At 43.4% G+C, this 72,089-nt stretch overlaps 1 long non-coding RNA gene across 1 annotated transcript; it reads right to left on the reverse strand.

Annotated features, from left to right (window-relative positions):
* Window positions 1–18,712: 18,712 nt before the first annotated feature.
* On the reverse strand, window positions 18,713–49,146 carry LOC308572215. Its single transcript, XR_014001644.1, has 4 exons — window positions 48,884–49,146; window positions 36,306–36,485; window positions 19,986–20,221; window positions 18,713–19,010 (listed from the first exon to the last, which is right to left on the reverse strand). It is a non-coding gene; the product is annotated as an uncharacterized lncRNA (long non-coding RNA).
* Window positions 49,147–72,089: the final 22,943 nt, after the last annotated feature.

Raw genomic sequence — 72,089 nt, forward strand, 5'->3', positions numbered from 1 at the left:
AGTGCTGTTGACAATGACCATTAGAAATCTTGGGGAACATGACATCAGCATGCTGATAATACCCTGCTCCATTTCTCCACTACGTCTAATTCAGATGAGACTGACTGGAAGACCAAGACTCTGAACCCTGGGAAGACAGAGGACTTCTGTGTGGTTTTTAGATCTGGGATACAGGCCACTTGCCTGCCCTGGATGGGGTTGCACTGCCTCTGGAGGAGCAGGTATGTAGTTTGGTGGCACTCCTTGAGACTCAGGTGGCCTCTCTGGCTACGAGTGCCTTTGACGTGCTTTGGCTCTTATGTCAGCTACGGGCATTCCTGGATAGGATTAACCTGAGCACTGTAGTTCATGCATTGGTAACCTCAAGACTGGGTTATTGCTGCATGCTGTATGTGGAGCTGCCCTTGGGTCTGGTAGCTTCAGCTGGAGCAGAATGCTATGGCTAGACTGGTGACTACCACCCACACATGATACCAGAGTTAACAGACATCTGCTGCTGGACCAAGTTCAAGGTTCTCACACTAGTGTACAAAGTCCTGAATAACTTAGCCCAGATTGCATTAACGGCTGCCCTGCCTTATACACCCGAAGCTAATCACTGAGATCATTGGGGCAGGAGAGAGGCTTACTAGTGGTTCCCTATGGGCCAGAAGCAAGACGCGAGTCAAATAAGGAGTTTCATGTTCAGTGTTGTGGATCTCCCTTCCTCAGGAAGTTAGACAGGCACCATTCCTACTGCGTTTCAGATGTCTGCTCAAAACTTTTTTTAAAAAAACGAAACATTTTTTAGGAGGCCTGTGGACCCCAATTGCTTCTCAGATGTTTTCCTTTTCCTCTTTAGATCTTCAGTTTCTGAAGTTTTAAAGTTAGAGAGGTTTCATTTATGCGTTAAACTTTGCGTATTGCAATTTTATAACCCACCTTGAGACCTACATGGTGAAAAGCAGATTTTCTAATCATGATCAGGAGGAAGAGATCACTCAGGACTAACACTGCATTCAGAGTGCACAAAAACCTTTTTGAGGCAAAAAGGAGGCTTTGAAAAGGTATGAGAAATCACCTGAGAAACGTATTATCTCAGTGATCTTTTGGATTGCCCGCCCTCCCCCCATGTCTGTTCTCAGCCCCTTATGTTATTGCTTCAGTTTTAGGACTTCTTTCTTCATCACTAAGTGATCCTAGCCAATCAGGCTGTGTTCAGGTGTTCAAAGTATTAAAGTGGGGATGGAGCAGAGGCACACATGCAAGACACCCCCACTTTGCCCACAGTGTGCCTGGCTGCTCTTCAGATCTTCACGGAATTATTGCAAAAGGTCTGAAGTGCCTGTTTAAGCGCATTCAATTAAACACACTTAGAAACCTCTCTGCAAGTGGGAACCTTGGCTCATCAGGATTTGAGGAGAGTTTCAAAGTACATTCAAAGGCACACAAAAATGCTCTTCAGCCTTTAATTAACCGTTAATTGCATGAAGATCTGAAGAGCAATTTGCACACCAGGGGATATTGTGGGGTGGGTCCTCACACACACCTCTGTCCTGTCCCCAGTTGGGTGTCAGCTATAGCGAATGTGATGATGCCACAATAGCATAAAGGTAATCACATCTGGCTACCTAATGCCATTTTCTATCAACCCTTGTTTAAATGAGGAAACACACCCACATTACTGCGGTAGTTGATATTTGGACTAAGTGGCCTCCTTACCAATCTGGATCCTACATTGGCTTTCCTAGATTGCTATTTCATTCCCACACCGGACTTTACATGAATAACATTAGACCCAGGTGTGGCAACCTACCGCAATAAAGATGGGAATGTGGTAGCATGACTAAGATTGGGCTGGTTTTAAAAGTTAGACTCTCCCAGTCAGAACATTTAGGAGGTCTGTTATTATCTGTATGTGGTAGCATTTCTTAAAACCAGCATTGCTGGTATTGCAGTTATGGGAAAGGAGAACCTGTGAACACTTATTCCTCGCCCAGAGGATTAAAGTAAGGATGAGGCATTTTTGGAACAAAACTAGAACTTTATTTATTTATACTCAATGAGAGTTATATCTTAATGGTAACTCTGTTAAGGCACAACGGTTCATTTCAGATGAACTTTAAAGAGGTGGTTAAGACATTTCTGAAAATTCTAACTTCAGATTCCCCCTAGAATGGCTATAATTTTTACATTGTCAGGAAAGGTCAAAGGTAAAGGAGGTAAAACACTCCCAGGCGGTTGTAGGATATTTACCTTCCCCCTCAGGGAAACAATTTGGGTTGCCCCTATTTCAGCCCTAATCAGGCACTAAACACAACCCTATCTAGGTGCTTCCAAGCCTTAACCTGATAGCCAAGCCCTAGCTGATCTTGAATGGACAGTCAAGCCCTGTCAGTTAAACTGCCAGCGCTCCAGTCTCTCCTGATTGGATGACACTCCAGCCAGCCATGATTGGCTTTTGGGTCAATAGGAGGCTGACCCAGAATCCAACCATCAAACCAGGGACAGCTCGATTTAATTGATAGTAAACCTGAGGGTGCAACCTATTTTACCACCGAAATTTGTAAGCCGCTGACATTGTGGGTAGGGGGACTGAAGAGCAGAATTAAATACTATGTCTTGAGTTTGGAAAATGAACTGAGATTTCTACAAGTATAAGAGAACATATGATTATGTGGATTGTGGTGGTGGGCAGTTCTCAGCTGACTTCTGATTTGTTTTGTTGCTGCTGCTTACTTACTGGGATGGGGGAGAAGTGAGGTGGCAGCAAAGTTTGCCTCATGCTGACTTTGCCATAAACCTGTCCCTTCCCCTTTATTTCCCAGTAGGCAGCAGCAGTGCAACCAATGGGAGGTCAGGTGATCACTGTGGCTTCGTCATGCTACTGCTTAGTCTTGCAAATCACAGAAATTTGAAGGTGATAAGCCCCGATTTCCTGTAATATTTTTAAAATCTTAAATGCAGCATCCAAATTACAGATACTTCATGGCTATAAATACCTGTGTCAGTTTGATACTCATATCACAGCTGAAAGTTAAGTCTCCAGTACCAGCAATTAAAGGAGGAATTGTTCGGATTTGTAATTTCTTCCTGTTTGAAGTTTCTTTGCCCTTTACATTCAAACATTTTAATCCAAAAATTCAGTGAGCTCTTAGTAGCACATTGATTTTGTATCTAGATTCAGGCCTTTTTAATTCATGAAATCTGATAGTTGTGTTAATCTGGAAGTCTAAAACTGGGACTCACAGTAACAGATATAAACCTCAATGTGAATAGGTGACTCATCTATTATTATAATATAAACACAGTGAAGCTTTTATATTACTCTAGGACTAGGGCAAGGGTTTAATTTTTCCTGTTTGTGATGAAATTTCTCATTGCGGACAAAGAAATGTTGCAATTGCAGAATGGAGTATCTGGTCACATTTCAATCTGGCTTCAGGCCCAGTTTTGGCACTGAGCCTTGGCCACCTTTATGAATGACCTTTGTTGGGACAGAGACAGTGGGAGTGTGACCCTGTTGATTCTTCTTAATGTGCCAGTGGCTTTTGATACTGTCAACCATGGGGTCCTCTTGGACCACTTCAGTGGGTTGGGAGTTGAAAGCATAGTGATACTGTTCTTGTATGCAGTGCTATTGGGGATTTCTGCTCAGCCTCATAGCTATGGGATCTTGCAAGGTTCCATCTTGTCCACTATTCTTTTAAACATCTATTTCAAGCCACAGGGAGAGTAGCTGTTTTCTTGTGATGTGGTATGCAGATTAATTCAGTAAATTATTTTCTGTTCTACAGCATCCTGCCCATATACAGTAGTACCTCGGGTTAAGAACTTAATTCATTCTGGAGATCCGTTCTTAAACTGAAACTGCTCTTAACCTGAGGTACCACTTTAGCTAATGGGGCCTCCCGCTGCTGCCGCACCGCCACCGCACAATTTCTGTTCTCATCCTGAAGCAAAGTTCTTAACCTGTACTATTTCTGGGCTAGTGCAGTCTGTAACCTGAAGCATCTGTAACCTGAGGTATGACTGTACAGCTCTATGTATATGATTTCCCATGTCAGTTGTTGACTGGCACTCTTGGCCAATGATTTTGAAGTTCTGAATCACTGTGTTTCAAAGTTTCAAGACCATCAGACTGTCTGTAACCTGAGGTACCACTGTACTCATACAGAATATGTAGGCCCATATCCTGCCCTACAGCTGTGGAATGTCTTTCCCTCTGAGGTAGGTGTCTTCAGCACCAGTTGAAGACATACTTCTTTCCTCAGGCCTTTTCAGTGGATTGATGCAACTGAGTCCAGCCACAAATTAATTAATTGTTTCTCTGCTCTGTTAGCTACAACTGTGTTGTTTTAATCGTAGTCTATTATTAAATGTGCTGCATTATTTTATGGTAGCTGTGTTTTAGATTGTAACCTGCTCTGGATGGTTAATTTGGTGAACAGCAGGCTAGAATCCAAAATAATAAACAAACAAACAGGCAAACCTCCATGTAGAATTTTCTCCTCCCCCCCCCTTTAGTGTTTGATTATCCAGCTTTGATTCTAGATATGTAACTATAAGTTGCTCAAAAAGGGCTTTCTCCTCCTCCTCCTCCTTCTCCTTCTTCGGATTTATATACCACCCTATACCTGCAGGTCTCAGGGCAGTTCACAGGATAAAATCAGAATATAAAACCACAAAATACATAATCAAAATAAAAAACAACAACCCAATAACCCCCGCCCCCAACACATTTTAAAAGAGCATAGACAAAGTAAGGAAAAGTCAGAATCACAAAAATAACAGAATAAAACTTATGATTGTGTTATGACTTCTCTGATCCAGTTTTTTCCTGGTTGATAAGTATTTCCTCGATCTATTTAAATATTCCCCCAGTTTTGGGGTGCAAGTAGCCTTAGTCATTTGGTGTGGGTAGGTGACCAACCTACACTGGGAACAGGGTGGGTAGGGGGAGAACATTCTTGCTGATTCTGCTGAAACTCTCAGCAGCTTTCGGTACCACCAACTATGGCATCATTTGGGACTAGCTTCCAGAATAGGACTTGGTAATGTGGTGTTATGGGTGAGGGATGGATTCCAAGAGGTGATGCTGAGAGGCACTTGCTTATGACACTTTGTCTATTGGGTTCCCATAGGAGTCCAGATTGTTCCCATTGTGTTCAATTTGTCCTCCATTGTCTATGCATGTACATCCACACCTTTGTAGACTCTGGGTACCTCCTCCTTTCCAGGGTCCTGAATCATATGTAAGGGAAACACATGTTCAAATGGAATACTTGAAGGTGTGAAGGTCAAAAAGGCCAGTGGGTACAACCCTGATCAGTTAACCCACATGCTTGTTTATAACCAAACAGAAAGCTTTAACACACTCACATATACACTTGGACATGCAGTGTTTCTTCAATTGTTCTTTGGATCACTACCAAAGTCACTCAAGCTGATATATATTTATATTGCACTGTTTTGACCCACAAAGCACCAGTTGGATTTAAGGTTTTTGTAAGAGAGGAGGCAAAACTGATATGTAAATTTTCATTGAACTCTGGAGATATGAATGTGGAGGAATGCAAATCTGAACTGTCTTGTTGAACTCTGCAGCAGTTGAAGTGGGAGACATAACACCAGGTGTTTAAATCTAGCCAAAACTAGATAGATGCTTCAGAAACTGAATGCACCCTGACTCCTATTTTGCCAGATTTAAGAGGATGTAATTCAAACTTTTGTTTTCATTGCCAGTTGAGTCATTGAGCTAGATAAGCATTAATCTGTCCCGATAAGGTTATTGATATGTGGAGCAAAGCCATATACAGTATGTGTAAATCTCAGAGCGTTAGTCTTGTCAAATCCCAGCTGAATTCTTTGATTCTCTAATGAGCGATTCCTTGAATTTTGCTCCGCATATACCATATAGTTGCCTGCATAAGTATACTGAAATGGTTAATATTTTCTTTTCTAAACAAATATGGTTCGGCAAGGGGGGAAAAAGATGTGATGTTTAAAGAACTTTTATGTGGGTGCCACTCTTACGAAGTCTTCTAGGTCACATGTTTGCTTTTTTAAACATTTGGTAAAAGAAATAAGTGTCATGGGAATGGACCCAGTCCATCTGGAATTAGCAGATTCCTCCCTGTTCAATTATCCCTGCATTATGAACCAGCTCACTTGCACAAGTATTTTTATTTTCTTTATGCATAAATATTGGAAAGGCATCAGGCAGAGAATGGAAGGGAGGTAAGCTTGTTTCCGATTCCAGCACAAGGGAGGAGACATGCCAGCTGCCTTGTTTGCTCTTTGTCATGATAGTTAATGCAATTCCTGTCTTAGAATGGCCTGATATTTCTGCTCACTTTCTTTGTTCCACTTAATGTTAGGGAAAGTTATTTTCAAACTTTCTACCCCTTGGGAATCCATATTGACTTTTCCATTGAGACTTCCCTATAGGTTGCAGAGAATTCTGGGAAGCTCTCATATACTGTACAGTACATAGTTCATTAAGAGTGCTGATGAGTCCTACTGATTATCCCTGTAGTAGTGAGGTAGCTGAGAGAGCACTCTAGAATACCCACCCACATTCTCTACATTAGTCTGTAGCAGCCCTAGGGTTAGGTTCAAATAGTTTGACTGAACTATTTTGGCCCCAAATGGCTGCTGAAAAGGAATGGGGATTCCTTGTTTGGTGTCTTATCTGAACTGAGGCACTGTTTTGGTCTCTGTTTTCAAACTGTTGTCTGAGGAACCTGGGGTTCTTCAGAAGTCTATCAGGAGCAAGAAGAACAGTTTAAGATGGATACGCTTCCTTTTAAGAAACTGGCCTACCTCAACCTGTCTGTCTCTGCAATGAGAAGAATCAGGAAAGGATTGGATACAAGCGAGCTTTCCTCTTTTGCTGCCCAGCTTGGAGGTGGCAAACTGAAATGGCAAAATGAGGATGACTATTTCAGCTAATGGAAGGGTTTGTGCGGAAGAGAAATAGCCAAAACACTTGAAGGGGGTACTTATTTTGCACATGTGTGCAGGATAGAGCATGGCTAGGTGCCATTTGTTTCTCAGAAGGCTTCAGCTTGATGTACTATAGGGTCCATCACCTTTTGGATGGAAAATGGTGGCCAGCGGGTTGTTTTTGCTCTCTCGGTGCAAAAGAATAGGCTTTTTACATTTGGGCTACTTGAAAAACAATTGCATGCCCAGCCACAGAGCCCTCCGCCCCGGCGCGCTGAACCCAAGCGGGTAAAATAACTGGACATGGCAATGGTCTGGGATTCAATTTGGCCACAACTTTATTGATTTCAGATGTAGGAGGCCTTGGCATAGGCATTGGGCGTATATCCCTCTCAGCCCCCCCCCCGCCTGGGGGGCTGGAACATGACAGCGTCTATTCAGGGGTGGATTCATCACAAAACACAGGTTTATGTGGATGGTCCCCAAACACTGAGGGAAGCCCTTTGGCCCACTGCTGGCTCTTTTGGAAAGAGACTTCCCTCCAGACCCCTCTAATGAGGTAGCCTGTTATCACCGCCACAGAGAAATTGGGGGTGGGTGAGTCACCACTTCACTGCACCCTGATCAGATGAAAGACTATAGGATTCCGCCCAAGACCTAAACTGCAAAAGTTGTGACTAGTGCTATGGGAAAGGCGAATCCTGTAGTTCAGGGAAAATTCTTTCCTGGTTCCTGAATACGGCAACTGTCCAAAGACCACAGCAAAGCCCTCCTAGCTGAAAAGAAACATTTGGTTAGGCACAAGGCAACAGCAGCTTAAGGGAGGGGGAGGGTGGGTGACACTCCTGGCCGACTGGGCTGTGGAGTGCAGGGTCAGCCGGGCTATCTTGGAGGCAGGTGGACCTGAGTGAAGACTGCTCCCCTCAGACCAGCCCACCAGGCCATGCCCCCAGGCTGCCGCAGATTGGCCCATTCAAATGGCAGGGTCTGGCGGGAACCCCATGGGTCTACATGAAACCAAGATGGTGCAGTGCACAGCAATTTACCTGTTATATGTTTAGAAGATCAAACCATGGTATGGGTTCTAAACTATAGTTAGAACATATTTGATAAGGTGTCTATACCGACTTCACATCAGCATGAAACTTCACATCCATTAACTTTATTAAAAAAAATACAAATTGTAGTGCCAATTAATAGTACAGACCTTGCTTTGTTTAAATCCTGTTCTGAAGTTTGGTTACTCGACTCCAACTTGACCCCGTAGGTTTGTCAGAAAATATTGGGTTAAACAAATACTGGGTTAAAAGTTTATGCAGATGGACATTTCTGCAGGTGCAGCGTATCACTACCTCATCCCTGTAAAAGTTTAATTTTTGCTGAGGGAAAGCAGGCGAGCAAGGAAAGGGAAGCAAGATTTCTACCTTTCTTCTTCCCTGATGCACTGTTAACTACAATGCGTAAGGTACTCAGGCCCAACAACCTGTCCTTTCGCTTCAAGTAGATTTATGGAAAGGCCAGTGCTTCCTCAATTACTTTTTAAAAAACCATTTTATTTTACCCACTGTCACAGTTTTGGAGGTCCCAGCTCCTTGCTTCTTTCAGGAGTACCAGCTGCACATCCTTCTCCATCTTCCTGTCAGCCTGGCCACACCTACTCTCCCCCCACCAGTTCCCTTTAAGAGAGAACATCTGCCTTCCTCAGGTTTCTCTCTTGCCACCTTCCTCTTTTCCATAAATCCCTCTGAGGTTTATAAGCCATCAGCAAGAGGCCAGAAACCTGAAGCCTCCCATGAGCTCTAGTCTAAACCAGCTTTTGGCCTGTCCAGTCTGGTTGAGCTACTTGTGACTAAGTAGCAAGTCTAGAAGTTTCATCCTCACACAAATATTTCTAAAAAATTATTGCACACCTGCACTAATATTGGATCAACCATTGGGCAAGGGAAATGTTTGCAGCTTATATGCTTGTAAATCTAAACTTATGCTTAGGCCCCCACTCATAGATATTTATCATCTATGATTTGCAGATATTTGGCACTCCTGCTGTGACTGTGGTATCACAATGGAAAGGTGAGATGAAGAGGAGCATTGACACAATTGCTCCTAAATCCTCTCTCTGGCAATGTGGAACCCAGAGTGCACCTTGCTTAAGCCAACCAAATGCAAGTTTAGAAAACATACAGTAGCTATGGTGGCTACTGTATGACAGTTGTGGTGGTGAAGAGAGCTGCTTTCATTGCCAACATCATGGCCTCTCGTAGCTGTCGGGCAGAGCTTTCTAGAGTGGTTAAGGGATTAGTGAGCCCTGGTTCACAGTGTAGAACACCAGAGCTCTCTAGTTGCTGGGACAAGCTTTCAAGGAGGATAAAGCCACTCATTTTCACTTCAGCCTTTACAGCAGTTAGCAGTTTCTGAAGAGGCACCCAGAGTACCATCTTGTTTGGAAGGGATAAGGCACTAGACTAGAAGGAGTGCAACCTACAACATGCTCTCTTGACCCTTGCCCATCCTGGCTTTTAAAACCTAGCTGTGGTGGTCACAATTATGAGGGTACACCGCATATGCAAGAGCACCGCTCTGGACCCTGAGGTGTGTCAGAATAACCACCCAATCACTATTGTCCCCCATTTGAGGCCGGTGCTTCAGAGGATGGTGGACATTCATCCTCAGGTGTGCTTTGATAAAATAGGTTATTGAAGCCTGGGTTTGGCACAGAGACAACTAGGAAAGAAACAGGAGGATCGGGACCCTCTTGATTCTACTGAATCTCTCAGTGGCTTTTAATACGATTAACCATGATACCCCCCCCCCCCCCGCAGCAACTCTTTGGGTTGGGAATTTGAGACATAGAGTTTGTTATTGTGGTTCCACTCCTACCTGCCCGACTGTTTCTGGGCATTGGCATTGGATGACTTCTGCTCAGTCTTTTGCCAATTGTGATGTGGATTCCTGAAAGGAATGTTCTCAATGCTGTTGAGAATCGACATGAAGCCATTGGGTGGGGAGGGATAACAGAAGACTTGGGGCTCAGGGCCATCCAAATGCTGAACAGAGGAGGTAGTTTTGATTGTCTTTTGGAAGCAATGAAGTCAGGTATGCAGAATCACTATTTCACCCAACTGGTAAATGGTGTTGACCGAGCCTTGCATATGGGTGAGGCATATGCAGTACAAGCATGAAGAGATACTGTACTTTTTTAGCACCCTTTTATGTGTAGAGGACCTGATCTGAAAGGAGAACTTTATGGAGAAGCCTGTACATCTCTATAGAGTGAAATAAACATTTAATGAGAGCTCCGATTTGTTCATCATGTTGCTGGGAGCCCATATACAGTGGTGCCCCGCAAGACGAACGCCTCGCAAGACGAAAAACTCGCAAGACGAAAGTTTTTTTCGTTTTCGAGTTGCTTCGCAAGACGAATTTCCCTATGGGCTTGCTTCGCAAAACGAAGCTTGCCCACGCACCCCGGACCTCTTTTAAAGCAAGGGGCGGCGGGGAGAAGATTGCTTCTCCCCGTTGCCAGCCCCACAATCTCCGGGGACCCCTTTTGAACCAAGGGGCGGCAACGGGGAGAAGCGACCCTTGCTTTAAAACAGGTCCGGGGACAGGGGGGAAGGCCCGCGGCGCTTCCCCTCTGTCCCCGGACGGTCTCCATAGGAACGCATTGATTGATTTTCAATGCATTCCTATGGGAAACCGTGCTTCGCAAGGCGAAAAACTCGCAAGAAGAAAAAACTTGCGGAATGAATTAATTTCGTCTTGCGAGGCACCACTGTATTGCTATATTGTGTTGTGCCCATTTTCTATAATCTCTCTCCCCCCCCCAATTACTTGTTTTAATATTAGAAATATATACATAGTGATGCTTTAGATTATTAAGCTTTTTTAAAAAAAACTTTTACAAGTTATAGTATTCCTCTGCTGTTGTTTCCTTTTATTTATTGTATTGCTGTAATGTGGTTAGAGCCACTACTGACTGGTGAGATGACCAAGTTGTCATTTTTAATTAGCTTTATGGGTGTGTGTTTTTTCCAAGGGCTAATTACTGTACTTTTTAAAAACCAAGATTACTTGATTGCCAATGACAAGGGTGCCATGGTTACACATCTTAGAGAATTCCCCAACTACAGAGTTATATGAATCCAACTTCCCTCTGGATCTTTGCACAGTAAATCCTTGGGGGGCAGGGAGGAGGGTAGTTAAGAAAAATACATATTGACAAATGCTATCAGCAAAAGTGAAATCATCTATTGTACAACCTCATGTATCTTAATCACCCATAGGACATCCAAAGCATCAAGATGGTCAGAAGGTCCAATAAATAATGGTGTTTCCTAAACTCCCACCAATATTTGGTGTCAGATAGCAGGGAGGCAAGTAGGAATTTCATAGAACAGCTGCTTGGCTAATGGAAATTCTGTTTTTCCACTTCCTCTATTTTTATGAACATTAGCAATACCTCTTTTACTTGCGGATTAGTTGCAATTAAGGCTGCAACCCTATGGGCAGTTATTTGGGAGTAAATCTCATTTAACTCAGTAGAAGCTTCTTCCAATTATTGTTATTATTAATTATGGCTCGGAGCCTACTAGGTTTCAACAAATGGAAGGGCTCCTCCTGTTTGTGGATGGAACTGGGATTTATTGAAGGATCCCTCTGGCAGAAGGAAGTCAATGTTTGCCAATTGCCCCACATCCCCTTGTATGCTTCTCTAGTGGGTCCCCCCCTTCAGAGAAGATTGGGGGGCCAGGCAGGGCTGAAGAGGGAAGAGTCACATCCTTCCACTGGCAGGAGCAGTGTATCAACAGAACTTCCCGCCAATGGATGCTCCTGCCAGGAGGCTCCCAGTCTATGTATTAAGGGTGGCGCTGTAGTCTAAACCACTGAGCCTCTTGGGCTTGCCAATCGGAAGGTCGCTGGTTAGAATCCCCGCGATGGGGTGAGCTCCCATTGCTCTGTCCCAGCTTCTGCCAACCTAGCAGTTTGAAAGCACGCCAGTGCAAGTAGATAAATAGATACTGCTGTGGCGGGAAGATAAGTGGCATTTCCATGCTCTCTGGTTTCTGTTACAGTGTTCCGTCATGCCAGAAGTGATTTAGTCATGCTGGCCACATGACTTGGAATGCTGTCTGTGGACAAACGCCGACTCCTTCGGCCTGAAGCGAGATGAGTGCCGCAACCCCACAGTCGCCTTTGACTGGACTTAACTGTCTGGGGTCCTTTACCCTTTTTTACCTAGTCTATGTATTCAGCACCATCAATAGGCATAGTGCTATGCAAACTGTAAGAGGGCAGGTTTCTGTCCTGAGGAGCTTGCAATCTACATTTCAACATTGAGGGGTTAGAAGAAGGAGAGTAAAGTAGAGGCAGGAGAAAACAGGGAAAGAAAATGCAATACATTTAAGCAATACATACTTAGGGCATGGTTCCAGAGAGATAAAGAAACTCAGAGCTCATAATTGAAAGAGTCAATTTTGAGGACAGATTTGAGGCAATTTAATTTCCAAGTAAACTTGCACAGGAATGTACTATAGAATTCATTTGTAGGCGAAAACATTGTTTAGTAACACTTGGGAGGACTAGACTAAGTATACTTTGTCAGAGTACTTTAACAAGTGTTGAAAAGTATAAGTTTTGTCTACACACATTGTGAGGGTTTGATTAGCTGCTTGTGCGTGAAAACGTGCTCCCTCAGAGTTTGTGCGCCCCCACAAACCTCCGTGTGTGACGGAGCTCCTCAGACATGTCTGCTCTAGTCACTAGTAGAGTCCGACAGTGGCTGTCTGCGGAAGCGTTTCCAGCAAAGAAGTTCCTTAACGGAAACGCGTCTCCTGGACTCACGGCGTGACAGTTTCCTGCGAGGTATGGGTCTCCCTATGGGAGACTCCGATACCTCCCCACTGTTCTCGCTGGAAGCCTCCCTGAGCCCTCCCTCCTGCTCGCATTCCCTCAGAGACCCACTCCTCCCCCTGCTGGTCCCTGCTTCAGCAGTTGAGTCTCTTTCATCCTGCCTGAGTCCCTCCACCACCTGATGCTCTGATGGCAGTTCCCTGACATCCACCTCCCCTCCAGGGCCCCCCTCACCCCCTCCCAATTCCTCCCCCCTGGGAGGTGAAGGGCTAAAACCCCGAAACGAATCTTCCTCATCTTCTGACGTCTCGAACAATTCTCTCCATCGATCGTCGTCCTGGCCAGCTGAATCCTCCTCCTCTTCAGAATCTGGGAACCCCTCCAACTCCTCTTCCTCGTCGGTGGTGGCAAAGTATTCCCTTCGGAACCTCGCTACAGGCTGAGGTTTACGTGGGAACCTCTGATGAAAAGTCTCTATTAAAACCTCGTCATTGACATCCTCTGCCCTAACCCAGGTGTTTTCCGACTCCGGTTCCCCTTCCCACATTACCAAATACTCTACTTGATCTCCCTTCCACCTGGAATCGAGGATCTCCGCTACATGGTAGCTGTGTTCCTTCTCCTCCATTGCTGGTCCCCTAGTGACCCTCCCCTCACTGTCTCCTCTATACGGTGACAGCAACGACCTGTGAAAAACTGGGTGCAGCTTCATGTGGTTCGGTAACCGGAGCCTGAAAGCCACTGGATTGACCTGCTGTATGACTTCAAACGGACCCAGCCTTTTGGGTCTTAATTTCTTACAACCTCCTTTGAATGGCAACCCTTGGGTTGACAGCCACACCTGGTCCCCCACCCTGATGCTTTCACCTTCCCTTCTGTTTTTGTCTGCTTGCCTCTTATATTCCTCCTTAGCCCTGTTTAAGTTGAGTTGGAGCTGGCGATGGATCGCTTCCATTTCTTCCACGAACTGTTCTGCAGCTGGAACGCTCCAGTTCTCCCCCTCCCCCCCTGGGAAGGCTCTGGGATGGCACCCGTGATTAGCCAAAAAGGGGCTCATCCCCGTGGACACGTTCTCTGCATTGTTGTAGGCAAATTCTGCCAACGCCAGCTTCTCCACCCAATCATTCTCTCTGTCATTAACATAACACCTCAAATATTGTTGGAGAACCCCATTTGCTCTTTCCGCCTGCCCGTTGGTTTCAGGATGACGGGCCGTCGAGAAATTAACCTCTACATGCAGTAAGCTCATGAGCTTCCTCCAGAACCTGGAAGTAAATTGTTTCCCTCGGTCTGAAACCACCCTCAAGGGGGCGCCATGCAACCTAAACACATTCTCTACAAACAATTTGGCGGTTTCTTCTGCTGTAACCGCATGTGAGCAGGCTATGAAGTGGGCCATTTTAGTTAACAGGTCTACTACAACCATGATGGCTGTTTTCCCTCTAGACCTTGGCAGATCAGTCATGAAATCTATTGCCACTGCTTCCCACGGTCTCTCAGGTGTGGGCAGTGGTTCTAATAAACCAGCCGGCGCCTGCCTCTCCCCCTTGGCTCTTTGGCATTGTTCACACCCTCTCACATACTCCCGCACATCTTCCCTGACCTTGGGCCACCAAAATTCCCTGGTAACCAGCCACATGGTTTTGTGTTGCCCAAAGTGCCCTGCTGTGGGGCTATCGTGCAGCTGCTTGAGTACTTTCTCCCTCAATTCCCCTTCAGGTATATATAACGCTCCCTTATAATACAATGCCCCATTTCTCTCCTCAAAACCACCGGGTTTGTCTTCCTCCCCTCTGAGATCCCTGAGTTTCCCCTGGGCGTATGCATCCTGCACCGTACCCTCTACCAATTCCCTTTGCCCCACCAAAGTCGCCCCACACACCCAGCGGTCCTCTGGAATGATATGGGTTTCTTCGGGTGCTCCCTCCCCCTCCAAATATTCAGGTTTGCGTGAGAGAGCGTCCGCCCTAACATTCTCTGGGCCTGGCACATAACAAATCTCAAAGTTAAATTTGGAGAACTCTTGGGCCCATCTCAACTGCCTTTGGTTGAGCACTCGCGCCGTTCTCCAGTACTCTAGATTTTTATGGTCCGTGCACACTTGCACTTTATGTTGTGCACCAACTAGCAGATGCCTCCATCTCCGGAACGCCTCATGAATAGCAAGCAGTTCTCGGTCGTACACCGTGTAGTTCCTCTCGGATTTGTTCAGCTTCCGCGAGAAGAAGGCACACGGACGCCACTCCGACTCCTCCTTCCCCGGCTGCAGAAGAAGCACCGCCCCTATGGCTCTGTCAGATGCGTCTGTTTCAACCCTTAGCTTCTTTCGTAAATCCACATGCAGAAGTTGTTCTTCAGAGGCGAAGGCCCTTTTCAGTTCCTCAAACGCTCGCTCCGCCTCCGCCGTCCATACAAACTTCTTCTTACTGCTGAGACAGTCAGTGATGGGCGCCGTCAGATGGGCGAAGTTGCGGATGAACTTACGATAAAAGTTTCCAAACCCTAGGAACCTCTGCACATCCTTCTTGGTTTTGGGTGTTTTCCATTCCAGCACTGCCTGTACCTTGCCGGGATCCATGGCCAATCCCTTGTCTGACAGGCGGTACCCCAGGAATTCCACCTCCTTGGTATGGAACCGACACTTCTCCAGTTTGACCCACAGCCTGTTGGCTTGCAGTCTGCTCAACACTTCTCTGACGTCTCTCACATGTTGCTCCTCATTCTCAGAATACACCAACACATCATCTAGAAAGGCAACGCAATTCTTGTAGAGCAAAGGGCCCAGCACGTGGTTCATAAAAGATTGAAAACACGCGGAGCCTGCTTGTAATCCAAATGGCATAACGAGGTATTCAAACGCCCCCAAAGGGGTAAACATGGTGGTTTTCCATTCATCCCCTTTCCTTATGCGTATCAGGTTGTACGCCCCCCTTAGATCCAGCTTTGTGAAAATCTTTCCCTTCCTCACCATGGTCAAAATATCATCAATTCTGGGCATAGGGAACGCCACCGGTTCAGTCACTGCATTCAGCCGCCTAAAATCACATACAAGTCTCGGCTTGTCCGCATTTTTTTTGTCCACAAAGAACACTGGGCTCCCCCCTGCTGCTTTGGACTCTCTGATGAAGCCTCTCTTCAGGTTCTTGTCAATGAACCCTCGCAACTCCTGCATTTCCCTGTCTGACATGGCATACAACTTGCCCACGGGAAGCTGTGCTCCAGGGAGTAAATTGATCTGACAATCAAAGGGTCTATGAGGTGGTAGTTGGTCAGCTTCCTTCTCGCTGAACACGTCGCTGAGATCTGCATACTGTGGTGGTACCTTCACCTTCCCCATTACTTCAGTCCCTGCTAGGGTGGCTTGGGCCCCTACTGAACCCTTCTCCTCTTTGCAGTGTTCTAGGCAATGTGCTGAACCAAAGGACACCACTCTTTGATGCCAGCCAACCAGCGGATCATGTAGAGCTAGCCAGCTCATTCCCAAAATAATGGGAGCGCCTCCCAGGGTGGCCACATTAAACGCTATCAGTTCTGTGTGCCTTGCCACCCTCATTATCATTGGGACAGTCTGCAAGCGGACTCCTCCTCCCAACAACTCCCTGCCATCAATCGTGGTCACCTGCAGGGGGTTGCTTAAAGGGATGGTCTGTATCTGGTGTTCAGCAGCAAACTCCTTGCTCATAAAATTGCAGGAGCTGCCTGAGTCCAATAGCGCCTTTATTTTTAGGGGGTGCCCATTCTGCAGCTCTAGCGACACTTCAATCACTAGAGCAGGTCGAGGAGCATCTGGCACGGGCACTTTCACTGCTCTTTGGCCTGGCTGCAGTGCCCCAATTGTGGCAACCAGGCGTTGGCTTTTACCTGCTCCGCTCCCCCTTCTTCTCCCCCCTCAACAGCTCCCACCATCCCTTGCCATTCCTTCCTCTGGGGGCAGACTCTGGCAAAGTGGCCTGGCTGTTGGCAGAGATAGCATTTCCGGGGGCCCTTTCCCTCCTTCTTAGCTCCCTCGCTGGTTTTTTGAAAATGCGCGCGCGCGCGCTGTTCCGATTTCCATCGGCTCTGCCGGCGGGAAAGCTGGCTCAGGAATGTCTGGAATGCGGAACTCCTTCCAACGTTCCCCTCTCCCTTCCCGCCTCTCCAAGGCTCTTGCCTCCTGCCGCGCTCCTATGGTCAGCGCAGATTTGGTCAGCTGATCCATAGACTCCGCCCTGGGGCTCCGTGCCAGCTCGTCTTTCACCCCCGAAGAAAGACCTTCTTCAAATAGCATTTGAACGGGTGCCGCCGATAAATCCCAACTCAGTCTGTGAATCAGCATGGTAAACTCAGTCCAATATTCACGGACAGATCGACTCCCCTGCTTACAAGCCATTAGCTGTCTGCGCACCACCCCTTCCTCAATATCGCTGGAAAACATGATATCCATTGCACGAAAGAACTTCATTGTGTCCTTTAGTATGTCATTGTGCGTTGCCATTAGGGGTCGAACCCAGTCTCTAGCCCCTTTCTCAAGATGCCCAATTACAAAAGCAACTCGCGATTCCTCATCAGGGAACTCATCGAACTGCACATTAAGGGCATATTGCATCTCTGTCCTAAAAGCATGGTAGTCCTTGGGGTCCCCCCCAAATTTCTGCACCAATCCTGGTACCTTTCTGGGGAATTGAGTGGCTCTCCCCTTCTTGTCTGCATCCTGAGCCCTTCTCTCCTCCAGCCTCGCCGTCTGCAGGGCCAGTTGAACCTCCAACGCTCGGTATCTATCTTCCAAGCTTGGACCAGCTCCAGCCCCTGCTCCTCCGGTTCCGGTTGGTTCGCTCATGATGCCTTCTCTTGCACAGGCAGCGTACAAAGACTGTCGGACTGCTGTGAGGGTTTGATTAGCTGCTTGTGCGTGAAAACGTGCTCCCTCAGAGTTTGTGCGCCCCCACAAACCTCCGTGTGTGACGGAGCTCCTCAGACATGTCTGCTCTAGTCACTAGTAGAGTCCGACAGTGGCTGTCTGCGGAAGCGTTTCCAGCAAAGAAGTTCCTTAACGGAAACGCGTCTCCTGGACTCACGGCGTGACAGTTTCCTGCGAGGTATGGGTCTCCCTATGGGAGACTCCGATACCTCCCCACTGTTCTCGCTGGAAGCCTCCCTGAGCCCTCCCTCCTGCTCGCATTCCCTCAGAGACCCACTCCTCCCCCTGCTGGTCCCTGCTTCAGCAGTTGAGTCTCTTTCATCCTGCCTGAGTCCCTCCACCACCTGATGCTCTGATGGCAGTTCCCTGACACACATATATCTGTATATTGAAAAAGCTTGTGTGTGTGATTGAAGTGGTACCATATAAAGTAGGAAACATCCATTTAAAATGTGGCCAGCAATCTCTGTATCTGTATATCCTAGACAAGAAATCCCCAGAAGTAGTAGTAGTAAATAATAATAATAATAATAATAATAATAATAATAATAATAATAATTTTAGAGTTTATTGACAGACACAATCAAGTTATGCATTATTGGACAGTGATCACTTTTTTGTCCTAGAGAAACATAAAGTAAACTGGCCTGTTGGATTATGGCTGCTCTCATGATAAATGATAGTAGGGAACAGGGTGGTCTAATTAAGAGTTAGCATTTGAACACGTGTCATACAGTGTGGAGTGATGTCACCATGGACACATGGCTAATTAAAACCCAAGTCTGCGTAAACTTCTAGACAACTTCTAAATGAAACTGTCACCCAACTCTTATTAAACTTTCCATGACAAACACCATTACAAAAAATTATTGAGGTCAGGGGTAGCTAGAAAAGGTATATGGAAGATGTGAATGCACAGCAAATACAATACCTTTGCTTCCTCTGCAGGAGACCGAGGCTCACGTGTCTTTGAGAACTAAAAGCCATAGTGTTGCGAACATCAACATTCTTCCAGCGAGATGGTGATGGGAAAATAAATTGCAACTGCATTTTTGACATGTTTAATGCATACAGTTTATACACAGGAAATCTTCACTATACTCCCGTTCTGTAAGCAACACATAAATAACATGTCAGTAGTGTGCTAAGCCTGAATTCTCTCAGGAGTTCATCCTGAAAGAGGAAAATTCAAAATGATTTACCGTCTACATCTGCAGTCCTCGCAGCTTCATCGGTTTCTACTATTGGCAGTGGCGGCAGGGGAGGCTGAGGCATAAAACAGCTCTTTAACAATCTCACTGAAGAGATATATGGTGAGCCTATGGATGAGGCTAGCCTATCACAAGAAGAAGGAAGGAAAAGCATGTGGTGAAATTGGTTCAGGCACCAGTGCTGTCTTCTCTTGCTCCATTCTTTTGCTTGCATCTCTGGGTTTTCTGCCATGCTCCCCCGTTCCTGAAAAAGCTTTCCCATCAGTTCTGTTTGTCAATCCCACTGTGTTGTGGAGAAATTAATGAGATGAAGGCAATAGAATGTTTCTTATATTCTCTCTCTCTCTCTCTCTGACACACACACACACACACACACACACACACACACACACACACGTATGTCGCCTCAATCATGCAAACACTCATATCCAGACTAGAGTGGTGTACTCCATGTGAAATTGCCTTTGAAGACGATTCAGAAACTTTAACTGGTACATAAATATGGCCACTTGATTGCTCTTTTGGGGACAGATGGTAGGATCATATTGTGATACTGTAGCAGTTGCACTGGTTACCAGTATGTTTTCAGGCCCCATTCAAAGAGTAAGGTAAAGGGTAAAGGGACCCCTGACCATTAGGTCCAGTCGTGACCGACTCTGGGGTTGCAGCGTTCATCTTGCTTTATTGGCTGAGGGAGCCGGCGTACAGCTTCCGGGTCATGTGGCCAGAATGACTTAGCTGCTTCTGGTGAACCAGAGCAGTGCACGGAAACACCATTTACCTTCCCGCCGGAGTGGTACCTATTTATCTACTTGCACTTTTGAGGTGCTTTCGAACTGCTAGGTTGGCAGGAGCAGGGACCGAGCAATGGGAGCTCACCTCGTTGCGGGGATTCGAACCGCCGACCTTCTGATCGGCAAGTCCTAGGCTCTGTTGTTTAGACCACAGTGCCACCCGTGTCCCTTATTCAAAGAGTAGTAAACCCCAAAAATGTTTTTCCCCTGACATTTTGCCGGTTTGCAAAAATTCCCCTCTGATGCCATTTTTACACCCGAAAACCAGGACATGTCAGGATTTTCCTTGATGTATGGCAAGCCTACCTTTAAAGCTTTTTCTTCTGCCTGTACTGTCAGAGGCTTCTGTATAACAGTTCATGGGAATCACAAGAAGAGGAAGTTTTGTTGCACTCGGGTCTTGCTTGAAGGCTTCCCATATGCATCTGGTTGGATAATTGAAAGCAGGATGCTAGGCTGGATGGGCCTTTGACCCGATCCAACAGAGCTCTTATGGATTCTTATGGATCACCTTCATCCATGTGTCCATGCGTATTGTCCTGCTGTTAAGAGCAGAAGGACTGGTAAACAATAGAGACAAGTCCTTTCTAGTTGTGGTACCTGTTTTAATGGAATCCCCTCCCAAGGACTATGTGGCTGGTCACATCAGTGCTAGTCTTCAAAAAGGCATTGAAGGCTATCTGTTTTAGCTGGGTTTTAATATATATATATTGCTTTAGATTTTTAATCTGCTGGTTGTTTCGTTTGTGGCAATGTACATACATCCAAGTCTAAAAAGTGGCACAAAATGAAGTTGATTAATCTGTTGTTATTGCCTGTTGGCTGGCATTGAGACTGGTGTTTGGATGTGACATTGTGGTTCGAGGACCCGATCCCCGCGTAGTGGAATGAAAACACGAGGACACGTGATATAAGGTTAATGGGCAAGAAAAGGCCACAACTTTATTGATTACAGCAAGTGAAAAGGTATTGGCTTAGGCATTGGATTACGTCAGCTGACTCCACCCCCTCAGAGAGGGGTGAGTCTAAAACAGGGGGGTTTATTCACCAGTAGGTGGAGCCTGTTGATGCTAATCCAACTATAAGCTCTCCCCTGATGTCACCGAGGGTCGTGACATGGCCTCCCGCCAAGCAGGCATCGGACAGAATACACGACCGCCAGATTCCTTTAACGGAATACCCAAAAATTGAAGGCATAGGCGATGGCCACACCTAGCCCTTCGACACACCACAACACATTATTCCAATGCCTAACCAATACCACGAAAGTTGTGACGATTGCTACGAGGTAGGCGGAAAGTTGTGACGATTGCTACGAGGTAGGCGGAAAAACCAAAAAGCCTAATGCCAAATGGAAAAATTCCTACCAGGCCCGCTGGACAACCAGGGCGACCAACCTAAGGTCCATAGCAAGGCCAAAAGAAAACTGAAACCCTAAGCTCTAAGGGAGTGGAGGGTGGGTGACTTGCGACGGGATGACGAAAAGTGAGGCCGGAAGGCTGGTGCCGCAGCAATTTGGGCTGCTAAACACGCCCCCTTGCAGGGACCTGGTTGGGTGCCTGCCCGTGGGCGTAGGCCAGCCAGGTGAGTGGGAGGCAGGGGGCTAATGCCCCCTGCTTGAGGCGGAGTCCGGCTCCCGACCACAACCACTCCCCTCTCTTGCAGGAGGAGAGTCTTTATTGAATTATACTTTTATTTCAGTATACCACCTTGAAAGGGCATTGCCATGTAAGGTGGCAGAGCTTTTAAATATATACATGCGAACAAAAATAATGATGGTGGCGCCAAGTTGTGAGGAGCCTTTGAGCATGATGGACCACCTCCTCCTTGCTGTTGCTGCTGTCCTTTAGACCCATCTCCCAATCCACATAGCACTCCAGATGGGAGAGAGCAAGGGGAGTGAAGGTTCTGCTCATTTCAGTTGCTTACAAGTAAAAATGAACAGGCAGCAGGGCAAGGAGGCTGACCCCTTGGATGGAAAATGAAAAACTATTAATACACAACTGCAGTCATTGGTTAGGCTGTGTTCACAAGCAAAGAGACAGTTCATGTCCTGAAGAAATGTACCTGTGGTTCTTCTGGAACTGTACCTGACAATAGCGGAGGCTTGCAAGTATTTGAATGTTTCTCCACATTAAAAACACAGAAACAGTTTGATATACAGTCAAACCTTGGTTGTCGAACTTAATCCATTCTGGAAGTCCATTCAGCTTCCGAAATATTAGACAACCGAGGCGCAACTTCCGATTGGCTGCAGGAGCTTCCTGCACTAAAGTGGTAGCCGCGTAGGACGTTTAACTTCTGAAAAACATTCAAAAACCAGAACACTTCTGGGTTTTTGGCATTCAGGAGCCAAAACGCATGGTAACGGAGGCATTCAGGAGCCAAGGTTTGACTGTAACCCTCCTCGCCAATATGCTAACTTTCCATGGGCAGGGAGTTTGTGTTATGCAAAAAGCATTTGGCCATATCTCCCCTGCAATTTGAGGTGGTGCAGTCACAGCAGAACCATGTCACATTGTATATTTTCAAAGTAGAAAAGCTATATACAAATCTTTTGAATAAAATAAATGATTCCTAAGTTTTCTGAATGTATAGACTCAAGTTCACACAAAAAATCACGTTATCCATATATGTGCAGTTATCACTTGATACCACGATTGTGTGAAATTTTTAGTCAGTCATCACACCACATGATGAATTGTCATGAACAATTTCAATTACACTTCAGTAAATTGCCTAACACTTGAAGGTGAAACCTATGTGCAGATATTTTTTTGAGACAGTACTCACCAGTATAGAATAACAGCACTTCTTTTTGCTGCCCATGGCAGCCATTTTGTGCTGGAACCCACAGCACTATTATCAATATATGAGTATTGGCATATGTTTTTTTTTACCAAACAAAGCACTGCCCACGTGACAAGTTTGGCTACATTTCATCATATGGTGGCCATTATATAAATTCCAAGTGTGAATTCGCCTTGACAATGGCATGTTGGTTATTAAGTGTTGGCTCAACAAAACTGTGCTTTCTGCACTTCTAGTCTAATTCTTAACAACTCCACAGTACATGTGGAACACATATCAGGTATAAATAAATGATTCTGCATTCCTTCTTGATAACATATTCCCATGCAGAGCTCAAAATTAGAGGGAATATGAAGTGTTCTATTAATTGCATGAATGTTGATTTGTTAAAATTGTGCACTAATTGGCAAGATCTGTGTGTGGTAGGCTTCCTCAATATGTGTTAGATTATATTAACGTAACCTTATGTCCTGGATATCAGACATTAAGCATTTTGTAAGAGTAATTGTTAAGCTGCGTATAATTGGCTGATGCAGATTACCAGTATAAACCAAAAGTGACAAGATGGAGGTGTAGCAGGAATCGCTTGAGCAAGAGGTAGAGCTGACATGAAGGAACAGAAGTGTAATTTTCAGTCAAATCCCGCTCTTTTCACAGGGCCTTGACATTATGCACTTAATAGGGATGTATGAAGATGTTGGTTAAAAAAGAACCCCCCAAAAAACCTAGTGCTGGAGGACAATTTTAATTGTCTAAATTTCTAATCTGTAGACACCACTCTGTAGTCTTGAAGGAATTAATAATATTTACAAAATTAAAATTGTGTGTGTGTGTTGCTTATTCTTCCTTGACAGATGTCTCCACCCCTCTCTACACCTCAGATTTGTCTATTGCAAAATAAAGTGTCTGGCCCTATGCATGCTTATTCAGTAAAGGCAACAATGGATAAAAAAGGGAAGGGAAGTACAGTGGTACCTGGTTTAAGAGCAGTTCAGTTTAAGAACGATTCAGTTTACAAACTCTGCAAAACTGGTAATAGTGTCCTGGTTTGAGAACTTTACCTCAGTCTAAGAACGAAATCCGAACATTGGAAGGGCACCAGCAGTGGGAGGCCTTGTTAGGGAAAGCGCACCTTGGTTTAAGAACGGTTTCGGTTTGATAACGGACTTCCGGAACGGATTAAGTTCATAAACCAAGTTACCACTGTAGTAAGGAAGCTTCAAACACTGAAGGATTTGGGTTTAATTATTGGTGGCCACCAATTATTGGTGGTTGTTGTAAATCAAGGAGGGGGTGGGTCTTATGATCCCCTCCAGATATTGCCAGACTACAACTCCAACCATTTTATTGGCCATATAGACTGGGGTTGTTGGCAGCTGACGTCCAACAACATACCCAGGGTAATAGGCACCCTATCCATGATTCACTCATTTGTGTATGATGTCTACTTTGGGCTGAAGTCAACCAATTTGCCATGTGTCCATTTACAGACCTTGAATGAATCAAATGAGATGTATATGTGAATATTCCCCCATCCCACTCTGTAATCTCTCTGTGTGTGCAAGTACACACTCTTTGTCCTTATTTTCATTCATTTATTTCACTGAAGAAACTGAATGCCATAAAAGCAGAAGAAGAAGAAGAAGAAGAAGAAGAAGAAGAAGAAGAAGAGGAGTTTGGATTTGATATCCCGCCTTTCACTCCCTTTAAGGAGTCTCAAAGCGGCTAACATTCTCCTTTCCCTTCCTCCCCCACAACAAACACTCTGTGAGGTGAGTGGGGCTGAGAGACTTCAGAGAAGTGTGACTGGCCCAAGGTCACCCAGCAGCTGCATGTGGAGGAGCGGAGACGCGAACCCGGTTCCCCAGATTACGAGACTACCGCTCTTAACCACTACACCACAGGTAAGGAGAAAAAAGGTCTGTGGAGGAGGCAGGAAGCAGGTACCAAAGAGCATGATTCAAATGTTTCTCATTTCGGTATTTCATCCAAAAAAAGAGTTTAACCTCTGTCAAAAGCTTTAATAAAATATAAATAACAAGGAAGAGCTTTAAGTGGAGAATGTTGAGGCAACAGCAGTGTAATTTAGAAAACCCCATCAAACTTGGTCGTCCTGAAAACTGCAGCAAATATAGCAGAAAGCCAGACCCCCCCCCCTTTGCAAGCATCCCATATGTTGACATTGAATCAAACAGTGCATAAACTATACTTGAGTTTTAATTAAAAGGAAAACTGATAAATTACTAAGATTCTGGTGTTCTCGAGATGGCTATCTGTTATAAAAACTCATTTTTGTGTCTAACGTGCTATCTCTAGCATATGAAATGGTTTCTGGATTAATTTTTATCATAAATGGAAATTATGCCATAAATACATGTATATCATTAAAAAACATTTTCTCCCTAGTTCTTACCAAGCAAAAACAATAAGATTAGCAAAAACTATAGCACATCACAGTGCACGGAAGTTTAGGAATTGAGGTGACCATCAGATGCTTATGGAAAAATTAGCAATTAACAAAAAATTAACCAGAAGGAAATTGCCTGCTAATTTTTTTTTAAGAAACAAAGGTTAATCTAAAATGACTACCAGCCCTTGAAAGGTTAACTGTCAGATTAAATAACAGGGACAAAGAGTGGTCACTGGGTACCTGGGGGAATGAAGCATTGAACTTACTCCAGTTCACATAATTTACAAAGAGATTAGCTCCTTTATGTCTCTTGTAAACTTGTGCAAAGAAGGTCTTACATTCCACAGAACCTAGCAAACACCAGGCCCCAATTGGTCATGGGAGATTCTGAGCTAAATGGTAAATGTTTCCAGCAATGTAAAAGTAAATTAGAGAACAGGAAAAGTTATTACTCTGGAGATTGTAGGACTTAGGGGAATAATAAAAATCAGGTTACCCTAATTTCCTTTGAAAAACTAAATATATACGGGTCGTTATTGCCTTTAATAGGCAGACCTGAAAAGTGCAAAATTCAGTGCTGAGCTAAAACCTTTGGGAGGAGGGGAATCCCAAACTACGGTTGAGGGGAAAGACAAGAGGTAAAATGTGGTCTTGCTTAATGTGTGGCTTGGACATTGAACATAAATGAAACATATATCCCATTGTATAGTAAGTGTACTACCATCACTTTGGAACTTCTCAGGATGTTGGATGTGTTTAGAAGTTGTAAGTACAAAATTCAATAAATGAACGAGGTGCATTCTTGAGCTTTTGTGGGCTACTGGAGTGACTTTTTGCACTGTTGTGGGGTTTTTTTTATTAAGTATATCTAGAATGTGCAGATTCATTCGAGCACTGAGCCTGACGTACGAGACCTAAATGAGCACCTTAGCACTCCAATCCTGGCACACTCGCTACTTCTCTGCAGATATTAAAAAGCTTTAATGTAATTTTATTTTATTTTGAGACGCAGGATTGAAGTGTGCGCGCGATCAAAATAATCATTACCCTTTGCCGGGGTCAAAACCTAAAGGCAATCTCATTTATCTAGGGCAGGACCTCCAAAATATTAATCAATGAGCCGTAGGAGTTACTTAGGGATACAGCAAAGTCTGCAGGATTTGTGCTTTCCCGAGGAACCCATTGGTTTTCAAAGTGTAGACCCATTCATAGACACCAGGAAGATGCCGATCTGGCACATAGTTGCACTGCAGTACACTCCTCCATGGCTTCAAGGCTTTGTTCGACAGCTCCAGTGTCCAACAGAAGTTCCAATGTGGACACATAGCTTGATGTCACACACCTAGATAACCTGGAAGACTTTACTGTGCCGTCAAACAACCACAGGTTCATTACTTTTTGAGAAGATTCTGAAATTGCATTTCCCCCTAATTTTCTCTAAATCTAATTGTGTGGAAAGATGGTGTTTTCCCTCTCCTCTTGTATGGATGCAGGGTTTTATTAGTCCACCTGCAATGAGAAACTAACTTTTAAACATTTGTATAACCCGTTCCTATGATGCTACGATAGTGAGATGTGGCACAAATGCCGTAGCACCAATGTAATAGGCCTGCAGTGCCTGGGTGCTGAGACCAGATCCCTTCTCCTCTAGGCCACTGGCCCACGGGCAACGGTCTTGAGCCCTCTTCAGACATTCTGTATTAGTTCTAAGCCAACACATGAGGGGGCTGTGAGGATTAATGTGCCAGCTCTGACCTTGTCTGTGCTCTCGTCACTTTTTGTGAGCCCTCCAGGATCTTCTGAAGCAGGGATCCTTCTGGAGGCTCCCCCTACATTTTTAAAGCCTGGAAAAGCAAGGGTTTTAAAATGCACAAGGAGCCTCTACAAGTACAGGACCCCTCCCCTTCAAACTTGTGGAGGGCAACTGGAATGGTGACAGGGTGGAATTAGCACCTCTCCGTGCCCCCCCTCACATGTGGTTATTTAACCTTCATACATAACCTGTAAAGGATTATAGTTTTGCTATACACCAGTGTGGTGTAGTGGTTAAGAGCAATAGACTCGTAATATGGGGAACCGGATTCGTGTCTCCGCTCCTCCACATGCAGCTGCTGGGTGACCTTGGGTGAGTCACACTTCTCTGAAGTCTCTCAGCCTCACTTACCTCACAGAGTGTTTGTTGTGGGGGAGGAAGGGAAAGGAGAATGTTAGCCGCTTTGAGACTCCTTCGGGTAGTGATAAAGCAGGATATCAAATCCAAACTCCTCCTCCTCCTCCTCCTATTTATCTTAGAACTAGGCCAGAGTAGCCAGAGTCAAGGACTTGTGCTTGCACAATAACTTTCCTCACTCTCCTCCTACTGCAAGCACCCCACATCCTCTGGAAAGCTGCTCCAAAGGGTTTGGAAAACCTCCAAAACATATGTAGAAGGTACACCAGGTGGTGGAGAATGGGGAAATTTCCGTTGTGCAAGCAGAAATACTTGCACTTAGGGGGTGGGTGAAAATTCCCCCCCAAGGACTGTGGGAAATTTACCTGAGTACAGCAGACTCCATCCTCTTCTTCCTTGCATAGCTTTCTGTGGTTTTGTGTATGGCAGTGGCAGCAGCAGAAGAGCATTTTTTAAAAAAATAAAAACTATTGATTTTTTTCAAAAATGAAGGGGTGGAAAGAAGCCATTGTGACAGGGTAACCCACCCCCAATCTTTGAGTAAATTTTCCCCATATGCCTCTGAGGTCTCCCTTCATCCACTTTCAGCCAACCTCACTGCCGCCCTGGCCAATCCTGCATTGCAGAGAGTAGGGCTAAATTACTCGTGGTTTTCCTTCCAACTATACAGTTCTAGGATTTTAACCTCCAGATTCTTACTAGGAGACTTTCGGTTCAGCATTACCTTAAATATGTTAAACGACTGACTGTATCCACCCCCCAACACAAAATGCAGCGAGACTGTTCCAGAATCACACAATGTGTAGCTTTTTAATTTTTATTGCCACGAATAAACTGTATCCAGGGAACGAGCTAATGAAAATGTGAAGGCAAGAGATACGTCCTCCCTCTCCCTCCTTGTTTGCTTCCAAATAGTCCACTCCCACATACGTAGGTCACTTGGAATTAATTTGTCTGCATCCTGGATGGCACGTGGTCAGAGGGAGGGATGGGTGAACTGGAAGGGGGGGGGGATAAAAGCCTGGGATCTTCTCTGAAGGAATGTGACAGGGCATGGGAATCACAGCATCACGGTGACCACTTGAGCGTATTTTGGCTTGTCTTAAAACAAAACCTCAAAGAAAAAAGAAAAGCACCACTGGACCTCCCCGATGCAAATCAGTCCCACTTATCAGACTACCTATCGGCGATTGAATGCTTGAGAAACAGTGTGTGGGTTTTAAAACAGTGCCCCAGGCTTTGAAGGCCCTCTCTCAAGAACGGCTTGTCAGTTGACTTCCAGTAGTCTACAGTGACCTCGGCAACAACCCAGTGTCCTGTTACAGCTCATTTCAATAATTAAACAGCTCAGAGATGGCAGAGTTTTCTGACTGTTGAGAGCAAAACCAGTGCTCTAGGTTCCTTCCACCCACACTGGGAAATCAGAACTGTTTGCTTTTCATTATATTAGCTGGTGACTATTAGCGCTATTTCACAACCGGCTAAAGAAATGTTTGCAAACAGGGGGTGGGTGGGGGCGAAGAGGCACTGGCAACCCGTAAAAGCAGTTCATTTCTTTCTTATGGTCTTTCAAAGAGCAGGACCAGGTGCCAGCAAAGTCATATGTCTGAAATTTCGAGTCCTATAAAGGCAGCCTCAAACGGCAGAGTTGCTCTTCCAAGGAAATGAATAGCTCTCCCATCTGGAGAATAATTAGAATCACCAGGTTGGAAAGGTCCAGAAGGCCATTGGGTGCACGGTGGCCGTTGAGTAAGGCAGGTCTGGGTTCGCATCACCCAACCGATGAAATCCACAGCAAAGAGCCAGGAGAGGAAGATGCACTGCTTAAGGGTGTTTGCAGAACAGATGACTCAGACAAGTGAGGCATGCCACACACTCGCAGGGAAGACTTAAGAAAAGGAAAGAAAACCACAGCACTCAGGGGTAATAGCCGTAATGTGGTTAGGAAATGGCTATTAGGCATTAAGCAGATTTTTGGTTAATCTTCTCAAAGGCCTTTTTATTGACTACAACTCTACTCCACCCCTCATTCTGTTTTAAATTTCTGATGCCCCAAAGGAAGGAAAAAGAAAATCTGAAAGCTGTTGGGGGGGGGGAGGGAGAGGGAAAGGAGATACATTCCCTTTCTGACCCATTATCCCAAACTTCTTGTTGGCATCCGTCTGTCTCAAGAAACAATGGAGGAGTGCGCCTTTGGGGGTGAAGTCAAACTGTTGGAAGGTTGCAGCATCTGCTGTATCTGTGCAGACCAATATGGGAGATAGATGTTTAGTTGGGGCAGATGAAGGCATCTGGTTGTGCTGCTGCAGATGTACCATGGCATTTCTTCTCTATGGGCTCCTCCCAGTGTGGTCATTCCTCCTCTGGTCACTGCTATGAATACACGACCTGACTGCCTGTCTCCAGTCATCCGTCTGCAATGGATTCTCACATGGTGGGGTTGATGTTTGCATCATGTCATGTTTGCAGACATCTTTGTAACACAGAGTATATGGTCACCAATGCTGATACATAGGGTGCTGGTGATGTCTTGACCCAGGATGCTGTTTTTTGTCAGGCTGATGGTAAGGCCGAACACCCTGCAGGCTTGGACAAAATGGTTGATGAGTCTCTGTAGAGCTACTTTGGAGTGTCAAGGTTGCGTCATCTGATAGCAGCATCTCTTGGATAAGGACCCACCACACTTTAGTCTTGTTCTGGTCTGTTCATCCACAACTGATGCATCAAAACAGTATAGATAATAGTTGTGACAATACGTTTATGATAACTGAAATTTCTCATACTATCAATTTTGGTCCCGGAGATATTTGAAGCAATGCAAAACTCCCAAACATGTTTGCCAACTAGATGTTTCACAAACCCTGCACTCTGAAAAGCTGTTATCTATCTCTAAGATGGAATGGGGAAGAGGAAGGAGATGTGTTTGGGAGGGACAATCTGAGGGCTAAACTATGTGATGAACTGGAATTCAGCCAGGCACAAAAAATAAGCCTAGAATATGTTTTTTCTTCTTCTCTTGGTAAAAATTACAGCTTCACTTGAGGGGGATTTCTAAATCAAGGAAATGGCATGAGTTGAACCCCACTCTCTCATGCCACAATCTTAATCTGAAGTGGACTGCTCCCATGGATGCTATTGGAAAATGTTTTAAAGAGATAGAGATGCATTTATGAATCTCCATCATATGTGTACTTTGCCACTGAACTGACCAAAGAAAGAAGAGGTGGCAGGAGAAAAAGTTCAAGTAATTTCCTGGAAGTTTCTGCAAGAGATGGGGAGATGAAAGAGCTGATCATGTCAGGGATGGATAACATTGGACCCTTCAGATGTTTCTGGACTGCAAGTCCCATAATCCCTGGCTATTGGCCATGGAGGCTGGGATGAATGGCAGTGGAAGTTCTGAAACATCTGGTGGTCCACTGGTTTCCTATCCCTGGTGGTGGTGAAGTGCCCGTGGTCTGGCAATAACTGAATAGGAGCAGAAGACAAAAGAGAGTTTGAACAGAAAACAACAACAAAGCAAAGCAAAAAAACAAAAACAAACTAGTAAGAGAACTCTGTGTGTGGAGAAAAGGGTTTGCATGAAAAAGAACAGAACTTTCTGTTCCTCAAAACCAGTGGACACATCCAGCTGTTCTGAGAGAACAAATTAAGAGAGGGCAGAAGGTGAAATGTGGTGGCAGGAAAATAATTTGGAATTAATCAGCCTAACTGTGGTTGCTTAAGAATTTATGGAAAAAATAGGTGACATCATCAGAATGCTACAAATAGATTAAATGTTGCTGTGTTACAAGGTAAATGTGAAATCTGAAACCATTTGTAGCCCTGGCTGCAAAACCCTAACAAATATGTCTCTATCTATCTATCTATCTATCTATCTATCTATCTATCTATCTCTCTATCACCTATCTATTTGCAGGTAGGTTGAGGAAGGCTAGAGGTTTCCCCCCATTTCTCTTCTTCTCCTCTTAGGTCCCTTGCTTTAGTCTAATGTTAGCTCCCCTTGTAACCATAGACCTGATTTCATGAGGAGACACGTGGTTGGATGCTAAACAAGCAACAGGCTTGAGTGGGAGAGAGGAAGAAGAGGCAGCTGAGGAGGAGGCGGGGCTGAGGCTGTAGCACATTCACAGGAGTCTGCTTGTCCTACTGCAGCAGATATTATCACTCCGGCTCTGGAAAAAAAAGTCCTAGAGCCATGCAGCCCTGCATTCCTAATCCGTAACATGGGTTAGGGGACTTGGGTAGAGCAGTGGTTTAAACCACTGAGCCTCTTGGGCTTGCTGATTGGAACGTCAGCAGTTCGAATCCCTGCAACGGGGTGAGCTCCTGTTGCTCTGTTCCAGCTTCTGCCAACCTAGAAGTTTGAAAGCATGCCAGTACAAGTAGATAAATACGTACCACTGTGGAAGGAAGGTAAACAGTGTTTCCGTGCGCTCTGGCACTCATCATGGTGTTCCATTGTGCCAGAAACGGTTTAGTCATGCTGGCCACATGACCTGGAAAGCTGTCTGTGGACAAACGCTGACTCCCTTAGTCTGAAAAGCGAGATGATTGCTGCACCCCATAGTCACCTTTGACTGGACTAAACCATCCAGCGGTGCTTTACATACATACCTTTAATCCGTAACACCACTGGACCTTAGCCATGCTACAGCCATGTTGGATGAGGACAGCATGAAAATGAAAAAGAATGCTAGGACTGAAAACTTTCTATTAAATACTTTGCCCTGATTGAAATAAACATGTAGCTTGAAATACAATTCAGCTCCCATACAACAAATCAGTCTCTCATTCAAAAGGGGAAATTCACAGAAAAGAAATAATCCTCAAAAACTATGAAGCAAAATCAATGTTATCCTGTAATATATAAACTTGTCATTCATCTGAGCCAAAAATCTGATCTCAGTTCAGCCACTATGAATGCAGCCAAAAAAATGAAAGTCCTTTTAGAGCTATACTTCTGCCATCAAGGTGGAGAATGAACAAACTTCCCCTATATTGCAGCCCAGAAATCCTTCTCAGCATGTCCATTTTTGGTGTGGGAGAGAAGAGAAGCAAAGTCAAGATGAAATATTGGGAGTCACTCATTCTTTCCAGGTGTACATGTGCCAAGTAGTGCAATAATGATAAAATCCCAGCATTACAAAATAATGAAGAAATGTTTCAGTTTGGGAACTATGTCCCATTTCTGTGGCATTCCTTATAGCAGTAATAAAACTTGTCACTCCTTTGGCCTCTTTGAACACAATGGGCAGCAATACCAAGGAGATGTGGAAAGCAGCTGAGGAAGCAGTTTACACCAGAAGCCTTAAATCCTGCTGTTGAGGAAAGTCTACTCTGCATGTAGAGAATTTGGGAGTGCTTTCTTCACATGGCTTATATGGTTGTGATTCTCCCGAAAGCCTCTCATTTAGAAAGCCTCTCATTTACTTGCTTTAGTTTCCAGTGTCATAAAATACAAGCAAATTCATTTTTGGTGAATTATTGTTCCAAGCGCTTAGAATCAGCCACACTGGGCTTTGCAATCAACTGATCTTTCTGGAATCCTCAACAAACCCAGTTTGCATGTCAACACAGACCTGAGGAAAGCTAAAAACATGAGTTTCTGATTCTGCTTCCCCAGCCTCTACAGGACATATTTCAGATCATCCGAGGCTCAGGACAGCAAAAATCCACAACTGCCTCTTGGTCAGAGGAAGTGAAGCACACTCTTCAAGCACACTGGTGCTTTCCCCATTTCTGGGCACAGTACTGATTGATTTCTGGTGCCAATAATGGTTTCTTGGAAATTATAGGAATCTGTATACCAACCCAAGGGTGCTGGAATGCCACCAGTCCATCAACAGGTTAAAGTTTGCCAAGACTGATGCCTCACATTATAGTTGTTTAAAACCTGAGGCAAGGAACCCTTCTGAGACTGTTTTATTAGAACTTTTTTCAGATGCCAAAAGTGAAAGAGGTGATGTTAAAAGCAGCTCAAACTCTAAACTAGTTTGCCATTTTGGCAATGCGCACGTTTGTGAGTAAGCACTGTCAGAGGGCCAATTCTGAAAAAATAAAAAGTTTTTTTCTACCCTCCACAGGAGTGCTTCATTCCCACGGAGTAACACACATGGCTGTAAATCCACATGTATCTTTCAGGAATCTTCCATAAGCAGGAAACAGCAGGAGCCCAGTTTCCCGCTTTCCAAACCTTCTTTAAGAATCCATCTGGACTCTCAGGCTTTGCTAGCCCTGGCATTTCCTGCAAGCTTCTCCCCATAGGAATCATTCCAACAGAAATCCTGGGGAGAAACACATTATGTTGGGGGCAGTTTCAAGAACTTAACCAAGTGGCTGCCCTACACTTATTTCCCAAGAATGACCAGTTTTCCAACACATTGAATTGGCTGTGATGAGGTCAACCGCATTTCTGCTAACAGTATCCAACTTTCAATATACGTGTGCCTGTTATTAGCTGTAGATCAAGAGCTGGTGAGACATTTCTATGCTAGCTCTTAGTGTGGAACAAATCTCAGGAATACAGACTCCCGTAGTGGGCCTTTAGTCATGCCAAGAACTGGGGCCAGATGAAGAATATTCATGTGAGGAGACCCAGGGGTAGTGGAGGCATAATTTCCCCCAGGTGCTTCTTATTATGATCATCATCATCATCATTTAGAGATACTTTTTAAAAGAATGAGCTCTGTCTGTAAAAAGCACTTGAGGTTATTTCTGCCTGTTCAACTGTACTTTTGCAAAAATTGCACATGACAGATAATATTATGTGGGCTCTGCATATGATGAAACCAAGCATTTACCCTTCTCTTTATGTTGAAAGGAAAAGCAAAATAACTGGGAGCTTTTGTCCTCCCTCACACTTTGTTGTGAGTCCAAAAAGAGGGAAAGATACCTGGGCTAGGATTTACTAAGGATTCCTCCATTAAAGAAGCAGCTTGTTCACACTAATAAAACGATTTTCAGATGTAAAATGGGCAAAACATTTCATATATGGCATTCCATTTGACCAACCACTACATTCTTCAGAGAAAAATGAGTCCCTATTCTGTCTGCTTGTTTCACTGACAGATTCCTGTTGTCCAAGGTAGCCCCTTTACTGTAAAACCATGTAGTCATTTTTATTCTGGAAGCGTGTTTGTTCATCTTGAAAAGCTTCAGCCTAAAGAGGCCTGAACAGTACTACAGGATTCCTGTTTCAACCTGCCTGGAGCCCTGATCAGGATTATTCATTTTAGGAGCATTATGTAACAGATTCCACAGCCATGGAATTAATCTAGGTTTGCAAATAGCCACTTGCCTATGACGGGCTTCCAGGCAATTAAATAGGAAAGCTCTTCAAGAGCCACAAAAAACTGAAGATCAGTGTGTGTGGACAAGCAGGAAAGTTTTTTGTTTTTTTAAAAAAATGGGCTAGTAACTGTGAGTTGTTATTTGCAAGGCTGCATTAGACATTCAGAACCAATCTGCTTTTGTTCCATTCAACTTCCTTCTTATTATAACGTAGAGAAGAAAAGCTGGCTGTGAGCTGCATTTGAAGGATTTTGCTATTCAGTACCTTACGCCTGGAGTTAATTACTGTCCCATACCACCCAGTGTTTATTCTCCTCTCACCTTCAGTCTCTTCATGGCCTAAAGGGAATAGCAGAAACTTGCCTGATTAAGGTTTGTTTTGATACTTGTAAGTTAATATTCAGATGCTAAGCCACGAAAGGGGAAGAGGGACATCCCAAGAGGATTTTCTTATTACAGCTGTCAGTTGAGAAACCTATTGGGTAGGGGGGTTTGTGTGTGTGCATGTGCAAACACACGTGTGTCCTAACAACTACCTTTCCACAATTGAATGTTTGCTGGTGGTACTTGGGAAGATCAGTAAGGAGTACAGTTGCCAGACTGTGATATTCTCTAACGCCATACACATAGACAGACATGTGCCTTTGTGTTTGTGTGTGTGTGTGTGTGTGTGTGTGTGTGTGTGTGTATGCAGGTCTGACTTTGCCTTTTCCAGAGCACATGGACAGATCCTTCCAGAAGTTATGCTCAATGTGTGTATGGAGTGGAATCAAGAGCAGGAGCCATGATCCTACTACAGCTCTGCACATCTTAACTGGAAAATGTGTATAGTCGTTATGTTAAAAACATGGACTAAACGATATCTGAAATGTAGTACACTAGCTTGCATGGTTTGCTATTTCATGCTTCCCCCAATGTTTTGTTTTGTTTTTGGTATGCCAGTACATAACACAAAAATACAGAGGGATTAAATAACGACACATTTCAACAATTACATTCCTTTTGTATTAGAAACGAAGCTGCAAGCTACACCCTAGCTGGTAAAATGGAAGGTGGGTGGCAGACAGTATTGTCAGATTTGCTATGTAACATACAGGACTCCTTCCCTGTCTTCCTGCTTTTTTTCCATTGCAATTGCCATACTTATTCAGTCAAAAAAGTGCATGTGAAAACCATTGTGCATTGACCCTGGTTGTATAATTGAAACCCATATAAAATTGAGAAATTGGCTGTGAATGTGGGGCATTGCGCATCAGATTTTACACACGTACAACCCACTCAAACAGCATGCAAATCTGGGGATGCCCAGCTGCTTCAGAGGATAGTGACAGAGGGTGCAGAGGAAAGAAAGGTGCACTCTCTCTCTCAACCCCACAATCCCATGCTTAGGACAGCAATCCGCACAAGTATATTATCCTGTCTGGTCCATTGTAGTAAAGAAAACTAAGGTATACTATTGGGGCTCTGAATCGGAGGAAGATTCTTAAGCAGTGCCCTAGATGAAGTTTGAACTGCAACTCCCATCAGCCCTATCCAGCATGGCCCATGCTCAGGGGATGATGGGAGTTGTAGTTTAAAGCATGGGGAAGGTATCAGGTTGGGGAAGTCAACCCTAGCACATGGCATTCAGAAGTATGCTGTCTCTGCACCTGGAGATTACATTCAGCTGTTCTGGCTAACAGCAGCAAATAGATCTGACTTCCTCAACCTAGTGTCCTCCACATGTTGGACCACAGCTCTTACCAGTCCTGGTCAGCATGGCCAACTGTCAAGGGTGATGAGACTTGTAGTTCAAAACATCAGGAAGACACCAAAACTTCAGGCTGAGGGAGGCTGTAACAGACCTATACTGTCTGAATTTGTTTAATCTCCTTTGAAGCAATCTGAGCTAGGTTTCTGGGGGCATCTGGGCAAGTTACTCTCATTGCCCACTCAAGCCTACCTTCACTCAAAGGAAAGAGCACCCAACAGCTGATTTGCACTGCAGGAATGCTTTCACTCCATAATTTGATTCCGAAGTTTTGATTTCACAGCTTCAGTCCTTTCTTGGCAGTGGTGACAGTGGAACAAATGTTTTGCAGTAGTAGCTGTATCCTTGTTTGGAATGCTTTCAGAAGAGATCCTGTGAGAAGTCCGGGGGGGATGGGGATGGGAAGACATTAGTTTATATTTACTACTGGAGCTGTGCAGAAGTGGACTCTCAAAAGTCTCCATCCTATTTGCAGGCAAAGAAATGGCAGCCACCATTTCACCAAATTCTCCAGCCCAACCTGGAAAAACTGGGGGTCTTCAGCCCCCTCCATGTCTGTTGGGCCAGGGCTGAGGGGCCTCCTTCCAACTATCAGCTTCCTCCTGATGTGACAGTCACACATGCTGAGGGGGCAGAGGAGGCTGAGCGCAGGCCTCTTGAGTTGGAGGTGACCATATACCCAAACCCCCAAAACCTGGAGTGGTGGCAAAAGGACAGCTCCCCTTCCTGTCACTGCTGCTGTGGCATCTCTGCCTCTGCAGCGCCTCCCAGTCCAGCCTCTGGGGCAGGGTGAGTTGGGACTACAAGTCCCATCATGCCTCGCCCCAGTCTGCCCCTTCTACTGAGCTCACTTCCTCCACAGGGCCAGTCACGCTCAGCCTCCTCCCGCTTTCGGCATCCTCACAATGCAACAGCCACACATGTTATGGGTGCCTGCCGGGGTTCCCCAATGTTGGGCACAACTCGGCGCCTCTCGTTCCCTTACAGCTTTATCCTCCATACCCAGTCATACATTTCATGGCTTCCCATTCTTCCTGCTAGAAGAGGTGCTTGTCTTTGTGCGATATCCCTAGTTTCAGGCTGGTTTGCAGGAAAACCAGGAACCAAAATGGGCAACTCGTGTGTGCAGGAAGAGACGTTTGCTTTCCTGTTTACAGATATGGTGCATCAATCTAGTCTGTGCTGTTCACGGTTATGCCAGCCATGGGAATCCTGAACTAGGCTTGGTCTGTTACTTAATGTGAGTATGGTTTATGGGCTTACAAGGTCTCCAGATTACGATACCTTAGCCTAGCATCAATGCCAGCACAAAGGCCAATGCGGAAGTTCCCTGAAACTAGTTTATGGCAGGAAAAGTGTGTGTGTGTGTGTGTGTGTGTGTGTATGAAATCCTCCTCAAAGTTACTTGTGGTTGTTTTCACTCCATGCAAATGGGAGCACACAACATGAATTATTCCAAAAACAGAAAAGAACAGCATTAAAAGAATGGAGCCATCAGGGAAAAGTCAAATCCAGGACACAACTAAGAGCAGCCACAGAAGGCAGGGAGTAACATCAACAGCAACATATTAACAGGGAAATTGGGTTATTTCAAAGGGAATAGGAAATGAAAAACTGACCTAAAATATTTCTCAACTACAAGAAATTATTTTTGAATTGGACTTCTAGTCAGGATTTTGTAGAAATTGATCAAGATTTTTCGTCGTCAATTTCTTCACATGTGTGAGTCTTTGGCACTGTTAATGCTAAGGTTGAAGACACCCCTCTATTAATCTACATTAACTCATTACAGTGGTGCCTCGCAAGACGAAATTAATTCGTTCCGCAAGTTTTGCCGTCTAGCGAATTTTTCGTCTTGCGAAGCACGGTTTAAACGGCTTAACAAAGTCGCAAGACGTTTTCGTCTTGCGAAGCAAGCCCGTAGGGAAATTCGTCTTGCGAGGCAAATCGCGGACGAAAAAACCTTTCGTCTAGCGAGTTTTTTGTCTTGCGAGGCATTCGTCTTGCGAGGTACCACTGTATTGGCTTTTGTACAGATGCTTCTGCTGGTTAGGCTGGTGGCTGAAGTAACTTATTTGGCTCCCCCGTTTCTGCAATGAGAAGCTAATGGCACTGTACTGTTTTAATGACTCCGTTGCTTCCACCCATGGTACTTCACAGTTGACGGAAGAATCCATCAGAGGCAGAGATTGTATTACTCTAGACTGCTTTGGCCTGCTTGTAGCAGTTGTGTTGGTTGCCGAAGTGGCCACTGGGGAGGACAGTGGTTGGCCTCTCTCATAGTAAAAAGGAGACCAATTGGGTTGATCTCCTTTCTGGTTTGGAACTTGCCTCTTGGTGGGAATGTCTTGCCCACATGAGGTTTGATTACATTCTCAATCAAAGGACTGAAAGACTGAAAGGAAGCCATGCTGATCTATTGAGGTCTACCAACCCCAGTTATGTATACAAAAGCGGGATCTTATAGTTTCACCTGCTTAGTTTGCATATTGGGAAGAAACAAGCTGTGCCACGAGGGTGGGGTGGAATCTGTTGGGAAGGTTGCTACTGCTCACCGGAAGGCAAGGAGGGGGGGCAGTGGCGAGGTCAATGCTGTGTAAATACAGTGGCAGGAGTGCCAGACTGGCACCACCAGTGTGTCTGCACCACATTGATTTCACTTCTGCCTCACTCCTTCTCTCCAGGGGACATGACTGACATGATTGACCAAAGAGGTGCCTCACTACATAGCTTGCTATTGGATTGCAGGGAGTAGCTCCATTGCTATGAGAAGCCAACAAAGGCAGAATATTCTGCTGGGGGTAATTCAGCAATCATAAATTTACTGTGTCATTTTTGAAAAGGGAAATAGCAATGATTTATAAATGCAGGGCAGCATTCAACTAAGTTTTATTCAAGTGTAAACCTACTGAAATTAATGGATGTGGCTGAGGGCCATTGATTTCAGTGAGTTTGAGGAAAACTTTATTGAATCCCATCCACAGTAGTTTAAAAATGTTGTGTTCCTGGTACTCTATTTACAGTAGGTAAATTATGTCATGTGACAAAGGTCTTTAAGAGCAGAAGCAGTAAAGGGTTGGAAAATGCTGAAAAGTGCAGATTCATTCTTCTAGCTCAGGCTTCCTCAACCTTGGCCTTCCAGATGTTTTTGGCCTACAACTCCCATGATCCCTAGCTAGCAGGACCAGTGGTCAGGGATGATGGGAATTGTAGTCTCAAAACATCTGGAGGGCCGAGGTTGAGGAAGCCTGTTCTAGCTGACTCACTCTGACTCATTCCTTATACAGACATTGTTTCAATTACAGGAAGTCACATGGATACTTACCTGGCAGGGGAGATACCATGATCACATGGAGCCAGGAAGGATAAGTACATGGGCTCAGTGTGCTCTTCTTTTTACTTTGCTCTCTTCCATTATTGTTTGTACTGTACAGTGTTTGTAAAGAAGTCTGTTTGCCTCAGTAAAGTTTTTCTTTTTTACTGTGAATTTTGACTCTGCGTTTGACTTTGCTGCGCTACAGATTAATCCTTCATAGGCAAACACAGCACATCATGTTGGTGAGGGAGGGCAGGAAGCAATATCACTGCATGTAGGATCTTGTATGAAGATTCTTTAGCCTAGGCCCTAGACAAATAGAAGATATGGATTTTGGATAGGTTCTGTGACCAAAGGGCCTATAAGTGCATAGAGGTTGCAGCAGGGCCCCAATCCTCCATCCATGCCTTTCTTCATATCAGAAGGAATAAGCAAACAGAGCTTATGTTTATATATAATGTCGTACAGAAGGCATAGGGGCTAAATTGCTCTGTTATCCTAAAAGTTCATTGCTCCCAAACAGCTTTTAGTCTAGTCTGTAGATAGCTTCTTAGCAAAACCTTCTGTGAAGTATTTGAAAAATGAAAACCAACGGGCATTTTTACGTTTTAAAAAAGTTTGGATAAATGTTTGAAAGTGTTTGTATTTTCATTGCAGAATTACTTCCATAGTAGGTATGAGCACAAAAGCACCATATAAAAGCACACAAACTGTGGAATATAGAAACTATATAACAGATAAACCCAGACATATGTACCAGACACTACAGCTACAATTAAGGACATTACCCATTCCTCCCTCTAGATCATTGAATTAATCGTCCCCTTTAATTGGCTTGGATATAGGAGGAAATAGATTATGGAATATGAGATCTGTTTCCCAAAGATGAGCCCCAAAATGTGTTTCCAGTAAAACAGATTTACAATTCTACTGTCCATCTCAAAAAGTACCACAGAACAGTGTTATCCAGTGGCCAGATGTTAACTTAAAGTGCACATTGTTTGGGGAAAAAAGCTAATTAACAACTTATTAATTGGATCGAAAGTCTGAAACTGTTGTACTTCTAGCAAATACATAATTTTCTTCAAGTATTATTAAAGCGTTTTTGTTGTACCTATTAAAGATTCTTGTCTCTAAGTTAATTTCATTATGCTAATAAGCTATCATCGTTACAGAACCTACGCTTTGATCCATGTTAATTGTCGTGATCTTCAAAGACAAAGTCACCACTTACTTTAAATGAATTTTACATCTTTTTAAAGAATCACACGGAAATTAGGGGAAGTAATTAATTTTTTATTATGTGTCTCAATATTTTTAAAGGAGGAAGTCAATGGTATTGGCTAGAATTCATTTTAACATTTAACTAGGGAAAACAGCATGAGGCAAAAAAACGTTCAGATGCAAAAGATTAAAGAAAATTTGAAACTGGGACCTAATTTGTCTTGATAAACTTTGGTGTTTAATATGCTTCTTTTGTTCTCAGTGTGAAACTGCAGGGTTTTGATTTGTATAAACTTTTTGAAGAATTAATTCTTTCTAATTTTATTCCTTTCTTTGCTTTCCTTTACAGTAAGACAGAGAAGTTGACCTTCAAACCATAACACTTTAAAAGATCTACAAAACGTGCAAGGTTAAATCTATTAGTGGCCTGAGGTTAGCTATTATACACTTACAAAAAGTGTGTATTTAGTGGGTTGAAACTTTGGACATATGATAACAAAACGGGGGTGGGGAGAGAATCCTTATAGATTGTAAGTACTGCTGAGATTATCCCTCAGAACACAGAGATCATCATATGTACCAATTGGAAAAAAAATTCTTCATTTCAGGAACTGGAACAAGAATCACAGCTGCAGTGGTAGCATATTGAGTTTGAACTAAGTGCATATAATTTCACACATGCGCACACACAGAAGCCTAGGGGAAGTAAACAAGTGTACATGCTACATTTAATTCCAAATACAGACAAGATCAAACCAAGATCTATGGTGTTTACCCCTGTCAGAAAGTGGGAGTTGATTATAGCACAATTATACAGAGGTACATGTTTGCAAACATATCACATAACATAGATCTGAAAGGTATGGGGTTATGGATAATATATTTAAAGCATAGATATTCATATCAGTGTATAATAGCAAAAAAAAAAAAGGATTTGGGGCCTTTTAAAACATAAAAATCTAGGTAGAAGAGGAAAGAGTTTAAATACTTGCAAGCAGTAATGAAAATCAAAAGCCAGATTACCTACTTCCAATTTAAGCTTCCTAGTAAGCATCAGGTTTAAACTGAACCTATACAAGTAGGATTTCTGCAATCCACTGGACAGGTGGTGAGCTCATTGCAAGGATTTCTCAGTATTAACATTGGACTCATTTGGGCTAACACCAGGCATCAGTGACCCTCATCTGGATTTAACACATGACCTGGCAGTCCAGGGATATTATGAGCTAACCACTATGCCATCATTGTTTTTTGAAGGCATTGACTCTTTTAATATGTCTTCACGGTCATTTGTGCTTTTTCTAGAAGCAAATGTTATTATATGAATGAGGTCTGTTAAGGTGACTAGACTCCCAGATGCCAGCCACAAAATAACATCCTCTTGGTCGTCAAAACTACAAGCGAGTCCTGCAACAAAATGTTTCATTATGGGGCACTCCTGCAACTGGTTCTGGCCAGCCATGCCCTTCTCTAGGAAACTCCAGTTCCACCCACTCCTAGTTTTCCATATTTTGCCTTCTATCCAAGAGATATTCAGCATTCAGTGCTCATTGGAACAGGGGTAGGCAACCTAAGGCCCGGGGGCTGGATGTGGCCCATTCGCCTTCTAAATCCGGCCTGTGGACAGTCTAGGAATCAGCGTGTTTCTACATGAGTAGAATGTATCCTTTTATTTAAAATGCATCTCTGGGTTATTTGTGGGGCATAGGAATTCATTCATTTTCCCCCCTCCAAAATATAGTCCGGCCCACTACATGGTCTGAGGGACGGTGGACCGGCCCACGGCTGAAAAAGGTTGCTGACCCCTGCATTGGACCCTCTTTCCCCCTAACAATATTAGTACTTCTGCAACTTGGATTTCCCATGAGCATGCTGGCGTCTGCTCTTGCTTCACGATGCCCGCCCCCTGCCTATAATCCTTCCAGTACTCATTAGCTGGTAAAGGTAAAGGGACCCCTGACCGTTAGGTCCAGTCGTGGCCGACTCTGGGGTTGCGGCGTTCATCTCGCTTTATTGGCCAAAGGAACCAGCGTACAGCTTCCGGGTCATGTGGCCAGCATGACTAAGCCGCTTCTGGCGAACCAGAGCAGCGCACGGAGACACCGTTTACCTTCCCGCTGGAGCGGTACCTATTTATCTACTTGCACTTTGACGTGCTTTCAAACTGCTAGGTTGGCAGGAGCAGGGACCGAACAATGGGAGATCACCCAATCGCGGGGATTCGAACCGCCGATCTTCTGATCGGCAAGCCCTGGGCTCTGTGGTTTAACCCACAGCACCACCCGTGTCCCTCACGTAAAATGATACCTGAGGGGATTATTTTGCCGACAGGGAAGGATTGTGTAGATCCTGAATGCCCAGCATTCTACATGCTCATCAAAACTCATGAACTGTGGCCAAGAGATATGACACACTGGGGCACCTGCACATCACATTTGTGGCTTTCTCTCTTAGGAGCCCAGAGAACCTTCCTTAAGTTTGAAAAGCAGTTTAGGAGATTCAGCATGGAAACAGGTAAACCAGAAAATTATGGACTCTCCTGCCCAATCTCCAACTGGTGATTTTTTTAAAAAAAGGTTTTTTGTGTGTGTGGTAAGAAAATGTTCAAATACAAAATGGAACAACTCAACAATGATGAGACATACCATGTCATGGAAGATCGCTCCAGAGAAGAGAACATCTAAGGTTCTCTTCTTGGGTGTGTTAAATGGCTGGAGATATTTTGATGACTTCAGATTCGTGGTAGAAGTTTAAATCAGTTGCTGGAACTTCAGGGGAAAGTTGCTCTTCAATCTTTTGGGGTTGTTGCATGTGCTGCAGAGGCACACGCTGCCAATAGGACCTGAGAGCTCAAAGGTAGCAATGTTGTACCATGTGCAAATAATTACATTTTGAAATCACCATGCAAAACAAATGTGTCTTTCCCCCCCTTGCATATATCTGATCAGCTATATTTGTCAGCATGTCCGTATGTTGGTGTAGATGGTATGAGCATGCATATATAAAAAATAAAATATCTTTTCTCCCCCTGCGCTCCTTTGCTGTCCCACCCAGTAGGAGATTATGAAATGCTGGGGTTAACTGTCAGATGCTTTACTCTTCTAAAAACCTTTGCTTTTTAAACTAAATGCTTTCTTATCTTTTTAATTTAACATAGTCCCACATTTCTTCTTTGAAGTAATTTTGGGCTATCTGATAACATATAATGGAAAACATGTTTATGTCTTCAACCAGTTCGTGTTGCATATTTCAAATGCTTAGAACAACAATTTTCAGAAGCTTTCATTAAGGTTAATTTTTTAAAAAAACTACATTAAATATGAACAGATTTTCTCACAAACAAAATGCAATGTGTATTTAACAGACTTATATTTGATAAACCACCTCATATAAATGCAAATTTTTGACTTTGTGCCAGAACCAGGTGGTACGGAAAATATTTCTATTAAACAAATAATGCTGGGTGAGCAAACTCAAAAGTTATGGTTTACTACACTAAGAAAAGAAAGAAAGAAAGATGCTTTTACTCAGGTTACATAGATTTTGTCTCCAGGTATCCCCATGCTTCAAAAATAAATAAAGTGAGGTGAAAGAAGCACAAAATGAGATATGGACCTCTGATGTGAATTGTGTGTATATGCAAATACCCACGTGTGTGTGCGCGCATGTGTGTGTGCGCGCTTGAGCAAAACTGAAACTATTTCTGGTATCCTACATAGTTATTGATCTGCTCTGCAGGGCCCTAATTCTTCCTAGGAGATGAGCAAACAAAACTTTCATATGGGAACAAGTGAGTTTCAGATCCACTCAGTTGCACCCCAAAGGCCAACCTGGAGATTTTTCTTTACAATGTATTCTAAAGATGTCTAGGCTTATACAGCAAGTATTTAACCCCCCCCCCTTTTTTAAGAGATGGAAAACTACAGTACTTGGATATCTAACGTATCTCACTGGCAGAGAAGTTATGTCCTTTAAAAAAATCTTCTACCTCATGTTGATTTGTGAGAGTTGGAAAATTTGCACATGATGGGATAATATGCTTGGAAAATCCAGATAAAGCAATGGAAATAAAAGGTGACCACTGTCCCACACAAGGCGACCCACCAAAAGGCATGTCTCTATGATAAACTGTTTACATTATGGAGCTAATGAAGTTCAGAGTGTGGCTTAAATGAAATGCTTTCAATATTAAACTGGCAAAGGCCACCACACACAAAACAAGCAGGAACACCTTAATGCATTATTGTTTCAGAGGATGCTGTTTTCGTACATCCGCACTCTCGGTGTCTGCCAAGTTACAAATGTCACATGAAACGATCCATAAAACCTAGCTAAACTGGCCTAGATTTTGGATTTAATGAAAGCAGACAGTATGAAAAAAATTAGCTCTTGGAGGTGAAAGAAACCTAACCTGATGATAAAATATAAATAAGCTCTGAATTAATACAATTACATTAAAATGGCTGTTACTGGCTACACACACACACACACACACACACACACACACACACATCTGCACTCCTCAAGAGATATTCCTTCTTTACCAAGTATAAAATTTTATTGTGAAAGACTGTTTTGTGTAGGAACAAAAATGACTGGAACCAGCTTCAGCTTATAGCACTATTCAGTCATTTTCCCCTCATGAGATTACCATCACATGTGGAGAAGAGAGTGGGCCATGCTCACTGGCCCCACTCCACCATCATGTGCCCTCAAGGCCCCCAGGCATTATGGGAAAGTCTGAAGTGTGCCCCTGTCTCTGGCACTGCTGTGCAACCAGGTTGGGCACTGACTGAGAGCTCAACAGAGTCCCATGCTGGCCCAAGCCAGCTGTATCACTCCAGCACCCGCCTTGCTGGACTTCCAGGCAGCCATGTGGTTGGGACATTTGCTTTGGGTAAATTAAAGTGGCAGGTGGCTAACATGGATGGGAGTTGAGCTTGGATCCTGTTCAGAAGTGACACTGCCATCTACTCACCACTAAAACAGTCACCTAGGGGTGCACTTAGGAGGGCACTAAGTGGTGGTGTTGCTATTGCTGCCATGGAAGTAGCAGCAGAACAAAAAATAGATGGCACTGAAAATATGATGTCTGTTAGGATGGTGTGGGCCTATTGATGTCACTGTGTCAAAGGCCCCCTGAAACCTGGTGCTGGCAGTGCCTGTTGTTATGTGAGCTGTATTGCCTGTGAAGCACTAAAGAGCTCTGGGCTGCTTTGTTGTTGCTAAACAGAGCAGTAAAAAATTAAAAGAGAGGGTAATGCGCACGCGCGCGCGCGCGCGCACACACACACACACCCTCTTTGCTGTAGTTTTTAAAAAAGAACCTCAGAACTCTCCAGAACTTGGCAGGCAGCATTCTAAACAGCCAGCTTGCATTGTAAGGTCTTTCAGGTACCAATAAAAGCCTATTGGAATACCTGTAAAGGACTATCAGAGGACACAAACAAATTAATAATTATAATAACAATAATACAGTGGTACCTCAGGTTAAGTACTTAATTCGTTCCGGAAGTCCGTACTTAACCTGACACTGTTCTTAACCTGAAGCACCACTTTTGCAAATGGGGCCTCCTGCTGCTGCCGCGCCGCCGGAGCACGATTTCTGTTCTCATCCTGAAGCAAAGTTCTTAACCCGAGGTAATATTTCTGGGTTAGCGGAGTCTGTAACCTGAAGCCTATGTAACCTGAAGCCTATGTAACCTGAGGTACCACTGTAATAGGGCAGGTGTGAAGCTACAGAGTTTGAAAAAACAACCCCCAAAAGTAGAAGCAACAATATGTACTACTCAGCTGCCTCCTAATTATTATTATAAGGGGAAAAAGAGACAAACCCCTGTTTCCCTCCCCCATAAGGAAAATAAATCATGTTTACTTCGCTCAACCAAAAGCTCCTGGACCTGTTTGTCTGCAATTTGTCAGACATAATCAACTCTGGAGGGGCTCCTATACCTCTTTAGCCAAAAGAGAAAAAAGTTATATATGTTTTTAGATTTTTCCATTAATAGCCTTGTTTTATACAGGTTCACCCAGAACCCAAAATGCAAACTGAAGTGGAGAGAGCACAGAGCGACTCAGAAATATATTAGATTTAAAACACACACACACTGTGCAGACACAAGGCAATGCTGGAGTCCATGCCCACCCCTAGTACTTATTTATACCTTGCACTGCACATGACCCATCCCCATCAGATGCATTTATCACATTTAATAGGGCCTGGGTGTACATTTTTCCGCATCACATGATGGTCACTCTTGAAATAGTGCAAAAGAGTATTCAGAAATGTAGCACTGGATTTCATCCAGCAAAACGTCTAGCACTATAATTTTAAGAGAGGTTTTCTAGCAATCTGTACTAGTGGGGATGATAATCAAGCAATAATTTTAAGATTAAAAAATAATAATCTGTTTGCACCTGTTATGCACACATCCTTCCAAGTTGCATCTGGGACAGGTTCTACCCTAACCTCATCCCTGGTCCTCGGAATGAGATAAGAGCTCTGGACTGAATACCCTAATGACTGGACATACCCTTATTTAATTTCAACTGTAAACAGCTGAATTGATAAATGCCACAGCTAACCACTTTGGCTTTATTTGGACAGAAATCTACCAAAACAGTCACAATGTCGGAATGATGCTATTAACCAGAGTTACCTGGTCTCCTTGAAGTAACAGAGAAAATCGTCCAGTTTCAACAATATGTGGTTAGACTTCTTGGCATCCTTTACATCCCAGTGGTTTCCATTTTTCTTTGAAACACCTTTCATTCATATACCTGGCCATCATGTCTTCTCCCCTTTTCAATATGTGCATTTTATTTTCCCACGCTGCACTTAACCATTTTTGTTTCTTGTTTTTCCAAGTCTGAGCTACTCCTTATTGTATGCTGCTGCTTGTTAAAGGTTTCCTAGGGCTGAATAGGATCAGAAAGTTCTGGAAGTTATTTTAACAAGCTAGCCCTCTGCAATATGTGGTTGGCCTCTACCAAGTATCACAAATTATTTGTGTTAGACAAATCTCTTGTCGCTCTAATAATCACATGGGGGTGGGGGGTGGGAGAGAAGACTCCAGCATGTGATGCAATCAGAAGCAAAAAGACAACTTTTAAATGAAATCACTTGCTGTATGCCACTAGATGGCAAATTCTAAAGCTGGCACCACAGATAATTTAAAGGATTAGCCATTTTACAGCTCTGTTTAAAGTGGAGATATACAGATACATATACACATACCTCAAGTTCCTAACACATTTATTTAAATACTACACCGGGCTATATATGTATTTCAGAGATCCTTTATTCGAAACGCTTTATTAGAGACACAAACTGTGGCAGTGAGGATCTATGCCACGACATTTCAGTTGAATATGACACGCAGCGTAAATTAATAATGCAGAGTCTTCTTCAGTAAAACAATGAAAGCTCTACTGAGTTAAAACTTGTTTGCAAATAAGCAGCATAGTGAACAGAAGATTTAAACTAGCTTCAGAGCATACACAGAGCACAGGCTTCACTTCTGAGTCAGGTTCCATATACACACACTGACTCCACTGTCACTCATGGCTCCACAGAGTCTCCAAACCAGGGGCTGGCAAAGTTTTTGTGGCTTGGAGCTGCTCACGGTCCCGCAGAGGCTGCGGTGGGCCGGAGTGTGTGCGCACACACGCATGAATGTGCAAATGCTATTTCCGGCGCTCCTTCCGGCATGGAGGTGTGCGCAGCCTCCCATTGGCTGCAGGAGAGTCGACCGAGCGTGTGGAGGGGTCCATGGGCCGGTTAAACGACCCCCATGGGTCACTTGTGGTACATGGACCTTAGGTTGCCAACCCCAACTCCAAGCTATCTCCAAACTGACAGGCTCCAAACTGTCTGCCTGCAAGCAGATACAGAGAATGAGTCATCTTCAAGATGAGTCACAGTGATTCAGCATACAGAGTGATTGTGCAGCTTTACAGCATTTCTCAACATTTCTAGACTGCTTTACTGCTTCCTTTACTGCTTCTGCTCTCAAAGACCTTTGTCACATGACAGAATACTCAGTGAATACTTCCCCGTTCTTCCTTAGGTATGCTTCACACATACATGTACATTCGTTGATTGATGGGCTGGGCGACATTTTTCAGCCTAAAGTCCACTTTCCATCACAAGCCCTCTTCTTGGGGCTGTATGACATTAGGGGGTGGTACCTGAGGCAAAAGAGGATAGGGGAATGAATGTGATGCTTACCTTTGTACAGTTGGCTGCATTCTACCCACATGAAAGCCAGAGATTTCCACACGCCAACCTCAAAGAGGATCAAAGGCAGCAGTAAGCCTGTGAAATAGCTGTATGCAGCAAAACTGAAACCGTCTGGACCACATTTCGTACATAGACCATCAAAGCCCTAAAACTAAAATCCAGATCCTAAAGGGGAATTTAGATCTTAGTGACCTCAGTGGGTAGAATCCTGTGTATAGCTAAGGCCCTTGAAATGGGTGCAGTGTGGACCACTATTGATACAGAAGGATTATTTCCCCCCACTGCAGATTCCAAGGGCCAAGAGAATGAGCCACAGAATCCATTGAGCTCTCATCAAACAGGTTCCAGATGGAACACCTGTCTTCCTGCACATGGAAAGACAAAAATGTTCCTGATTCTGTAGCATGTTCAGAACACTTAATCACAGGAGTGGATGTAGCATTTTCACTCAGAAGTAGAAACCCATAGATATCTCAAGCACACACACCCCCACTTAATCATATTGGTGGTTATATGCGTACCCATCCAGTATCCCCCCTTCTTTCATCCCCTTTATTGTTGGATTTAGTGCAAGATGCTGGAGTGTTTTAATTAAATTAGATTTGTATTGTCATCAGGAAGGCCCTTTCGAAGTCACACACAGTTTCTTCTAGCCCCATAATATAATCATGCAGGTTTCCCATATGTGGAGCTTCTGTTCACATCTGTGAGAGATGTTTTATGGGATAGGAGGAAGCCCACAGACACTCTATGCAACAGATTCATTTTGGAAAACAATGTGGAGGATAGAAACCTACAGAGAAATAACTTCCAGAATTTGAAAACAGCTACTGATACTTTTGAAAACAACAGCAACAAAATCCTGAAGACACAGGAACATTAACTTCACCTGAGTTATAGATCTTTTCTGTCCTTACAACTGATGTGTGCAGGTAGAGGAGAAGAGCCTGTTGTGGCAATGCCCACTTCCATTCATTGGCCATGTGAATAAGAAAAAGAATAATTCGTGCCACTTCTGGCTTTAGCCCAAGCCTAGATAGGATACAGAGAGCCTATCTCAGGCCTAGTAAGTGCCTAAGGAGCATATGAAGCTGCCTTATACCGAGTCAGAATATTGGTTCGTCTAACCTTATCTACACTGACTCACAGAGGTTCTCCAGAATGACAGGCAGGGCACCTTCCTGGCTATACCTGGAGATGCCAGGAATTGAACATGGGACCTGATTGTCTACCACAGAGCTATGGCACTTCTGCCAAATCTATAGGACCTGGTTTTCACAGGTATCTCACCAAAATGACCCTTTCATTTGTCATCTACTCCACGAAGTTAATGTAATGTGGAGAAATACTGGAGCTCTGTCTGATGACTTCTTCCCTGCCATCACATCTCCTGCCAGAACCACTCTCATGCTGTCCAGGCATTGAGGTCATATCTATAGATGGGAAGTCTGCTTCATATGCCTAGTCACTCCTTGTGAACTGGATCCCTCAATTATGCCCAGTGCAGTCTTAAAGGCCAGTTCAATCACTACCCTTCTGTCCCAGGAAGCTATGGGAATGGTTGTCCTTTGACTTCTTTCCTGGAAATTTCTTAGCGCTTCACAAAACTACAGTTCCCAAGGGTTTTTTTTTTTTTTTTGGTGGTAGCCATGACAACTAAACTGGAATAAAAGTGACACCTTCCATCATTTGCATTGCTCCAATAACAAAAAGGGCTTTTAAATAGCGTGATTCTCCAGGGAACAGTGGGGGTCTCTGGACTGTCCTGTTTATTTCTGATAGGACAACTCCTGCTTTCCCAGGTTTTATTTTATTTTTAAAGTGGAGGGGAGGAAACCAACTGCAACCATGTGTTGGTTGGAATAAAAACAACAATCAGTCTGTGAAATACATAGGCAATGTTGGTATAACTAAGCACCAGCAGTGACGTAGGCATGGGAGAAATGAAGAAAGTCTCTAGAACGATGCTTGCCCTGCAACCTGACTGATGATGTCTCCCTGGACTTGACTAGTAAATAAGGTAGCCTAGAAGTCAACACAAGACAGTACCCAAAGGATAATGTCCTTTCCTGAGTCTGTCAGCATTTTACTCAGGACATGAACCCATGACAGCCTTTGGGAATGAATCACAAACATAATGGGGAAGGTCTGTGGCGATGGCTCCTTGGTATGTAATGAGCTAGTGCCAGGGATCCACAAGGCATCCCATTTCTAAACACACTGGGATCTTGGGTTGTTTAGAAGAAACCTTTGCGGCTTCCAGAAGTCTGAGACTCAAAACGCCAGTGCGGGTGGCATTGCAGAGCAACTTCTAAATAAGCATTTCTGTTTAGTTATTTACTTGACCATTAAGGTTAGATTCACAGCTGTCTTCCATCGCTGGCATGTATTTGTTACTTCTTCAGGTCAATAGGAAACAAGGCTAATGACTAAACACTAAAAGTTAAAAAGCTTTCAGAGTCATAGCATTATTATTACATACTGTCTGAAGCTTCTCATTAACTTTCCAGTTCAAGACTCCTTTCCCTACATGTTACTTTCAGTGTTTCATTTAAGTATTAATAAATATACATGCACGCACATACACACACACACACTCCTGTTATATCCTCTCTCTTTTTGGTCCATTTAAAGACATCTCTAGATATTGACAGTTTCTACATTTCATGGGGGGGGGGCATTACTGGATCATTAAACTGCCTATCCATTGAGAAACCCCCAAGTTGCTTCTCTGCAGCGCAAGCTGGCTTGTTTAAGCTGACTTTATAAAGCTTTTGCAGAATTAAAACAGCCTGCTCAGTGCCAGCATGCCTGCACTTCCTGTGCCTTCATGTTAAATCCTATAGTACTGGGGATCTTATAAATGATTGAGTTATTTTTAAACCACTGGATGGCTTCGAGTCCCTCTATTTCACGCTGGATTAATTATGTAAGAATATTGACTTGTTCATCACTAATGTTACAGCTTTTAAAAACAACATGCTGTTTAAATTCAGGTTTGGCAATTGTTGCCTGAATCCCCTGAAATTTATGGCACCACACCCAAAGCATAATAAAATCTTTTAGTGGCCCTTTGTCTTTTCTATTTTTTTCCCCTCCAGGGTGTTTTATGCCAAAAGATGCATGCAAAAAGTTGTCCAGATGTTATTTGTATCAGAGCAGGGATTTCAGTCCAGCTATCTGTGGTTGCAAATGTTTATTTTTAATGGGTTATTTCACAATCCTTGCTGTGTGGACCTTAGTGGCCTTGTATGTACGCTTTCAGCATTGCCAGGACAATTTTCCCCCCAGTTATATTATTGCAGTCCAATACAACTGTTATGGGTTGCTGGGGGGGGCACAAAAAGGAGCACCTGTAGTAACTCTATCCCTCTCTCTTTATATGTATACACAATATCCATCCATCCATCCATCTATCATCTATCTATCTATCATCTATCTATGCCAATTGTCACCTGTTGACTTTGCGCAAGTCTGCAGCCAATGAGCTCTAGGTAAGATAAAGGAAGGTATGACCGAAAAGCTAGCCATGGTCATAGTTTCAGGGATGTACTAAACACAAGGAAGGCAGTAAAAGACTCAGATCCTGTGCAAAGCTTTCCTGTGAAAAACACAGGGTTTGATCCAGTATATGCTAGAACATTATTTTGCCATTGCTGTTCTTACAAACAAAGGGGTGGGTTTGCTTTACTGCACTTATTTGAAATTCTGATAAAACCTTAACTGTTTGTGTGGCAGTGAAGCATGCTGATGACTAAAAACACATCATCTGTAACACAACGGGGAATGCAACTTTCATCTCATTAAAATCAATATGAAAACTAAAAGTTTCAAATATTCAGAAGGAGGATTATGGTTGGCATAAAAATACAAAATGTTAGCCGACAAAGTGGCCTAATCTAGTTGCCCATTGCAAGCCTTGCTTTCCAGATTGTCCAACCATGGTGAGCACCAGGAGTGCCCCATTTTCACGCTCGCTTCCCCTTGTTCCTCCCATTCCTTTATGAGAGCTAACAATGACACAGAATTAACATCAGCTAAAACCTAATTATTAGGCAAACCCAGGGTTTACTTCAATGTTGGAAGCAGATTTGCAAACCTTGTTTGAAGCTAACCATGGTTTTGATCAGCCATGGTGTACATATAATGTTATATTGTGCTTAGGCCTGAAAGGTGGAAAAGGAAGAGGGAGGTGTAAAAGGGAGGAGCACAAGTCTTGAGGGGCTTCCAAACGCCCAACTTCCAGTTAGAAGAAATGGAACATCATGTCAGCACTGGGCATGTTTGGATCAATACAACAGTGTGTGATTAGTTTTAGATGATTGGAAATAGGCAATAGTAGGTGGAAATAATCATGGTAATAATTTTATTATTTAAAGCTCAACATCAAAAAACTGAAGATCATGGCCACTGGTCCCATCACCTCCTGACAAATAGAAGGGGAAGAAATGGAGACAGTGAGAGATTTTACTTTCTTGGGCTCCATGATCACTGCAGATGGTGACAGCAGCCACGAAATTAAAAGACACCTGCTTCTTGGGAGAAAAGCAATGACAAACCTAGACAGCATCTTAAAAAGCAGAGGCATCACCTTGCCAACAAAGGTCCGTATAGTTAAAGCTATGGTTTTCCCAGTGGTGATGTATGGAAGTGAGAGCTGGACCATAAAGAAGGCTGATTGCCGAAGAATTAATGCTTTTGAATTGTGGTGCTGGAGGAGACTCTTGAGAGTTCCATGGACTGCAAAAAGATCAAACCTATCCATTCTTAAGGAAATCAGCCCTGAGTGCTCACTGGAAGAACAGATCCTGAAGCTGAGACTCCAATATGGCCACCTCATGGCCACCTCATGAGAAGAGAAGACTTCGTGGAAAAGAACCTGATTTTGGGAAAGATGGAGGGCACAAGGAGAAGGGGACAACAGAGGACAAGATGGTTGGATAGTGTTCTCGAAGCTACCAGCATAAGTTTGACCAAACTGCGGGAGGCAGTGGAAGACAGGAGTGCCTGGCGTGCTCTGGTCCATGGGGTCACGAAGAGTCGGACACAACTAAACAACAACAACATCTGAGTGACTCCCAGCAGAATAGTGAAAACATCAAACATTAAAAACTTCCCTAAACAGGCCTGCCTACAGATGTCTTCTAAAAGTCAGATAGTTGTTTATTTCCTTGACATCTGAAGGGAGGGCACTCTATAGAGAGGGCACCACTATCGAGAAGGCTCTCTGCCTGGTTCCCTGTAACTTTGCTTCTCGCAGTGAGGGAACGGCCAGAAGACCCTCAAAGGAGGTATTCATTGCCACTGAAGACACCTGTGCCACAGCTATCCTTTGAATCAAACCTTTGAACATTATCCTTCACATTTAGCACACACACTCCCAGCTTTTTTGCTATTACTGGCTCATCAATGGCTAGCTAGTATACACCAAATCTGAGGAGGGAGGGATTATTTAATTCATAGCTTGCCTTACGGTTCCAGTCAAACACCCACTATAGCTCACATAACAAGATGAGAATATTCATTAAACATAAAGTAATACGAATCATAAAACACAACTGGAATGTTTGCTGCTACATCCAAGGGATGGCAGTAGATAAAGTCAGTTTGCAGTATCCAAATATTTAAAGTAAGTCTGTCTGCATTGACAAATATGTTTGAAGATATTTTTGTTTGTTTAACAGAGGATGGCAACCACAGGATTTGATGGAATCAGTGTACCTATGCCACTTTCATGCCATGCCAACCCATAATATAAAGCTTGTCTTGGTGAATATAATGACACTATATCAATTTTCACCTGACAGATGTTGGGTGGTGTGAGTTATAGCTATGTATTAGATGCAATTTTAGGCCACGCTGTTAAAACAAGAAAAAAGAGGTTGATGCTGTTAAACAAAATGAAAGGAGCGGGTGAGGGAAGGCATGACATACTTATTTAAGATACCACACTTGTTTGTAAAAACAGCTTGTAGAAGTCCACCATGGTGCATAGGCTTGGAACATCTGGGCAGCAGTTTCATCCCATTTCCTGATTTGGTATCTGAAGGATTTGATTCTCAGCTCGAAGTTGGAAGGAAATTGGAAGGCTAGCAATTGGCTCTCAGAAGAAATGGAGCGGGATCACAGATTAGGACTCCTCCGTGATCTTGAGAGTCAAAGATCTATAGAGCTGGAAGGCAGAGCATCTTATCTAACCCTCAACACCCTGCTCCGTATGCAGCTAATCCTTTCTTGGTTGCCGAATGCTTTTTAAAGACTTCCAAGGAAAGCAATTCCATCCTACCATGTCCCTTGGCCATTGTCTCTTGCAGTTAGCAATATTCCCACATGTATCTCGCTGCCTCTTCCCTTTCATTTGTGGTGTTTTTCCTCCCACCCTGCACACATTTGAAGATTGTTAAACATCCCCTTCCTACAAGTCTAAAGATACTGAGTTCCTTTAGAATGACTTCATATGCCTTGTGTTGTAAACTCAAATGCAGCGTAAGTTTTATGGATCTTATTCAAATTATTTTTCCATTTTTATTTTTAATTTTGTAACAAACTTCTGCATTTTTTATATAAAAAAAGAATGTTCAGATCTTTTCAATCTGCATGCGCACACCACCCTGTTCCTCCCATTGAAGTCATTAATAAAAATAATGGACTGAACCAGTGACATAGTCTTGTTTCTGAACTGGGGGTCTCTAGATTCCTCTTCAGTATTGCTGCTGTATTGTTTTTAACACTTGATTGGAAGCCACCCAGAGTGGCTGGGGAGGCTCAGCCAGATGGGCGGGGTATAAATATTATTATTATTATTATTATTATTATTATTATTATTATTATTATTATTATTATTCGGGTGTTTCTTGTCCCAAGGTGCAACATGACTCCTCCCTTCCTCTCAAAAATTGAGGGTTAACTTCTGAAATGAGGTGCCTGTTCTAGCCAGGTAAGATCCTCATACAACATGGAACCCTCTTACTTCAGGATCCTAAATCACACAGGAAACCTACAGGGAGAGAAGGCTTTATATACTAGAAGTTATTCCTCAACATGTGAGGAGCCAGGAGAAACCATGTGACCTCAGGGGTGTGGCTCTGTGGTCCCCCTGTCTCTGTCTTGCCTCTTCATACGAGTAACATATAAAAAAAGGCTTAGGCATCTGCTCATAACCACTTCTGAATGTCAGAGGTGTGCCCTAGTTATAAGAGAAGTGATAACAAACACAAATGCTTTCTAGGTCAATGTTGAGCCCAGGGCCTTTTTTATGTGTGTAAAACACTGTTTTGGGGTTATAATCACATCACAATGAGTCATTCATAATACAGTGGTACCTCGGGTTAAGAACTTAATTCGTTCCGGAGGTCCGTTCTTAACCTGAAACCATTCTTAACCTGAGGTATCACTTTAGCTAATGGGGCCTCCCGCTGCCGCCTCACCGCCTCACCGCCACTGCACGATTTCTGTTCTAATCCTGAAGCAAAGTTCTTAACCCAAGGTACTATTTCTGGGTTAGCTGAGGCTGTAACCTGAAGCGTATGTAACCCGAGGTACCACTGTAAGTCTCTGTATATGGCATCTCAGGTACTGAGGCACTAGCTTAATAATGGATTCTTGCAGCCTTTAGTTCCAAGTTTCATATGGAAAAGGTCCAGTAACCCTCTCTGCCAAATATTGAAAATGCTCTACACATTTTCCTGCCCACAATATAAATAGCCCATATAATCCACTCCATACAGATGATGTACCCTGCCAATGGTGAGAGATGGTGGGAGTTGTGGTTCAACAATATCTGGAGGGCACTACACCGGTCTCCTCCTGCCTTAAGGTAAGACAACAAAAACGTTCAGTAAAATGATTTAAAAATACTTGGGAAAACATGGTATATTACATCCTCAGCATGATCATATTTTATATTTCCAAGGATAGAGGTTTTTTCTGATCAGCATTAGTTTGATTTTACAATATCTATCACATCCATATTGTTTAATGGGTTAATTTTATTAATTTCCCTGTGACTATAGTCAAGTCAATATATTTTTGGGTTTACTGGCCTTCCTTGCACTTCCCACACCCACATATATACAGACTGGCATTGCTCCTCTCAAGTTATCCTGGACCTTCATTGTGGTCCCTGAGTTTTCGGATAGTATTGCAGAGGGTGTGGAATTGTCCTGACCTAATTCTTTCAATATCCTGGGCATAATTCATCTATCCCTGGTGACCTCAATGGGCCAAATATCTTTTGGCCTCCTCCTTTTCCTTTCCAAGCCATCTGTCCAGAAGAATGTCCCTATCATCTATGACAAGAATTTGTGACTTGTTGTTGAGGAGTTTCCATGAAGATCAATTCATGTTAGAGGAACTTGCTTTAAAGCCCAGGAAATTAAGATATGACCTCTTTTCCCCTTGTATGTTTCGAGAGAGTGTAGAGAAACTCTCCTGCAAGGTTTCCAATACAGCTGCTGCATTCTTAAAATGCAAAGGCAAGACTTGGAAAAACTGGTACAAAGATGACTTTTGAAAGAGAGTTCATGGATTTTGGTCCAGTAAAGAATAAATGTGTTATATAGATTTATTATTTGGACTTACCTACATTAGTTGAACTGCTGCAAATTAGTAACATTTGTTGCAGGTTAACCTCACCTGTACCTTCCCCCATTTTTTGGTTAAATCATCAGGGAACTGGTAAAGTTACCACCAGACCATTATTATTTTTTTAATGCTACCCTAAGAGACTTAAGACAAAAACCTTACTTGGTACTTCCATTGTGTTTGCCATATAAGGACCAACGTGGCCTCTTCTCTGATCGTATCATCTTTATGTATTCTATCTGGCAAAAAAAAGTGACCGTATAACCTAGTGACTCTCATCTATCCAACTCTTGGTTGATAAGTGTGCACACATAAACATGCAGCAGGCATCTGACAAGACACACCTCCGCGCAGGGGCGAAGGAAGGGGGGTGCAGTGGGAGTGGACTGCCCTGGGTGTCTTTACTGAGGGATGACATTTGGCAGTTGCAGGCGGCTGGCGCGCTGAATGTCCGCCATCGGTGGCTCGCTCCGTCCTCATGGGCGGCTCGCTCCACCCCCGGCTGCAGGGCATGCGTGCCGCTCCGTGCACCTGAGCGGCTATCCTGCACTTGGGAGGGCACCCTCCATGCCCCGCCCCCCCTTGGGAGCGCCCCCTCCACCCTCGGGAGTGTGCCCGCCCTGAGCAGCGCGGGCATCTACTCTGCCGCTGCCTCCACATTTCTCCATGTGAGAATAATGTAACTGATCTAATCAGAATTGTCATGGAGAGAACAGTGCAACTCTCCAAGGGCAGTGCAAGGGTGCGCTGCTGTAGGGTCTGCTCACAGTTTTCACTTTTGCGCTTTCAGTTCCGTTTTCAGACTGTTCCATGTGCTTTCCTTAGCATGAACAGGAGAGGCTCTTAACTGTCCTTGAAGCAAGCTGGAGCATTCTACCAAAGGATTGGGTCCGTTGAGTTAAGTCACACCCACACCATACATTGAAAGCAGTCTTATACCACTTTAGCAGTCACACCTTCCTGCAAAGAATCCTGGGAACTGTAGTTTGTATTGCTGTTGAGTCCTCACAAAGCTACAATTCCCAGCACCCTTAACAATGTACCATCCCCGAGGTTTCTCTTTTTCGTGACGTAACATGAGCACAGCAAAGCAAGAGGGATAAATTGCTGTGCTCTTTTCACTGAGTGACTATTATCTGAACACAGATTAACTTTTCAGCAATGGATGGGCTCTGCTGAGCAATATATGGAAAAAAGGCAGAAAGAAAGAAAGAAAGAAAGAAAGAAAGAAAGAAAGAAAGAAAGAAAGAAAGAAAGAAAATCTTGCTGTTTTACTTGTGGTGAAAAATAACGCCAATGATTGTTGACCACAAGGATGGATTGTGGGTCAACACTTCCTCCAAGGTTTGTGACTCAGATGACCGCTTCACCAGGAGTAAAATGGCAACCTGGATTGTATCAACTTACTTCCTGGCATGCCAAGAGGTTTTGGGTGACTCATGTCTCCGAATTTCACAGAATTGGCAAAGCACAGCCAAACAACATCGCCATTCCCTAACCACTTGTGGGATTTAAGCCTACTGAGCACACGGCAAGGGATCAATCTTTGCAGCCTACCAAAATGAACTCTGGCGGTGCATTAGGCCCAGCCCTCATTGGCTGGCATGTTTGCTTGCTATTCTGCTTTGCCTGCCACCTGACTCTTCCAAGCCTTCACAGCTTCGTATATAACCCACCAAGCTGAACATAGCCTACTAGCTGTGCATAGTGGGCCAGGGGGGATTTGAAAAACCTTCTAGTTTTGTTGCCTGACAGTAACTGCAGGAAGAGATGAATTGCCAAGCACCTGGCTGGCTACAACACACAGCGGGTGGGCTCTGTTTGGCTTGGGGCATCACTTCACCTAGCCTATTGCTCCTGCTCCAGGTTGTACCCTGGCAAGAGCAGTCAAGATAAGTTGTAGCAGGCATTTTGCTTAATCACTCGAATGAAATGGACCATTAGCTAGTTTTGCATTGCCTTGTATCTGCTTGCCAAAAAACACCTATAGCCACCATCACTTTGTAACCTAATCTATGCATTTTTCGAAGCTGAAATAAATGGCTTTGGTGATGATGATGTGGAATTACAGCAGAAGTTTCCCAGAAATTTGTCTTGGGAGCAGTTTGAGTAAAGAATAATCAAGTCAAACTGTGCTAATAGCATGGCTTTTTTTTTGTCTCATACAGATAATTTACTCTCAGTTGAAGGGGAAAGTGCATTAGAGTTAAGACCATCAAACTCATTCCACCTTTGTTATATTTAAACTAATTAGTTGCAGAGATGAAACACATATTTCTAAGATTCCAGATAATCTTAAACAAAACACTCCATGCTAATTTTTATTCCACTCCTATCTGTGCACAGATTAAACAAAGCCCACAGTTAGTTTCGTCTGCCATTCTTTTAAGAGAAATTAAAGCCTGCTGCAGAAAATAAGGGAGGAGGAGATCAAATCTAGTGGCAAGGTTCGCTGGGCTATGCCTTTGCTCATCGTTAGTTTATCTGCCGCAAATGAGCACATATAAAACAGTCCACCTACTGTTCTAGTTGCTACGATATAATGCAGTTCCACTGAATGATCCTGTTAACCTAACCTTCAATTTGCTGGGATTTGAACTCTGAATTACAGCTTACTAACATAGTTTAACAGCTGGTACAAGGGCTTCTTTTGAATTTTTAATCACATGAATTAAAGATTGCTAGAGATGCTTTTTCAGGCCTCGACTAGCAGTGATCCAGCGTGCAGAAAAGACAAGTATAGGTAGCCCCGAGAGAATTAAGAGCACAAAAGGTACTGTGGCTCGCGAAGCCCTGCACTTGGCAAATTAGGAATCGGGAGTGCAAATTATTCATAAGAAAATAAGTGTGTTGCAGGTTCAGTAGGACCGGGAGACATTATGGCGAAAGACAGTAAAAAAAGACATACAATCTGAAAAAGGGAGTTTAAAACAAATTCATTTGGCACTGCAGCTTTAATGCATTATTAGCGCGATGCTTTCCTTTTCGACACATGCCCATTCAATAATTCTCATAATCTATAGCTGTTTACGCTTGGTGCATGGAATGTTTTGAAGTTCAGGAAAGCTGTCCATATTTTGCTGCAAGGACTTTCAGCTTAGTAATTTTTACAGCTTGCGAGATGTATATCTCTTGGATCTTTTGGTTCTCCAATGATTTATTACACACCCCCCCAATACACCACATCACTGCAGCCACATAGAGGGCCAAGCATAAAACTGTAACCACAAGTGGAAAGTGTCTCCACTTATCCATGCTGACCAAAAAAAAAAAAACCAAAACTTGGGAAGAGGGGTTAGAAATATGCTCAATGCTACTCCTGGCTGCTACCCTGAAGCACAGCACAATAAAGTTGACAGGGATGTTTAAACAAAGCAAAAAAAAGGGAGAGGGAGGGAGGGAGGGAGGGGGGAGAGAGAAAATAGGGCAGCAGGAAGCAGAAAGCATGTTGCTTCTTAATTATGCTGTGTTCTCTCTCTAATGGATTGCCCTCCCCAAACACTCCAAGTACAGCAACTGGCGTGTGGCATCTTCGGCTGACAGAGAAGGGAGAGAGAGAGAGAGAGAGAGAGAGGAGGCAAGTGTGCAGCTGTTCATCCTGACACACAGGTGTTTGATTTTTGGACTCGTTAGCTAGACAGATTTTTTAGGAGCGTACAGGGGAATCAGCCGCAGTCATTGCATGGAAAGTGAGTTGTCCAAATCCACTGGAGATAATTATTAGGTAACTCCCATTGCCAGATTCAAAGCTTTGCATCAGATCCGTGCCTGACTTTTCTTTTTGCCAGCTCTGAAGCGCTACCTTGCTTCTGGTCCAACTCATTCCCCCTCCCCCTCCCATGTAAATAGTGTGTGTTGGGGGGGGGGAGAAAATGTTAATAGCAAACCATTATCAGAAGGTGTGTGAGGGGAGGCTGAGGTGGAAGGAAGCCAAGGTGAAGAGCTGATCAAAAGTGGCTGTTTATTTATTGCATCCATATCCTACCTTTTTCTCCAAGGAGGTAAGGGTGGTCTTTGTGGTTGCCCCTGTATTTAATCCCCACAACGACCTTGTGATGTAGGTCAGGCAAAGAGGCAGTGACTTGCCCAAGGTCACCCGGTGAGCTTCATGACCATGCGGGGATTTGAACTCTGGTCTCCCACGTCGTAGTCTGACACTCTAACCATACAGCACACTGGCTCTCTTATTATGACACTAGGAACTGATTTTCAAGGGAAGGATTCATTCATTCATTTATTTCATTTCATGAAAATTATCTACTGCTTGATTGTAGAAAAAGAAACCATAGTGGTTTACAAAAAGGTTGAGGATAGACTGACTTAAGACAACGTGTGATTCCGTCAGACAATGCGGACCTCATTTTCTAAGGTTGTGCAGGGGGCAGCATGCTCCAATAGGTGGCTTGCTTGCCTATTGATGCAATATAACCCCAACGTCATGAGCATTTAGGTGCGAATTTCTCCCAATATACACAATCTTACAATGAATTTCTGATATACAGCATTTTTGTACACTGCTTTCACTACTGCATACATTATTTTGCATGCTTCATTTTAGTATCTGCATGTTTGTACACATTCTTTGGGGTTTTTTTATAGGATAATTGTGTTTTGCTTTGTGTGTTGGTTCAAGAAGAAGACAGTTTCTCATTAAAATGTAAACAAGACTGAGCTTCTCCTTGAAGCCTAGTGCCCATATGACCTATGTGCTGTCTGCTATCCTGCTAACAGTTGATAGGCAACTTCAGGGGGTCTGACTGACCTTATTTGTTATCTGTAAACTAGACTTGGACTGGGCAGCCCTTTGCAAAACAGGAGGCAGTCCATGGCTGCAGCCTCCTTTTCCCAGCTTGTCAGTTGTCCCCTGATAATCAGTGTGGTCAACTCTTTCCTCCCTGCAACTCCAAGGAATGCCACACCACAATGCTATTAATTGTTTTCCTAAGCTTAATAGCCAGGATGGGTTTTTAAAAATCAGGATGGGGTAGATGAATTTAGCCTCACCTCTCTCCATGGTCACTCCTGTGCAGTACAGCAGGGGGATGGAAGCTGTCATCCTGACCACTTTCCTCACTGCTCAGCTCACAAAGAATCAGACAATGGGCTGCATTCAGCCTGTAGGCAATGGTTTGCTCACCTCTGAATTGAGATAGAAATCAAGGACCCTTTTCTTGAAGAGTGAGCACATTGCCTGGAGATTGTGCAAATCGCCCAGAGAATGTGCAGGCCACAGTTGAGATATGCACATTCCTCAAGGCCTTCTGGAGATAACACATGGCAATCAGGAAATGTGAACAATTCCCTCTTCACAGATAGAGTATGAGCACATTATCCATGAGCTATGGTGAACGTGCACTGACAGTTAGAATATTAGGGCTCTGCATGAAGCATCTGTCCCAGATTTGGTCCTGCATCCAACTTGGGGACAGGAGGATTCAATCCTGCAGGGTGCTTCTCCTTCACAAGTGCCTTCTATGCAAGGAAGACCCTTGTGAAGGAGCAGTTAAACAAGCTGGTAAGCAGAGGATTCCATCCTGCATGGTGGAAAAGGCATTAGGTGGGAAGGAGGAGAGGTCAGGTGAGGAAGCCAGCTTTGCATCCAAAGGCTTCCAAGCTCACAGTCCCTCCTCCAAAGACATCCATCCCTACCTTCTCACAGGAAGACATGGTCACATAGGCACCTCCCACTCTCCTATGCTGTTTCACAGTTTCTCCTTCTTGTTGCCTGCCACCTAACTCTCCTCCATGCCTGACACATAGACATCCCTGGATTTCCCCTGATCACAAGGTGATCTGAGGCTGCCTCAACCTGACTCAAGGGATCCCCCCACTAATCAGCTCAATTTCAGTTCAGGTCTCAGCCAAATCTGGTGCAAGACCTCCTCTTTTAAACAAGCAAAATTAGGGCTGCCATACGTTCAGATTTTCCTGGACTGTACCAAGATTTCAAAGGTGGAATTGACACCCAGGGGAAATTTTCAAAAGGCGGAGCTTTGCCCTGGATCTTAGGCAAGTCCATCAAAAATTTGTGGTTTTTGTCTACAAAAAGCTCAACATTTTTGGTGGTTTCTTAAAAAATAGCTCAACAATTTTGGGGTCTTCCCAAAATTTAGTACTACCATTGCTGACCATCACCTGTCATATTCACCTGGGCATTTAAAAAAAAAACACGTATAAAGTACTAGGAAAATCCTCTGCCAGCCCTCATTAACTTTCAAATTTTGCCTCCATTAAAGGACCCTTTTCCAGTAGCTGAGCTAGGATAGCTCAGTAGGTAGAGAATGAGGTGTCCTGGTTTTTACGTTTTGAAATATGGCAACCCTAGCAAATAAAACCAATGTGCCTTCCCTGTTCTCCTATAGCATTTCCTCTCAAATCAAACAGAAAAATGTGAAAGACCTTTCTCTAACCTCTGGCAGCAGTGATGTCAGACTACAACTCCCATCATCTGTAGCCAGCACAGCCAGCAATGGGTGTTGTAGCCTAACAATATCTAGAGGGCCACAGATCTGTCAACCCTACCGCAGGAGGTTAGATGCTGCAAATGTGAATGGCATAGCTGACAAATACATCAATATTATTATAATTATTTAGCTGTGAGTCTGATAACCATCACTGGTTTGAGTCCTATAGAGCAAAACATGATGCCAATTCAAAGCTGAGTAGTCCTCCAAGGAAATGAATGCTTGACTATGATTTGAGGGAAGGGGAGGGGGAGATTCTATTAATTTCAGCTCTACTAGGAAATCAAACCATTTTTCTTTCACCTCTATTCACAGCCATGCCAGTTCCAAATCCTTCAGTCACATCTGTTGCCTTAACATCACAGCAGCTTTCTTTGCAGTGCTTGCTAACCTTTAGATTTCCTGCTGCCTGAATGATCACTTTCCAGCTTGTGGTACATCACGCTACTGCCGAGTGAATGGTGCTAAGTGCTCCAGTTTGGCACTGAGTCACTCATTTACCTGGGCTCACTTGCTGGCAGGATGAGCCTTTCTCTGCAGCTCTAATGCTCACTTCCTTCGGTGAACTTGCAGCGAGGCTGCACGTACCTTATTACAAAAGCATCCAGCCACCGGGAAACGGGAAGAACTCAATTCTCTCTCTCTCTCTCTTACAAAGATGGGGCAATTGCAGCAGGGAAAGCAAGCAAGGGGACTTTGCAGGAACACAGCGTAACAAACAGCACCACAGCTTTTATTGCAAAATTATCAAGCCACAGCACTTATAAGACAAGTTAGAGAAACACGCAGCATCAGTGTTTCACTTTGCAATAAGAGGATAGAACGTGGAATGTGGTTAAGCCTTCAGAGATCTGCATACATTTGAACAGGGACAGCCTGGGAGGAATCGGCCAGTCTACATTTTAAAGCGCACCAACTTCATGTGCCAGGCATGAACGTAAACGCAGGTCATGAACACAGCTACAAATCAGGTGATGCCTTTCTTCACATTTTGTGAAGCAGCATTAGTTCCTTCATTCATATCATTTCATTTATATGCCACTTTTCCACAAAACAGTCATGTTCAAAGTAACTTACAACAAGGAAACACCGTTGCATTTCAAGCAAACACTATGAAACAATTTCATAATAACATAGCAAAACAGTAACATAGTTAAAATTCCATAGTAACCTAGGAAAACAAAAATATAACAACATACAGAAACCACATTTCAATACTATAAATATAGCAAGATTCCTTAAACAGCACGCAACATCCAATAGCTAAAATAACAAGGGAGAATAACTGTTTCACCTAGAACCCAATCCTAGAAACACCCCTCCCAGAATGGTTCAAAAACCAGTACACAAAAATGTCATGCTTAGTAGGCACTGTAAGAAAAGGAAAACAGCCTAACAATTTTTGAGGGGCAGCTTTGGAACCTTTTTAATTAGCTATACCACCAGCATGGATGCAGGCTAGCCATGGTCAGTTACACAGAGATGTTCTGGGCTGATAGCCTAAGCAAAGCATGACAACAAACCTATTGGTTTGCATATATAGAACTTGTAGTAATTCTTGGACTTCTGTGCCACGAATTCTTGCATCTTTGTTTCCTTGTTTTGTTACATGTGTTTGAAAACATAAAAATAGAGCTTTAAAAATGCATCCTATGGGAGAAAAAGGGGTGTGTGCCTGAAAAAACAACCCCATATGAAAGCATATTGGAGAAGCTTTGCAGATTTTATTTTCAAGTAAAATAGTTTAGGATCTAGTTTGTGTGGGGCTTCAGACAGTGTGACACTGATGATGACAGGAATTGATAAAATAATAGTCAGTCTCCCCCGCCTTCTGATGGTACACAAGATGAGGAAGGGGGGAAGGACAGCTTTATGTTGCAGTTTTTACTTTTGCAGAAGTAAAAGGGAACCATGAAGTGAGTCAATCCCAAAGAGGGAAGAGTGCAGATGAGTTGCAATCAGTCCTTGCATATCATGACATCCTTTGCTACGGGTGCTCTTGTGTCCTATTTTGCAAAAGAAAGAAAGCTGTTTCCCTGAACAAGTCAATTAAAATACCACAAAAAATATGTGTGTTGTTTAGATACTGGGTTACAAGAGAGGCGGTTGGGCTTGTGCTCTACCCATCATTGATGTGGGCACTAATTGTTCAGTGGGGCACTAATTGTTCATGTGGGGCTGCTTTTCAAGCATACCTCCACCTCTTCCCAAGCACATTTACTGGAAAGTGCATTCTAAAGAGTGACAGAACCCCTGCTCATATTACAGTGTAGACAGTGATCACTGATTCCTAGTCTAGCCTCAGTCTCATGCATAATAGCAGCAGTTGCTTTGCAAAGCAACAAAACCTTAAAGGGAAAACAATGTTGTTTTGTTTATAGACCACACTGTGTCTGGGCATATTATTTCATTTTGTCTTTTCTTCAAGGAAACAATAAGCTGTTCAAAGTACCAAAGCTCTATCCTCTGGCAATCTCATCAGCATCTTCCTGGTTTCAGATTAGGCTTTGCACAAATATTTGCGAGCATATCTTCATATCTTTAGGGACTAGAAACTTCTTCTTTTTTTGTAAAACCACCACCATCAAGGCAATGCAACATTTAATGATTTCAGACTGCACACGGCTTCCGATATAACCCACTATACTTAATTTGTCATATAAAGTTTCAAACAGGCCAAGGAATAGATGATAGGTGTATTCTATTATTTTTAAACAGAAAGAAATGAGTGCATTCTATTATTTTCAAACAGAGGGGAAAAAATGTAAGTTACCCCGATGCATCAGGCTATTTACAAGACTGGGAAGCCTATGGGAAACATGTAAGCAGTAGAGCATAAAAGTTATAACATACTCTGACATTCAGATATAGACTTCCCCTGGATTTGGAAGTTCCATCATGTTTCATGGCATATTGATAGACCTGGCCTTATTATATAGAATAGGTACATACTTATTATTTTGTTTGGCAAAGGTATAAATAAATGAAAATATATATTCTTATCCTTAAAAACAACAACACAGCAGCAAAACGTCCTCATCTAAGCTAGATGGGGAAATGTGGCCCTCCAGGGGTGAGTGCAATACATCTCCTATTATCTCTCACCGCAAGCCGTAACCTTACAGTTATTATGGGAGAGGGAAATAAAACTGTGTCTCTCAACTCTCCCATCCCCTTTGAAAATGCAGATCCCTTTTTCAAAAGGGAAAATATTAAGTTGGTAACGGAGCTGAGTGTCAGCCCAAAACATTTGCATCATACCTTCACCTGCATAATTGCCTGCAAGAGTCCTGAAGTAACAGAAGGAGCTAAGGTTTTGCATTATAACTGATCAATGGCAAGTTGGAAATACAGAAGAACTGCAAAATTTAATAGGACATCCCCACGGTAAGTCAAAGGATGAAAAGAGAATCGAGGGAAGAACAACAGCCATGGGAGCACACTGAAAAATCCAAAAACATCTCTTTGGAAGTAAGTACTTAGTGCTTGCATAAACATAGAAGAGAGATTCCAAGAAAACAGATCCTTATCCTTACCAGCTTCCAAAGCTACTCACTTATAGCTTCCAGAGCACTCTTGTTCACAGCTGCAACAATGATTCATCTTCTCTCCACTTCCAGCCAGTAAGAACATAGCAGGCACCTGGTGCTCTAAATAATCCATGAGAAATATGCCCAGTGATCATTAACTCGTGATTTTCCTGTAGAAAGCAAATGTACTCCATTAGAACTGTTGTTTTTTAAAAAGGGATGCAGGGAGAGGTTTAAGACCCCCAGGAAACCTTTGTACTGTTGACAGCTGCTTGACAGACTAAATCCAACAGGTGCTTACTTCCTCAGAAGAAGAGGTTGCAACAGGGGAATCTTTACCTGTTGGATTTCTCCTCTTATCCAGCTGTTAAAGGCATGGAGCCTGTGTCAGCAGCGCCGTCACAAAGCTTGTTTGTAGCATGGTATTTGTACAGCAGAGCCTGCTTAAACTGTTCCACATTTGTGCAAGTACTGTTCATGTCCATAAAATATGGCAGCCTGGGGTACCATATTATGCTGATTAAAGTGAATTATCTCAGTGTTGATTTGCAAGTCAAAGCAAACAAAAGCTGTTGCATGAGAAGGAGAAGAAAATAATCAAACTGCCCCAAATGTTCAGAGAAAGGCTATTTCATCTAGAGAGCTGTGGGCTGAAAATATGATGTGGAGCAACATTTAGCAGAAAACCAATTTTCAAAATGTAAAGAGCTTGGCCTATAATACAAGCAATTGTGGGAAAGAGATGGTGGCGGAAAGTGTGGCATTGGGCTGATACAGTAGGCTACTTGTTCATCCTCAATAGTATCTCATAATGCTATCTCTGTCATATGACAAAGGTATTTGAGAGCATAAGCCGTAAAGGAAGCGGTAAAGGAGTCTAGAAATGTTGTGAACTGCTGAAAAGCTGCAGAATCATGTAGCATGCTGAATTGTAACATGCTGAATACAGAGAATTACTCATTCTCTGTATAAGTATTGTATCTGCTTGCAGGCAGACTCAGTGGCTCAGTGACTCATTGTCTGTGTGAGTGGTGGAGCCTGTGCTCTGTGAAGCCTGTGCTCAGTGGAAACTCTGTGTATGCTCTGAAGCTAGTTTAATCTTCTGTTCACTATGCTGTTATTTGCAAACAAGTTTATTTTATCTCAGTAAAGCTTTTATTCTTTTACTGAGGAAGACTCTGCAGTATTAATTTACACTGCGCGTCAACCTCATCTTTTTATTATCCATTATAAAAGAGAAGGATTGAATAATAATATTATTATTCAGTAATAATGTTGAATAATAATAATTACAAAATCAAGCCTGCCCTACTTACATGCCTTCAACAGCAGCTTGAGTTGCAGAAATCAGAAGGTGAAGCTTTTCCCAGCATAGAGGTACAATTCCAGATAAAGCTGGGAAAGACTCCTGTCCAAAACTCTGCTGGCAATTCTGAGCTACATGAGTCACATGTTTGACTGTATATAAGGCCACTTCCTTGGATTCTGAAAAAAAAAACATGGCAACTCTACTCTAGAATGCACTGTAGATAATAACCTTTATGGTGTCCCAACTAAAGAAGATTGGCAAGTTAAACCAATGGAATATGCTGACAATGAAACTAAGAAGAAGAGATGACAACAAATTTAAAGAAGAATGGAAGACATTTATTGCATATGTACAGAAGCATTGTACACATGTTAATACATTAGCAGGGTTTTAAAATTACTTGTAATTTTGTTATGGATGGATAATAAGTAATTTAAATACGTTTAAAACTGAACAATGGACACACAGTATATTGATAAATAATGGAACCAAGGAAGGGACTAGAGGGAAGTCAATTTTTTGTATTGTTATTGTTTTTATTATTTCCTGTTATCTTTGGAAAATTAATAAATTGTTATCAAAAAAGAGAGATAAAGATAATGACCTTTACTATGCATAGGGGCCTTCAGCAACCTCTATAATGTAATCCTATACAGAAATAAGTCCCACTGACTTCAGTGGGTCTCTCTCCCAGGTAACCGTGGCACAAGATTGCCTATTAATTTGTTGTTATTGTTTATAAAAAAATCTACATAAAAATATAGGAAATGAGTCACTTGGCCCATGCAGGTCAATATTGTCAGCACAGCCTGGTAGCAGCTCTGCAGAGTTTCAGATAGGGGACATTTGCATCCAGGGGACATAGACATCCCTTGGAGGTGCCAGTGGTTGAAACTGGGACCTTGGGCAGATGCTGTGCCACTGAGCTGCCTTGGAGGGCAGTGCCCGTCCATGCTAGCATACAACAATTTTAAAAGAACAAACACACAAAGAGGAGAAACAAACAAGACAAAAACAAATACAGTACCATCAAATCCACCCAGAAGTAAAAGCCAATGAGATGTGCTCAGCCATTGAATTAAAGCTTTTCCCATAGCAACTGTAGTGACAGTCCGGCCAATAGCCTAGCAGTCAAAAATAAGCCACCTGGAATATATATGCCTTTAAAACCTTCCAAAATGCTTGAAGCATAGTAACCTACCATTGATCAACTGGCAGGGAGTTAACGAAACCATGGGGCCACCACAGAGAAGACCCTTTGGCCACCAACCTCACTGATCTAGGTAGCAGGCAGGACACAGAAAGAGGGTCTCCGCTGGAAATCTCTGTATGCAAGCAGTGCAACAAATAGCTTTATCCCAAATATTTTAAGATTAAAACAAGCACTTGAAATTAGGCTTGGAAACTCAATAAAAAGTTTTGGGCACAGCAGTGTAAAACACTAAAAGGGAGAAGCTGACTGGTTTTCCACCAACAAAGGAAAAGGATCGTGCCTGTGCGCTTTGATTCATATATCTTGTGCTGCAGATATTAAAAGCTTATTCATAAATGAAAGCTGAGAATTGGAGGGTTATGCTTCATGCAGGGGGAGGTCCTGACAGCTGCATTTTGAGCCAGATAAATCTTCTAAAATGTCTTTAAATGCAACACCCCACAGAGCACATTGCAGTAGTCAGGTCTGGATTTCAGCCCTGCTTTTGTTAAGGCAGCTAGATGCTAATAGGTTCCTGCACCTTTAATAGTTGTGTAGAAGAGAGTATTTCAGAATGTGTAGCTGGGACACGTATTTGGTCATATTTTATGCGTCTTTTGCAAATGGTGGCCCTTTGTTGTGCTATTCTTGAAACCAACACCTGCCTTTCCCTTTCTCTTATTAGGCACCTGCTATTAGGGGTGGCTAAGAAGAGAAACGGAGAATGGCTGAGATAAATTTGAGTGAAATTCTCCTGCCAGATTCCTTAGAAACCAAAATACATTTGACAGGAAAGCCCATGAATCTCTCCTCACTTTTCTGCTTCTCCCTCCATCCTCTTCCCCACTTTGCCTGACAGCCTTTACTAACCTGCAGAGCGGAGGTAGACTTGTCAAGCTTTCAAAATGTGGAATACTGAAAAGGTCAGAGTAGTATAGTATGACAGAACATGTAAGTCATTAGAATTCTGATACCTCATTTGTAATGAGAAAGAGGGTGAGAGCAAACGGCTGTAAAACACTCTCTAAAACCTCGGGAAAACTTGATAGTTCTGTCGAGAGCAAAGTTCTCATCCCTGCCTATAAGGGCAAAGAGGATCTCTGCACTTCTTCTTCAAATGGGATGCGAAACTCGGAGGGTGTAATAATAGTAAGTATAATAATTAATGTAGTTTTTTGTCAACTGCTGTTGTTTTTTAACGGAACAAAGGGTATATGTCTTGGGTTGGGAGAAAGTGAAATGAATTGGAAGGTCAGGGGAAATGGGAGTGTGCTCATGTCATTTTCCTTTGATGTAGTTGTTGGCGTTAAACTCACATATAATGGCTTGCATGTAATCATCAGCAGGAATCAAGTGATGTTTCCTACATGTTCTGGCAACTCCTCGAAAAGCCAGAATGAAGGAGATGGGTTTTCAGTGCTTATCTTCAAATGTAATGTGTGAAGAAGAGGAATGACACAGGGCAGGGGTGGTTAGTGGATAGGAAGAAAAAGAGAAATGTTTACTGTGTTCTGGAACATAAGAGGACACAAGCTTCCATTTCACTGTAACTGAGCGAGCTCCCTCTAACATTTGCTATTTTGCTTCCTGCCTAAAGGGTAGAAAACTGGTTGGTATGGGGTTTCCTAGTCAATAAGGTTGTCATTTCATACAGTAAAAATCCTGGGAGCTTTTTTGAGTGGGGATTATTTAAGCCTTTCCCTCTGCTTTTTTCATCACATTTCCATACAGTGGTACCTCAGGTTACATAAGCTTCAGGTTACATACGCTTCAGGTTACAGACTCTGCTAACCCAGAAATAGTGCTTCAGATTAAGAACTTTGCTTCAGGATGTGAACAGAAATCGTGCTCTGGCGGCACAGCAGCAGCAGGAGGCCCCATTAGCTAAAGTGGTGCTTCAGGTTAAGAACAGTTTCAGGTTAAGAACGGGCCTCCGGAACGAATTAAGTACTTAACCCGAGGTACCACTATACTTACCTTTTGTCTGGCCCTTGTATGGATGAATGAGTCTGTCAATTTCATTTCCTCTGTTTTCCATTTTTTTCCAGCCCTAAGATCACTTCTTCACATCTCTATATCAACAGGCATTTTTAAAAGAAAGTTGTGTGCTGAGGCC

The sequence above is a fragment of the Podarcis bocagei genome, assembly GCF_964188305.1.
Source record: "Podarcis bocagei genome assembly, chromosome: 1".
Lineage (NCBI taxonomy): Eukaryota > Metazoa > Chordata > Lepidosauria > Squamata > Lacertidae > Podarcis > Podarcis bocagei.